Source organism: Lithobates pipiens, unplaced genomic scaffold, assembly GCF_037356315.1.
Source record: "Lithobates pipiens isolate NorthernLeopardFrog02 unplaced genomic scaffold, aLitPip1_a1.2 Scaffold_27, whole genome shotgun sequence".
In the NCBI taxonomy this organism is placed as follows: Eukaryota; Metazoa; Chordata; class Amphibia; order Anura; family Ranidae; genus Lithobates; species Lithobates pipiens.
In genome coordinates, this window is record NW_027507788.1 from 225818693 (window position 1) to 225890781 (window position 72089).

At 45.5% G+C, this 72089-nt stretch overlaps 2 protein-coding genes across 2 annotated transcripts in view; both read right to left on the bottom strand.

Annotated features, from left to right (window-relative positions):
• Window positions 1-1036: 1036 nt before the first annotated feature.
• Window positions 1037-38023, bottom strand: LOC143934578 (pancreatic secretory granule membrane major glycoprotein GP2-like). Its single transcript, XM_077458318.1, has 10 exons — window positions 37901-38023; window positions 27728-27787; window positions 23474-23575; window positions 18021-18235; window positions 14122-14276; window positions 10030-10269; window positions 6229-6385; window positions 3974-4046; window positions 3578-3610; window positions 1037-1645 (listed from the first exon to the last, which is right to left on the bottom strand). The coding sequence occupies exons 2-10, from the start codon at window positions 27771-27773 to the stop codon at window positions 1581-1583; spliced, it is 1086 nt and encodes a 361-aa protein (XP_077314444.1). The 5' UTR covers window positions 27774-27787; window positions 37901-38023; the 3' UTR covers window positions 1037-1580.
• Window positions 38024-63020: 24997 nt separating this feature from the next.
• LOC143934580 (uromodulin-like) overlaps window positions 63021-72089 on the bottom strand; it is an 18406-nt gene continuing 9337 nt past the window's right edge. The window contains exons 6-10 of the mRNA XM_077458320.1: window positions 71834-72073; window positions 69752-69908; window positions 65332-65404; window positions 64757-64795; window positions 63021-63454 (exon numbers count right to left, since the gene is read on the bottom strand). Coding sequence (XP_077314446.1) covers window positions 63390-63454; window positions 64757-64795; window positions 65332-65404; window positions 69752-69908; window positions 71834-72073 — 574 coding nt within the window. The 3' untranslated portion in view covers window positions 63021-63389. The remainder of the gene's footprint in view (window positions 63455-64756; window positions 64796-65331; window positions 65405-69751; window positions 69909-71833; window positions 72074-72089) is intronic.

Here is a 72089-nt window from a genome sequence, read left to right on the forward strand (position 1 = left end):
GCTGGGAAGGAAGGGGGCGAAAGTAAGTGCCCCCCGGTATTGTAGTGGTTAAAAATGTTAAGTAAAAGAAAAAATGGTCGACAGCATCAGGAGCCAGGGCACCCCACTCTAGAGGCGGCAAACATGACCCAAGTGCACTAGCGACTCTTATGGCCGAGGGATCCGGTTTCCATTACAACTTCAAAGGGATTTGACAACTTCAATGGGATTTACTCTCATTTCGGATAGATATTATTCTCACTTTGTGTTGAGCCTCTCAGATAGGAATCGGTGGGAAGTCTCCCCAGTGGACACACATAGCAACAAAAACCTAAAAGAGGTATTAATACTTCCTCACTCTATCCAAAAACAACAAGAAATGTTTAGACTGGAGTTCCACATAAATCATAGATAGCATGTTGTAGACACAAAGGGAGAGGAAGTGTATTATTTTCTGAATCACTTGGTCAAAATAAACGTGTCAGGGCTGGGCTCAGCCCTTCCTCTCTGATCTGGCCACTCAGCTGTCGGCCAGTTGCCAGCTCCTATCTCTCTCCACAGTTACCCAGCTGTTGATGATATCCTGCTCGTCAGTCCTGCCTACTTAAGCCATCCAGTCCAGAGGATCTCTGCCTTTCGCCTTGGTCAACAACACAGAAACTATCTAATGCGATCCTGTTCAAGACTTGCTTTGCTGACATCCCTTCTGGCTCCAGATCCTGCTTGCTGTTCCACTAAATTGATCCCTGACTTCTGGCTTGGCTGACTATCCGTTCCGGTTACTGAACTTTGGCTATGTTTTTTCTTTTTCTTTTTATTATTAAACAAGTGTGATTTAACTGTACTTCTGTCTCGGCCTGATTTCATGGTTTCTGACAAAAAGGGGAAAAGCCTGAAAAAAAAAAAAAAAAAAATACAACTACTACATCTAAGGACCAATGAGGTGCAATATATTACATTTTCTAGGTGGGTGGATGAGAAGAGTTAGATATGATGCGTTTTTTCCAAATCGTAGCACCTGCAATGTTTGAATGAACATGCAAAGAAACACTCTGAATTATTTTGCTTTGCAGTTTATTATATGTAAAAGAAGTACAGAGTGTGCTCTACAGTGATACAAAATATCTATATATTGTCTACTCCATTAGCCATTCTTACCACAAAATAAATACAATAAAATATATTGCTCAAGTATAAAGCAGGCACCTCTTAAGCCCCATACACACTATCAGATTATCTGCTGAGTTTTTCCTTCAGATTTACCAAAACCATGTAATATGAGGACAAACCTTAGGAGTTTCAATGTGTATGCAATCAGGCCGGCCCTTCTACTACATGGTTTTGGTAAATCTGAAGGAAAAACTCAGCAGATAATCTGATAGTGTGTATGGGGCTTAAGACAAAACATCACTGTGCAAAATGATAGATAATCAGGAGGCATAGAGGCAAGCTTATCTTAGGTAGAATTATATATGATGCAGCCAACACCATCCACAGAAAAAAAGAACTAGATACAAGATTCCTTCATAACTGCTGAGAGCATTGGGGGTGACGATATGACAAAGCTCCATGGTGCCCGGGATGGTCGGTTCTCGGAGGGTTTACATCAGCTTCATCAAGATCCAGGAGAAGATCAGAGCAGACAAAGTCCAAGGCATGGAGAAACCTGGAACAACACACAAGAGATATTAGGAATGGATCGGGAAGGGCTGCCATCTTCCTATGGAAGATCTTCTGTTCATGTACAATCCTATGTTTTCATTGCAGTGGCAATCTGTTGAAAGCCAACTTTTATAAAAGATTTTCATACTGAGCGAATTTAAAGTGCATGTCCAACCAAAGTTTACTTTTTCATTTTTGGATAAAATTAGAATGGAGCATCACTGGAGGAATTCACTGTTTGCCTTCGGACCGTCTCTCTCTCTCATTTGATCGCTTCAGTCAGCGCTGATAACACTATACCATAATGCTTTTATAATAAAACTAATATCGATAAATATTTACACTACCCCCAAAAGAATTGAGCACCAGCCACCTCTGGCGAACAGGGAAATGGTATAATCAGTGTGCTACTGCTCCTTCACTGCCCAATCAGCAGACAAGGTCAAGCAAAGGACATCACTATATTCCTAACTGTAATCCTTTTTGTTGTACTGCGTAGACTGGTTGGACAGAATTACAAATCCTTCAGCAGGTAAAATAGCTCCCATATCTGTTTTTTTTTTTTATTTGTATATTTAGATGTGTTCCTGAAATTCAGCTTTAAAGAGGAGGGCCGTTTAAAAAAAAAAAAAAAATTAAAAGTCAGCAGCTGCAAACACTGTAGCTGCTGACTTAATAAGCCAACTTACCTGTCCAGGGAGCCCGCGATGTCGGCCGCCCGAGGTCGACCCGTCCCTCGGCTCTCGGGGGTCCCAGCGCCGCCATTCCTTCTAAGGGAAACAGGCAGTGGAGCCTTGCGGCTTCACTGCCCGTTTCCTACTGCGCATGCGCGAGTCGCGCAGCGCTTTGTGAATGGGACGCGCTGTGTTTTGGGACACACAGTTCCCAGAACACAGCGCGACCCATTACCCAGAAGACAACGCGACGAGGAGAGAAGAAAGAAGATCTTCGCGGAGGAGGAAGAGGAAGATTAGGATTATGTGCCTAGCAACAGGCATTTCTGGTAAGTAAAAAAAAAGAATTTTTTTTCATTTTTTTTTTTTTTTAGATTTTTTTGTAATTTTTTATATTTTTTTTTTTTTCAGGGTGGCCCTCCACTTTAACCCCTTTCTATTAATAATAAAAGTCTAAGAAATGGATTTTCATGTCTATTGTTTTTTTTTTATCTTTTATATGTACCACATTTTAATACAATTTGTAATAAATTATCAATTTATTTAAATTTTTAACTGCTTTGTGTTGAACATCCATTTCTTAGACTTGGTGTGATTCCAGATGTTGGTGTCCCATGCTAGCCCAACTAGCCCAACCTTTTGGATTTTTGGCGAGCCAGTCCGGACACACAAGGCCAGTAGGAGGGGCTTCCGATCATGAGGCACAGTGTTTTGCCGTACAGGGCTATGTCACCAGGAGCCCATTCTACCGATTCCTAAATATAGGTTATTGACTGTAAGCTGTCAGTAACAGCTCGGTCACAGTTTTGAAGATGCCGCTCTCCACAACAAGACAGTGACACATATGTGGGGGCTGGATGTTGAGGTCCACCTGCCCTGCCCCCACATATAAGGGTATTGTTGCTGTAAAGGAGATTAACATGTTAACACGCAGAAGGAAGTTTAACAAGACATGTGGCCCCTCATTAAAATTAGAAGAAAATAGGTTTACCCTTAAACTACGTAGAGGGTTCTTTACAGTAAGAGCGGCAAGGATGTGGAATTCCCTTCCACAGGCGGTGGTCTCAGCGAGGGGGCATTGATAGTTTCAAGAAACTATTAGATAAGCACCTGAATGACCGCAACAAACAGGGATATACAATGTAATACTGACATATAATCACACACATGGGTTGGACTTGATGGACTTGATGGTGTCCTTTTTCAACCTCACCTACTATGTAACTATGTAACTTTGAACCATTAAAAGTAAGTTTACTTACTGCTCGCAGAACTGATTCCAAAAGTGCCATCAGCTGGAAATAAAAAATATACATTTGTATGTTAATTTGAGACCTCAACCAGACCTCACTGTAGGCTGAAATAATTTTGTAGTGTACACCATAGAAGTTAAATTGTTGAACATTCGGGACGCACAGACCAATAAAGACCAATAAAGACAATTTTTATTAGAACGGTGAAGGGTTTTTACTGCTTTGTCGTGTCTGGGTTGTTTCTCCTTACTTCCTCCAGGGTGACAGGTGTCAAAACAGGAAATGAGGAAAAATTCACCCCAACGGGAACAAAGACAGCAGTTTTTTTCTGGAGTTGGGCTTTAATATATGTGACTGAACACAGAAAATGACTGTAACAAAACTGTGACACGTGATATGACTTACCTGCATTCAAAAAGAGGCCGACACTCCCTGCAATGTTCTGGGAATCATCTGATTTGGACTGAGAGCTGCAGGTCTGTAAGGAAATAAAAGGAATTCAAAAAAAATTCCAGACAAGTTAAATTGATGAAGGAACTTTAAATTGTATCTTATGCCGCGTACACACGAGCGGACTGTATGGCGTACTTAGTTCGTCATACAATCCAACGGATAGTCCGTCGTACTTTCCACTGAACGGACTTGACCACACACGGATGCACAAACAGTCCGTCGAAAGCTTGCGCGATGACGTGTACAGCACGTACGACGGGACTAGAAATAGGAAGTCCAAGACACAGCAAAGCACCCTTCCGCCGTCTAAATCCTTTCTGGGCATGCGCCATTCTTAGTCCGTCGAACTAGCATACTGACGACCGTACTGTCCCCTGAAACCAAAGTACGACGGACAGAATTTCGAAAAATCCGAAATACTTAGTACGCCGGACTGCACGCTGAAAAAGTCCGCTGAAGCCCACACACGAGAGGATTGTCCGCTCAAAATGTGTTTCGACGGACTAAGTACGCCATACAGTCCGCTTGTGTGTACGCGGCATAAGAAACACTCCAGTTCTGCTAAAGTCACAACATTCACTTTGTGTTCCTCTATCTGTATTAGCCCCACAATGGAAACAGTGGAGAATGCGGGCACACCAGTTTTCATCACTCCAATGGTAAGACTTCCCTGCAATAGTTTGCATTTCCCCATCCAAAATGATTTCAGTCTCTTGAATACATATCCCCCGATCATCTATTTATTGTACATTGTATTACTTCATGTCCCTCTATCCTTGTTATCCCCACAATGGAAACAGTGGAGAATGCGGGCACACCAGGTTCTTTCATCACTCCAATGGTGAGACTTTTCTGAAATAGTTTGCATTTTCCCATCCTCATTGGTTTCAGTCTTTTGAAGCCATATTCTCAATTACCTATTTATTCTACAATATATCCTGGCAGAATGACACCATCAGTTGTCTTTTCTAGGGATGAGCGTGACACCATTAACTGTCTTTTTGAGGGATGACCATGACACCATTAATTGTCTTTGTTAGGGATGAGCATTAAATCATCAATTGTCTTTGTTAGGAAAGGCTTTAGCATAGTACAGCTGCTGTTTCCAGGCGCACACGTTCGTGAGTGCACATCTGTCACCATGGCTGGCACCAAACAGCCTATTTAAATGGAGCTTCACCACTGGCTAATTGCTGTTTGGTCTACAGCGTTCTGTATATGTTCCTGCTTCCTGTGTTTGACTCCAGATCTTGACCTGGCTTGCTTCTTCTGTCCATTCCTGCCGGCCACCTGTTGTAAACCTTGCCTTCACCCCAGATTCAGTCTCTGCCTGCTGCCCATGTTGATCCTACATCTGTTGCCGACTCTGCCTGTGACCCGTCTATGCTGCTGTCTGCTGTTTATACTTGATCTGCCCGCCTGTTACCGGCTCATCTAACCCCGCTTCCAGCTCTTTCAGTCTGCTACAGCTCCTTCAGTCCAGCTCAGCATCTTCAGGCATCTGCTTCCTGTTGTGCATCCACAGTTTGTCATCAACCAAGCCTCCTGTCTTATCTGCCTGCTGTCAGCCATTCCCCCCTCCATCTCCTTCGTGTCCCGGCCATCACTTCCCCTCCTGGCCAATTGGGTCTTCGGACTCCCAGCCAATGGGTTCTTAGGATTCCCAGCCGGGAGGAGAAGCAGGAAGACATTAGTGAATATTAACTTGCTAATGTCACACAACAGGTTCAGCTCAGGGACTCTACTCCCTGAGTCAACTAGACTTTTAAGCCAATTAGAACCTCAGGCTCTAATCATGTGCTTCTAAAAACAAAAATTTATTGAAATCTATTCGTCTGGTGCCCTGCATGTAGATTAGGGGCCGGACACATGGACTGGGGGGTGGGGCCTGTGCACCCCAAGGAGCAGCCGCCACTGGTGGCCCCTCATTACTCAGAAATAAGACTCTAGGAGAATTGTGTGTACATATGGCCAGGTCGCTGAGATCTGAGTTCTGGTCACCAGGAGGAAGGGAGGATTTTTTCATGAACCTTATTATTGGACCACCGAATTCATAAAAATGCTTTTCCTAATCCCAAAACCAGGCACCCTCGGGCTAGTGGCCGCTCATCCAGGGCTAGAAAATTCCTGGGGATTTGAGGGCCCTAAATTGCTTCTTCAGGCAACAGAAATCACAGAACATCCTCTATGTGAATGTTGAGTCTTACCAAGTCACAACTACCGACGCAGATCGCTACGTCCGCATAGAGGTAGACACTGTTAGAATTGGCAATCTGGAAGACTTTCATAGCGAACCGAGCTTCAATTCCGAATCCATTATTGTTCACTGTTAGGAGGCCAGCGCCTACGCCGCTAGCTGGGCACCTGGATACAGAAAACACTCATCAGCTTCCAGTTACTGCAATCTAAAGATGAGAACACAATACTGGCACATACTATTAGAGCTGAACAATATATGGGCTGTGTTCATTATATCATTATATTATACTATATATTATAGGTGAACATTTGCATTCATTATATTGTTCCCTATACTGGGCATTAAAAGCTTTCAATATACATTTTAATTGGTGGAATCATTGTGCCATTCCGTACCACCATTGTGCCATACACAAGAAATGAACCACTTGCCATCTGACACTTCACTCCTACATGTAAAAATCGACTTTTTTCAAACACAATTTTTTTTTGGGGAATTTTTTTAATTTTTATGAATTAACCACTTAAGGACCGCCTCACGCCAACATACGTCGGCAGAATGGTGCGGCTGGGCACAATCACGTACCAGTACATGATTCTTTAAGTGCCCAGCCGTGGGTCGGGAGCGCACCGCCGCCGGCGCTCTCCCGACCCAGTCCTGTGCTCCGTGACCGCGGGACCAGCGATTGGGTCACAGAGCTGAAGAACGAGGAGAGGTCGGTGTAAACAAACCTCTCCTCGTGCTTCCTAGTGAGCCTGTCACCGATCGTCTGTCCCCTGTTATAGGGAAAGACGGTCAGTGACGTCACATGCCAGGCCACGCCCCCCTACAATAAAAAAAAAAAAAACACATAACGTCATACATAACCCCTACACTGCCCCCTAGTGGTTAACTCCTTCACTGCCAGTGCCATTTACACAGGAATCAATGCATTTAAATAGCATTGATAAATGACAGTGGTCCCAAAAATGTGTCAAAAATGTCCGATGTGTCCGCCATAATGTCGCAGTCACAATAAAAATTGCTGATCGTCACCATTACTAGTAAAAAAAAAAATATTAATAAAAATGCTATAAAACTAGATTGTAAGCTCTAACGAGCAGGGCCCTCTGATCCCTCCTGTATTGCTTTGTATTGTAAGTGTACTGTCTGCCCTCATATTGTAAAGCGCTGCGCAAACTGTTGGCGCTATATAAATCCTGAATAATAATAATAATAATAATAATAAAACGATCCCCTATTTTGTAAACGCTATAACTTTTGCGCAAACCAATCAATAATTGCTAATTGCGATTTTCTTTTTAACCAAAAATATGTAGAACTGAGGGAAAAAAAATTTTTTTTTATATATTTTTGGGGGATATTTATTATAGCAAAAGTAAAAAATATTGATTTTTTTTCTAAATTGTCGCTCTATTTTTGTTTATAGCGCAAAAAATAAAAACCGCAGAGGTGATCAAATACCACCAAAAGAAAGCTCTATTTGTGGGAAAAAAAGGACGTCAATTTTGTTTGGGAGCCACGTCGCACGACCACGCAATTGTCAGTTAAAGCGACACAGTGCCGAATCGCAAAAAAAGGGGCCTGGTCCTTTGGCTGCAAATTGGTCCGGGGCTTAAGTGGTTAAAAGAAAAAAAAAAAACCCACTAAAATTAGACCATTTTTTTTGTATAATATGAAAGATGGTGTTACGCCGAGTAAATAGATATCAAACATGTCACGTTTCAAAATTGCATCTGTCCGTTGAATGGTGGCAAACTACGTAGGCAAAGCTTTCAACACCTTTACAGGTTACCAGTTTAGAGTTACAGAGGAGGTCTGGTGATTTATTGCTCTCGCTCTGACGTTCATGACAATACCTCACATGTGTGGTTCGATCGTGTTTACATATGCATGTGGAAGTAACGTATGTTCGTAAGCATGGGGCGCTTTAAAAAAATAAATATTTTTATTTATTTAATACAAAAATATATATTTTTTTTACACTTTTTTTTGTACTAACTTTATTGCTATCATAAAGGATGGACAACATCCCTTGTGACAGCATGGGACATGACAGGTCCTCTTTATGGAGAGATTTGAGGTCTCTCCTCTGGTCTCCCATGTAGCCGATCAGACTGAGATCGGTCTGATCGGCTACTTACCTGGCCCCCGATGGCCTGGTAAACAAAGGGGCGGAACCGTAAGTGGCAAACTACTAATCGCGTCCGGTTTTCAGGGTTACAGAGAGAGGGGAACAATGTCAATACAGTACAGGGCAGCCATCACTGCTGGTCGCATTGCTCCTGGCCTCCGCGATGGGATCGGAGAGCCCGGGAGAGGTGGAGATGTCTGGAGTTGGGTGTGACCCAGTTTCGCCACCCGCAGAAGTGATCGAGTGGCTGGTTAGCCACTTAGATCACTTCTGCCAGATAGGGAATCGCTGGCTGAAGAGATCGATACCGGGATGATGCCTGTAGGTGGACCCACCATCCTGGTATAATGACTGAAACCAGAAGAAGCCCTGCTGGTGGGAAGTGGTTAATACAAGCACTGTGATATTTCTTCAACCTTCAGACCTATTCACACCTATATGATTTTTTTTTTTCCTTGAAGCTTTTCCCATTGAGATGAATTAAATCCAATAGACAAGTGCAATTCGTTTCATTCCGAATTAATTTTTTAACTAATTTTGACAAATTAGATAATTTGTTAATATCTGAATTAATGAAAACACGTATAACGAATTCTCCTGAATATTCGTAAATTTAAATGTTTGAAAATTCGTAAATGAGAAAATTCAGAAATTTGTGAATTTGGAATGCGAAATGCCAAAACCCCAAAATTCTAAAATCTGAAATAATAACTAATCATATTACTAATGACTAATTACTAATGATTAAATTATAGGTATTGAAATTTCCTTTCAAATTTGACTGTTAGTGAACGCAACAAATACAAATTTATCCAAAGTTACGAATGCCGTATCTAAACGAATGGAATGTAAAAAATGAATAATAATAAATAATAATAAGAAGAACTTTTTATTATCATTTATTATTCATTTGTTCCATTACATTCGTTTAGATGCGATATCGTTAATTATGATAGGTATAGAAATTTCCTTTCAAATTTGGATGTTAGCGAACGTAACGAATACAAAGTTATCCAAAGTTACGAATTATCCGAAATAACAAATGCCGCCTCTAAACGAATGAAATGGAACAAATTAATAATAAATAATAATAATACTACCACTAATAATAATAATAAGTTTTTATTATTATTATTGTTATTTATTATTATTAATTTGTTACGTTCTAGTTGTTTAGAGGCGGCATTTTTTATTTTGGATAATTCGTAACTTCGGATAGCTTCCTATTCGTTACGTTCGCTAACATCCAAATTTGAAAGGAAATTTCTATACCTATCATAATTAACGATACCGCATCTAAACGAATGTAATGGAACAAATTAATAATAAATAATAATAAAAAGTTATTATTATTAATTATTATTAATTTGTTACGCTCCATTCGTTTAGATACGGCATTTGTAACTTTGGATAAATTCGTATTCGTTGCGTTCACTAACAGCCAAATTTGAAAGGAAACTTCAATATCTATAATTTAATAGTTAGTTATTATTAGTTAGTTATTCTTACAATTTTTCTGAGTTTCTTTCTCATTTTCGAATTTTAAAATTTATGAATTTACGATTGTACGAATTTTTTTGAATTTTTGAATTTACGAATTTTAGAATTGACAAATTTACGAATTGCGATCATAACGAATAACCCAAATTACTAACCTGTGTACTGTGTACTTACTCGTTCTGAAGAAGATAGTACTTGAGGGAGCTTGTATTGTCAGGGGAGGCATACAGATTCACGACTTTGAGATTTAAGGCTTTGGCGTTCAGCTCTGCTATGACCACTGAAATGTAGATCGCATCCTCCACATACAGGGGGTCAGATTCTGTGAGAGGGGTCAGGTACGTGTTATCTGTATAGGCCACCATGTAGACTGTATATGTTCCATTTGCTATAGAGCTGGGTATTATTGTAATCCTGGAAAATAAACAAACAACAAAAGGTTACCCTCTTGCAGACCCGGCCTTTTTGTCTGATACTTTTGTTTACATGTAAGAAAAAAAAAATCTGTATTTTTTGCAAGATAATGAGTTAGAACCCCCAAACATTATAGATTTTTATAGCAGAGGCCCCTTGAGAATAAAATGGTGGGTTTTGCCATTTTTTTTATGTCACATGGTATTTGCAAAGAGGTTTTGCAAAGGCCATTTCATTGGAATAAATACACTTTTTTTTTTTATTTTAATGCAAAAAATACACAATACATAACCCAATTTTTTTAGTAAAATATAAAAGATGATGTTACGCCGAGTAAATAGATGCCAAACATGTCACGCTCTCAAAAAGCCCGGTGCAATGGAGACAAACGATGTAAATTTTACTATCCATGTGCGACGCTTTAAAAGCCTTCCTAGGTTACAACTTTCGATATACACAGGAGGTCTGGTGCTATAATTGCTACCCATGATCTGACATTCACTGTGATACCTCACGTGTGAGACAATCGCTGTTTGCCTGCATGTGGGAAAACAAATGATTTTGAGGTTTTTGAAATGACGCCGTTGATAAACCAGAAGTGGTGTCCCGTGGCAGGGGACATACTGAAAGACTGAATGCCATAGAGTTGTATGCAGGCTGCAGCACTGAAGAGGAGGGAAGGTAGGGAAGACGAATCATAAAAACTCTTCTCTTGAAAGGTAATTTCTTCTCAATTTGACAGGGTCGCTTGAAAACACTTGGCCCGGATTTCTTGCACCCATGTATTCTCAGAGAGTTGAGCTCAGTTAAATTTAGCTTTTGTTTCTAATTTATTAAGGCTTAGGCTTTTAACCTGGTATCTTTAATAAAGAATTAATGTATATTATTCTATAGGATTTTCTTTTGTGTATTCTTTAAGATCGTTTAATTCTAACATGTAAAGTCGTAGAGTGAGGTGGAAGGAACCTTGCAGTGTGGCAGAGGACGTACTAAAGCCGGCACCACTGAAGTAGAGAGAAGGTGGGTGACACGGGCCATAAAAACTCTTCTCTTGCTGGGTCATTTCTTCTGGATTTGTTAGGGTCGCTTGAAAACACTTGGCCCGGATTTCTTGCACCCATGTAATCTCAGAGAGTTGAGCTCAGTTAAATTTAGCTTTTTTTTTCTTATTTATTAAGGCTTAGTACAAGGGGTTTAACCCAACTTTGGGTTTTAACCCAACTTTTAACCTGTTATCTTTAATAAAGAGTTAATGTATATTATTCTTTAGGATTTTCTTTTGTGTATTCTTTAATATTGTTTAATTCTGACATGCAGCGTTGTAGGGTGAGGTGGTAGGAACCATGCAGTGTGGCAGAGGACATACTGAAACCTGCACCACTGAAGTAGAGAGAAGGTAGGTGACACGGGCAATAAAAACTCTTCTCTTGCTGGGTCATTTATTCTCAATTTGACAGGGTCACTTGAAAACACTTGGCCCGGATTTCTTGCACCCATGTATTCTCAGAGAGTTGAGCTCAGTTACATTTAGCTTTTGTTTCTAATTTATTAAGGCTTAGGCTTTTAACCTGGTATCTTTAATAAAGAATGAATGTATATTATTCTATAGGATTTTCTTTTGTGTATTCTTTAAGATCGTTTAATTCTAACATGTAAAGTCATAGAGTGAGGTGGAAGGAACCTTGCAGTGTGGCAGAGGACGTACTGAAGCCGGCACCACTGAAGTAGAGAGAAGGTAGGTGACACGGGCCATCAAAACTCTTCTCTTGCTGGGTCATTTCTACTGGATTTGTTAGGGTCGCTTGAAAACACTTGGCCCGGATTTCTTGCACCCATGTATTCTCAGAGAGTTGAGCTCAGTTAAATTTAGCTTTTGTTTCTTATTTATTAAGGCTTAGTAAAAGGGGTTTAACCCAACTTTGGGTTTTAACCCAACTTTTAACCTGTTATCTTTAATAAAGAGTTAATGTATATTATTCTATAGGATTTTCTTTTGTGTATTCTTTAATATTGTTTAATTCTGACATGCAGCGTTGTAGAGTGAGGTGGTAGGAACCATGCAGTGTGGCAGAGGACATACTGAAGCCTGCACCACTGAAGTAGAGAGACGGTAGGTGACACGGGCAATAAAAACTCTTCTCTTGCTGGGTCATTTATTCTCAATTTGACAGGGCCACTTGAAAACACTTGGCCCGGATTTCTTGCACCCATGTATTCTCAGAGAGTTGAGCTCAGTTACATTTAGCTTTTGTTTCTAATTTATTAAGGCTTAGCACACGGGGTTTAACCCAACTTTGGGTTTTAACCTAACTGTTAACCTGTTATCTTTAATAAAGAGTTCATGTATATTATTCTATAGGATTTTCTTTTGTGTATTCTTTAAGATCGTTTAATTCTAACATGTAGCATCGTAGGGTGAGGTGGAAGGAACCATGCAGTGTGGTAGAGGACAAACTGAAGCACTGAATGCCAACACCTTGGGAAGGCTGCACCACTGAAGTAGAGAGAAGGCAGGCGACACGGGCCATAAAAACTTTTCTCTTTTGTGAATGTGTAATGCTGACATGCTAGTTAACACTATAAGATTTGTTTTGGAAATGTATGTACACCCACGAATCCTCAGAGAGCTGAGCTCAGTTATATTTTTGTCCCTTACTTTCTGATGTTTGTCATAAGCAGTGGCGGCTGGTGGGTTCTTCTTTGGGGGGGCAAACAAACAACACCCCCTGGGGGCGGGGCACGGAACTGAAACACCACCCCCTCTGCGGGCGGTAATCCGGCACCTACCCGCTCGTGTGGCAAGGCTGTGATGTTCTCTCTAGAAGTGCGGGCAGCGGCCACGTCAGCTCCAGTGTCTGCTCCTCCAGGTTCCTCCACTGTGTGTCTCCTCTTCAGCCAAAGCACTAGGCATCCAATAGGTTCACCTGATGCTTTGGCCAATCGGGAAACAAGACTCACAGGCCTGCCTCCCGATTGCCAGGGAGTGTGATAGTGTGATAATAGTGAAAATTCACTGGCTATCATCACACAACTGGGTGAGTTAGGGGAGCAAGGCTCTGTGCTCCGAACCCACCCTTTTTTGAAGCCTATTAGAGCCTCTGTCTCTAAACAGGTGCTTCAAACCCCCCACATTGGAATCCATGGCTCGGCACCACTGATCTGTAGATCAGGGGGCTGGAGGCATGGATAGGGGAGGTGGCGCCTGTGTGCCCTCTATGGATGGGCAGTAATTGGTCACAAGGCCACTTTAGTACCTTTTGTTTAAAAAAGCGATTAAAGTCTTCAACTAGTAACTACAGACCTGCACGTTTAGCATCTACTGTACAGGGCTGGACTGGGACAGAAATTTGGCCCTGGACTTCATCCAGACCGGCTCACTCACATTTTGAGTGTCCCATCAGCACCCCCCTTACATCAGAGTGTCCCATTACCAGCCCCCTTACAACAGAGTGTCCCATCAGCACCCCCTTACATCAGAGTGACCCATCTCCAGCCCCGTTACAACAGAGTGTCCCATCAGCCCCCTTACAACAGAGTGTCCCATCAGCCCCCTTACAACAGAGTGTCCCATCAGCCCCCTTACAACAGAGTGTCCCATCAGCAGCCCCCTTACATCAGAGTGTCCCATCACCAGCCCCCTTACATCAGAGTGTCCCATCAGCATACCCTTACATCAGAGTGTCCCATCACCAGCCCCCTAACATCAGAGTGGCCCACTGAGCCATCGGCCCACCGGGAAACTCCCGGTAGTCCCGATGGCCAGTACATGCCTGCTACTGTAGAGAAGATATTTGAAAGTTTGCTAGAATGGAAAATCCTAAGAGATAGTCAGCATGTAATAATAATAATTACCCAAGTATTGGGCGTAGTGTCATATTAAGACTGGCATTCAAACGCAGCGCGTAGGTGCAGGAAATATTCATGACAGCGTCATTTACTGTTTGAATTGGATTCGTCTTGGCAAACATAAGCAGCTGATTTGTGTATGTGACGTGGGTTGAATTTATCTGTAGAGAGAGGAAGCAGATAAGTCATTAGACAGGGTCAGGAAACTTACCTCCATACAGTAATCTGCACAATAGCAAATAGTAACCATTAGGCTGGGTTCACACTTATGCGAATCGGATGTGTATTCCCCCCCCATCCAATTTGCATGACAGGAGACTGTGACCGGCTCTCAATGGAGCCGGCTCACACAGCTCCGGGGTGGCCCTGTGGTCCGTATTGGAAAAGGGTCCCCTGCTGGGACCCGTGGCCGCATCAGTGTGAACCCAGCCTTAATGTCGGTGTATTCTCTGAGGCCGCGTACACACGGGCGGACTGTTCGCCCAACCTTGTCCGCTGAACAGTGTTTGGGCGGACAGTCCGCTCGTGTGTGGGCTTTCAGCGGACAGTTTCAGCGGACAGTTGGACGGACAAAGTCTTTCGGAAATTCCGAAAAACTGTCCGCTGAAACTGTGTTTGAGCGAACAGTCCGCCCGTGTGTGGGCCTGTCCGCTGTACTTTCGAAATGAGCGGACTGTTCCCGCTCGGAAAGTCCGCCCACTTCGAGCGCGTGTACAGGTAGGCGGGGCCCGCGAAGGATACGTCGCGGGCTCCGCCGCCTGGAATGGGCTTAAAGGGGAACCCCAACGCCGAAAAAAATCGGCGTGGGGGTTCCCCCCAAGTCCACACCAGACCCTTGTCCGAGCACGCTACCCGGCCGGCCAGGAAAGGGGGGCGAGCGAGCGCGCCCCCCCTCCTGAGCCGTACCAGGCCGCGTGCCCTCAACATGGGGGGGGGATGCCTTGGGGAAGGGGGGGCCGCGCGGCCCCCCCACCCCAAAGCACCTTGTCCCCATGTTGATGAGGACAAGGGCCTCTTCCCGACAACCCTGGCCGTTGGTTGTCGGGGTCTGCGGGCGGGGGGCTTATCGGAATCCGGGAGCCCCCTTTAAGAAGGGGGCCCCCGGATACCGGCCCCCCACCCTATGTGAATGAGTATGGGGTACAATGTACCCCTACCCATTCACCTGTGAAATAAAGTACAAATAAAAACACAACACAGGGGGAAAAAATATTTTATTGCACAGCCGGGGGTCTTCCGTCTTCGGGGGTCTTCTCGCCGGACTCCTCCGCTATGTGTGTGTAGCTCTTTTGCTAGCGGAGGAGTCCGGCTTTCTTCCTCCCCGCCGCCGGCCTCTTCTCCCGACTTCGGGGGTCTTGTCCCCCTCTTCGGTTCTTCTGCCGGGCCACCGCGCCTGGTCCGGTGGCCCGGTCTTCTGTCGCCGTCTTCCGTTCTTCTGTTGCCGCCTTCGGTTCTTCTGCCGGGCCACCGCGCCTTCTTGTAGCTCTTTTACAGGCGGTGGCCCGGTCTTCTGTCGCCGTCGCCGCCTTCCGTTCGTGTTCTTCTTCTTGTTCTTCTTCCAGGAGATGTTGACACGTCGCTCCCTCCGGCCGGAATGCCAGAGCCGCCCTGCGTTGCCACTTATATAGTGACAATGGGGCGGGGTCACATGGTATATGTCACATGGGTTGGTCACATGGGTTGATGTCACATGGGGACTATGACATCGTAAGGGGGCGGGGTCACCATGTGACCAACCCATGTGACATATACCATGTGACCCCGCCCCATTGTCACTATATAAGTGACCGCACAGCGCGGCTCTGGCATTCCGGCCGGAGGGAGCGACGTGTCAACATCTCCTGGAGAAGAACAAGAAGAACAAGAAGAACACGAACGGAAGTCGACGGCGACAGAAGACCGGGCCACCGCCTGTAAAAAAGCTACAAGAAGGCGCGGTGGCCCGGCAGAAGAACCGAAGGCGGCGACAGAAGAACGGAAGACGGCGACAGAAGACCGGGCCACCGGACCAGGCGCGGTGGCCCGGCAGAAGAACCGAAGAGGGGGACAAGACCCCCGAAGTCGGGAGAAGAGGCCGGCGGCGGGGAGGAAGAAAGCCGGACTCCTCCGCTAGCAAAAGAGCTACACACACATAGCGGAGGAGTCCGGCGAGAAGACCCCCGAAGACGGAAGACCCCCGGCTGTGCAATAAAATATTTTTTTCCCCTGTGTTGTGTTTTTATTTGTACTTTATTTCACAGGTGAATGGGTAGGGGTACATTGTACCCCATACTCATTCACATAGGGTGGGGGGCCGGTATCCGGGGGCCCCCTTCTTAAAGGGGGCTCCCGGATTCCGATAAGCCCCCCGCCCGCAGACCCCGACAACCAACGGCCAGGGTTGTCGGGAAGAGGCCCTTGTCCTCATCAACATGGGGACAAGGTGCTTTGGGGTGGGGGGGCCGCGCGGCCCCCCCTTCCCCAAGGCACCCCCCATGTTGAGGGCACGCGGCCTGGTACGGCTCAGGAGGGGGGGCGCGCTCGCTCGCCCCCCTTTCCTGGCCGGCCGGGTAGCGTGCTCGGACAAGGGTCTGGTGTGGACTTGGGGGGAACCCCCACGCCGATTTTTTTCGGCGTTGGGGTTCCCCTTTAAGCCCATTCCAGGCGGCGGAGCCCGCGACGTATCCTTCGCGGGCCCCGCCTACCTGTACACGCGCTCGAAGTGGGCGGATTTGCCTCCTCCTTACGTGGGCGAGTCCGTTCATTTCAAAAGTTGAGCGAACTGTTTGCCCAACCTTGTTCGTCAAACAGTCCGCTCGTGTGTGGGCAAGTCCGCTCATGCAAATTTTGAGCGGACTGTTTGACAAACTGTTTGCCGAACAAGGTTGGGCGAACAGTCCGCGCGTGTGTACGCGGCCTGACAAGTAAAAAAAGAAAGTGTCCCAGTTTTGTTAAATCAGAACTCTAAACAACTAGATCTATATGAATATTCCATAAAAAGATAACAGAGATGCAAGTTGTGCCACAATGTTCAACTTCATTCCAGAGATTTACATGCCCACCACCCACTTCCTCTGAGCCCCGGTCATCCTGGACCTGCCCCCAGCCTGTGACTGCACAGTAAAAGGAAAGGCAGAGAACTGATGAGCTCATCCCTCTGTCACTCTGCTCTCTCCTCCCATCAGCATGTTTGTTGTCAACACATAAACTGGATTTTTGTGCCGCTTCTGTTTCCCAAACTGAGCTCTGCTGTAAAGGGACTGAAAGAGGCTGAAACCAGGTTACATTGCGGTACTTATATTGCTTGTATTTAAAACTAAATACATTTAATGATCTAATGATCAACACAGAACTGTGTTATTTGTGTCATTTATTTCTGCCCGGAGGTGAGTTCCTGTTTGTGGGTGTCTCTATGATCTAGCCAGTCACTAAGGAGACACCCATTCATACGCATAGCACCCAGCAAGCCACGCCCCTGCTCCCTCCCCCCAAACAGCCCCAGGAGCCAATCACACCCCTTCCTTCACTATCTCATCTACAACCAGGAAGTTCGGGGAATGGTGCAGACTTGAGGGACCTATTGGAGGTGACAAGGGACACCAGGTAAGTGAGGACAGGAGGGTTGTTTACTATACTGGGGCATTTTTTTAAATTAATACTGTGAATGCATTAGGGTAAAAACAAACGCTTAGGGGTATGATGCTAGTTTAATGTGTTCTGCCGAGCCTCGGGTACGGGGCAACATTTATTTTAAAAATGTGCAGAGGGTAAAACAATCTTCTGGGGACAAAGATAACAATACGAAACATGACAAGGGTTCGAAACCTTCTCTATTCCATGCAAAATCAAAATGAAACAATTTTTGTCTATACAGACTTTATTGTATCTGTTTTTACTTATCTTGTACAACAAACAGTCAAACGTACCACAGCTTCAGTGTTACAGTCAGAGGATATCAATGGACGATGAAGGGTCATCTCCGATGTTCCATCCACAACCTTCCTTACTGCCCAACAATTGGAGTTGGTGCCGTTCAGCCTCACATTGGACGTATTATAACCATGTGCTTCCAACCAACATTTTGAGACTTGTATATTGAAATATGCGTCATTACATGTAAAATTTGAAGATGGAAAACTTCCTGAAATAAACAGTAAATGTATTCAGTATTTCTGAGATGAGAAGGTGACGGTGACATAATTGGTGTACATTATACACTATATTGGTTTTATATATATATATATATATATATATATATATATATATCCACTATAGGATGGCAAGAGTGACCAGGGACTGGGGAGAAAGCTACAGTAGAATCAAAGAGTTAAAGGCCACTTAAACTTCCAGTTTGACTGTTGGTGGTCAATGTAGTGCCCCCTTACAATGGTGGTCAGTGCAGTCACCCCTTAGATTGATGGTCAGTATAGTCCTCCCTTACATTAGTGATCAGTGTAGTGCCCCCTTACATTGGGGATCAGTGTAGTGCCTCCTTACATTGATGTTCAGTGTAGTGCCTCCTTACATTGATGATCAGTGTAGTGCCCCCTTACATTGGTGATCAGTGTAGTGCCCCCTTACATTGATGATCAGTGTAGTGCCTCCTTACATTGGTGATCAGTGTAGTGTCCCCTTACATCGATGGTCAGTGTAGTGCCCCCCTTACATTGATGTTCAGTGTAGTGCCTCCTTACATTGATGATCAGTGTAGTGCCCCCTTACATTGATGATCAGTGTAGTGCCTCCTTACATTGGTGATCAGTGTAGTGTCCCCTTACATCGATGGTCAGTGTAGTGCCCCCCTTACATTGATGATCAGTGTAGTGCCCCCTTACATTGATGATCAGTGTAGTGCCCCCTTACATTGATGATCAGTGTAGTGCCCCCTTACATTGATGATCAGTGTAGTGCCCCCTTACATTGATGATCAGTATAGTGCCCCCTTACATTGGTGATCAGTGTAGTGCCCCCTTACATTGATGGTCAGTGTAGTGCCCCCTTACATTGGTGATCAGTGTAGTGCCCCCTTACATTGATGATCAGTGTAGTGCCCCCTTACATTGGTGATCAGTGTAGTGTCCCCTTACATCGATGGTCAGTGTAGTGCCCCCCTTACATTGATGATCAGTGTAGTGCCCCCTTACATTGATGATCAGTGTAGTGCCCCCTTACATTGATGATCAGTGTAGTGCCCCTTACATTGGTGATCAGTGTAGTGCCCCCTTACATTGATGGTCACTTCAATGATGGAAATGGCTGTGAAAGATACAGAGGAATTGAACTCTCAGGGCAGAAGAGAAGAGGTGAAACAAGAAGTTTTCAGAACAGCAGTCAAGCCCACAGTTGCAAACTGGAAATACAGACCTCCACCAAGCCGGGAGTCAGCTTGCTACCGTTGTGGGAATACAGACCTCCACCAAGCCGGGGGTCAGCTTGCTACCGTTGTGGGAATACAGACCTCCACCAAGCCGGGAGTCAGCTTGCTACCGTTGTGGGAATACAGACCTCCACCAAGCCGGGGGTCAGCTTGCTACCGTTGTGGGAATACAGACCTCCACCAAGCCGGGGGTCAGCTTGCTACCGTTGGGGGAATACAGACCATGATCACAAAGTCTGCAGGTTTAAGGATCAGACCTGTCATAATTGTGGTAAAACAGGACATCTGAAACGAGTTTGCCGGAGCAAGAAGGTGCGAGATAAACAACCTCTGAACCCCAAGACAAAGACCTATATGGTGGGAAGATATACATCATCATCTGAGTCAGAGGATGAGGAAGTGCTCCACAGATTAGACATACATCATATGCATTCAGCACCCTCTGCAATGACTGTAGAGGTAACTATTGAGGGAAAGAAACTAAAGATGGATGTAGACACAGGAGCAGCAGTTTCAGTTATCACTCAGAAACAATGGAGACAACTTCAGACCCGAACAACTGTCCGCCCAACGCCAATCAAACTGCAGACATACTCAAAGCAGATACTCCACCCACTGGGTTATGCAAAAGTGCAGGTATTGTACAAGGGTCAGACAAAGAGACTGCCATTATATATACTAGAGAATGGGGGACCCCCTCTCTTTGGGAGAGACTGGATTGCTCACTTTGGTATGCCAGACATCGCCATAAATCCCTGTAACACTGTGACAATTCCATTAGGGGATAATGAGGGATGGGTGGTGTCCCTGAAGCAGCGGTTCCCAAAGATCTTTGATGACCAGTTGGGGAAAATAAAGCATGACTGTGTGAGACTCAACCTGAAACCCAACACCCAGCCGAAGTTCTTCAAAGCTCGCACAGTACCTTTCGCACTCCGAGCAGGAGTGGAAGCAGAACTAAGTCGGCTGGAGGAACAAGGTGTCATCTCAAAGGTAGAGCACAGCGAGTGGGCATCACCTGTTGTACCAGTGAAGAAAGCGAATGGGGACTTGCGCATTTGTGGCGATTTCCGCATGGCACTGAACTCCCAACTGGAAATAGACCAGTACCCTCTACCCAGAGTAGATGACATTTTTGCCTCTCTTGCAGGGGGTCAAAAGTTCACCAAGCTTGATCTCAAACAAGCATATTTACAGTTTGAGGTCCATCCTTCTTCCCGCAAGTTTCTGACCATCAACACCCACAAGGGACTGTATGAGTACAATCGGATGGTGTTTGGTGTAGCCTCTGCCCCAGCCATTTGGCAACGGAAGATGGATGAGATTTTGGCGGACATTCCTTTCACTCAGTGCCTGTTAGATGACATGCTCATCATGGGACGGACGGACCAGGAACACAAGCAAAACGTGGAGCTTGTGTTGGAAAGACTCCAAGAGCAGGGTCTGAAAGTGAACTTAGCAAAATGCCAATTCATGGTGCCTAAATTGGAGTTTTGTGTCCACCTTGTGGATGCAGACGGTATACACACCACAGAAGCCAAGGTTGATGCCTTAGTCAAAGCTCCTGCCCCAACCAATGTCCAGCAGCTGCGATCATACCTTGGCTTGCTGAACTATTACCACAAATTTCTGCCAGATCTGGCACACACCTTGTTTCCGTTGAACAAGCTTTTGGAGAAACACTCCAGATGGGACTGGTCGGCTGCATGCCAACGCGCTTTTGAAGTCTCTAAGCGGAAGCTGTTGGGGTCACGCATGCTTGTTCACTATGACCTCCAGAAGCCTCTGACCTTGGCTTGTGATGCCTCACCCTATGGTCTGGGGGCTGTACTGTCTCACATCTTACCTGATGGGTCAGAAAAACCAGTGGCATTTGCCTCCAGGTCTTTGACAAAAGCAGAAAGCAATTACTCACACATTGACAAAGAGGCTCTTGCGCTGATATGGGCAATTAAGAAGTTTCATCTTTACCTGTATGGTAGGGAATTCACCATACTGACAGACCATAAACCACTCCTTCAGATCTTTAGCCCTGACAAAGGCATCTCTCAGACTACTGCGGCCTGCCTCCAACGCTATGCCCTGTTCTTGGGAGCGTACAGTTATAAAATCCAGTATCGCGGTCATGATGCCAATGCTAATGCGGACGCAATGTCCCGACTGACAGGGAGGTCAATGGACTCCTCTCCACCGGTCAAGAGTTGTCGTTACACCAGCCTGTCCTTCTTGTCTTCTGGGGAGATAGCAGCCCATACAGCCAAGGATACCTTTCTGAAAACAATACTCTCCTGGGTACGGTCCGGTTGGCCTGCAACCGTCACACAGGATTATGAACCTTATTTCCGTAGGCGTATGGAATTAACTGTGGCTGGTAACTGTGTTTTATGGGGAGACCGAGTGATCATTCCACAGACCCTCCGGAGACACATTCTGGACTTGCTACATACTGGTCATCCCGGGGGCACACGTATGAAACAAAAGGCCCGAGGCTATGTGTGGTGGCCAAACTTAGACTCGGATATCACAACATATGTGAATGCTTGTGCTGGATGTGCACAAACTGCAAGAGACCCTCTTTGAGGGTGCGTCCAGCCCTGGACTTGGCCCACGGTTCCTTGGTTTCGACTACACTTGGACTTTGCAGGTCCGATCAGAGGACACACCTTCTTCAGTGTAGTACTCCCCTTACATTGATGGTCAGTGTAGTGTCCCCCTTACATTGATGGTCAGTGTAGTGCCCCCTTACATTGATGGTCAGTGTAGTGCCCCCTTACATTGATGGTCAGTGTAATGCCCCCTTACATTGATGATCAGTGTAGTGCCCCCTTACATTGATGGTCAGTGTAGTGCCCTTCTTACATTGATGGTCAGTGTAGTGCCCCCTTACATTGATGATCAGTGTAGTGTCCCCTTACATTGATGATCAGTGTAGTGCCCCCTTACATTGATGATCAGTGTAGTGCCCCCTTACATTGATGATCAGTGTAGTGCCCCCTTACATTGATGGTCAGTGTAGTGCCCCCTTATAATTGATGGTCAGTGTAGTGCCCCCTTACATTGATGGTCAGTGTAGTACTCCCCTTACGTTGATGGTCAGTGTAGTGCCCCCTTACATTGATGGTCAGTGTAGTGCCCCCTTACATTGATGGTCAGTGTAGTGCCCCCTTACATTGATGGTCAGTGTAGTGCCCTTCTTACATTGATGGTCAGTGTAGTGCCCCCTTACATTGATGATCAGTGTAGTGTCCCCTTACATTGATGATCGGTGTAGTGCCCCCTTACATTTATGGTCAGTGTAGTGCCTCCTTACATTGATGATCAGTGTAGTGTCCCCTTACATTGATGATCAGTGTAGTGCCTCCTTACATTGAAGGTCAGTGTACTGCCCCCTTACATTGATGGTCAGTGTAGTGCCCCCTTACATTGATGATCAGTGTAGTGCCCCCTTACATTGATGGTCAGTGTAGTGCCCCCTTACATTGATGATCAGTGTAGTGCCCCCTTACATTGATGATCAGTGTAGTGCCCCCTTACATTGATGATCAGTGTAGTGTCCCCTTACATTGATGGTCAGTGTAGTGCCCCCTTACATTGATGATCAGTGTAGTCCTCATTTACATTGATGGTCAGTGTAGTGCCTCCTTACATTGATGATCAGTGTAGTGCCCCCTTACATTGATGATCAGTGTAGTGCCCCCTTACATTGATGATCAGTGTAGTGCCCCCTTACATTGATGATCAGTGTAGTGCCCCCTTACATTGATGATCAGTGTAGTGCTCATTTACATTGGTGGTCAGTGTAGCGCTCCTTAGATTGAAGGTCTCTATAGTCACTCTTTTCACTGATGATCAATGTAGCCCACCATTATATTGTTGGTCAGTGTAGTCCCCACTTAGGTTTGTAGTTAGTGTAGTGCCCTCTTTCATTGATGGTTGGTGTAGTGCCCCCATTGGTGGTCAGTATAGTTCCCATTGTGACCATTGTATTATAGCATACCATACCTGTATTTGTATAGAGAGTTGTATTGCACTGGCAGGCAGGACTGTTGTTACAATACTCATCATTAGCACAGGTCTCAGTTCCGCAGGATGCAGATGCAGTGACTGTAGAAACAGAAAAAATAGACATTAAAGTACAACTAAAGGCTCCTGCATAGCATTCTAAACAGGTCATGAATCAAGTTGCTATATCATGCAGAAGCCTCATAAACTAAAAGAAAACTTTCTTCCCCTTCCCAGACTGAGCCAAATCCTCCATCATTTGTGTCTCACACTCTCCCCCGCACCAGGCACTGCAGCTCACATTGGGAGGGGTTCAGCAACAGAGCCAGGGAGGCCAATCCAGAAAGCAGGGGGCAGGGCTGGGGGTGGCCAGGTGCCAGATTGATAAGCTGTGAATCAGCAGTGACCATACTGGTAGCCACTCCCCCTGCAAGATATTCTCCTCCCACCATAGTGCAATCAGGCACAGATTACATGAGAGTGACGACTATGCTGTGAATTCAGGAGCAATGCAGCATTGTCACCCATCACAGGAAGGGACAGGGCTTCACTGTCAGGATCCACAATTTTTCGGGGACTTTGAAGGGGGAACTAAGAAAAAATGCACATGTATTTACAATACAGTGCTGCGTATTTTAATTGGAGGCTATAGTCTTACTTTAAACTCTTTATCTGGAATATACTGCATTTTCCTAGTTAAAATGTATATAAAGTAAACCCAGGGGCGTAACTATAAGGGGTGCAGCAGTCGCGACCACAACTGGGCCCTGTGCTGCAGGGGGCCCATGCAGCCCCCTCTACATATGGCTGGCAGCAGCATAGGCATCTAGGGGTACCAGTGCACCATGCACACGGGTGGCTGGAGGTGGAGGGTGACTAGCAGAGCCCCATGCTTGACTATCACACTGGCTTCTCTTTAGTTGTGCATTCCCCGCATGACCTGTGTCCTCGGCCGGCTCCTCAGAGTACCCCTCTCTTACTCCATGCATTGCCGCTCAGTCCGATGTCTGTTCTCCCCAGCCAGAGTCCCGCCCCCCCTGAGTCCGGCCCACACTGCACTGCATACTTCTCCCGGGTAAACAAACTTTAAGCACACAGATGCAGTGCAGCCCTATGAGAGCCCCCCGGAGGACACTGCAGGCTTGTCTGCCAGCCCCCCTCCTCCCCCGTCATACACAGATGATGAAAGGTCTTTCTGGGAGATATGCTGATCACCCGTCCAGCACACTGGATGGAGCCCAGGCCAACATGGATGAGTGTGCGGCCTGCAGCTTGGTCATGGTGAGGGAGAGGACCCCATCCCCCACACACCATTACATACCCCCTCCATCTCCCCCTGGGGACAGGGGCCCCTTCTCACGTGGGGACAGGGACCCCCATCTCCCCTGGGAACAGGGACCCCTTCTCACCTGGGGGCAGTAACTTCATCTGCCCTGGAGAAAAGGACCTCATCTCTTCTGGGGACGGGGACCCCATCCTGCCTAGGGACAGTCCCCTAATGCGGCACCTAAAAATTAAAAAAAATATATAAAAAAAAAACGACTGATGCCAGTGGTGGAACTACAGGGCTCACAAAGGTCATACCTGTAACCACGCCCTGGAGTTCCACCGCTGGACTCGGAGGGAAGGGCCCTGGCTGGGGTTAAGGGGGGCCCTTCATGGTTTCTTGCATCGGGGCCCTGAAGGTTCTTGTTATACCACTGAGTAAACCCTCACAATGATCTCCCATAATTTGCTCCCTTTTGATCTGTTTATTGAATATACAGTTCAATAAATATTTGCATCTGTTCAATAAGTGTAAAAAATATCCATTGGTTGTGCCAGAAATCTTGTGAGCTGATAACTTCTCTGCTGTCTGGTGTTAGTTAAAAAGAAACATTTTATTTTTGGGGATTAGATACATTGTTAATGTTTCTTTGGTATTTGGATATTTTTCAATAATGAGAAACTAACGAAAACCAAACAATGACTGATCACTATTACACATCCCTGAATCCATACATGTAATGTTTCAAAACAAGAAATTGTGGCTTTCTTGTTGAATTGTTATGACATATTCTAGTTACATTGTTTCAATTATTTCTGTGTGACTCAGACCACCTTTTCTTATCCATGGGGAACTGTCCCTGGACTGTCCGTTCCCAGTGGTTGTCCCCTCGATGTGGTGGGGATCACTGCCTCAGCTCCTTGAGCCAATGATTCTCCCGGCTGACCCTCGGTTCTCCTGTTTTGTAAGTATGAATGAGAGACTCATTCCTCTATATTAAAGCGGGAGTCCGCCGGGAGTTCCGCAGTTTTTTGTTTTTTTAAAAGCCAGCAGCTACAAATACTACAGCTGCTGACTTTTAAAATAATGACCCTTACCTGCCCATCGCGCCCGCGATGTCGGCACCCGAAGCTGATCTCTCGATCGTCTCTCGGGTGCTGCCGCCGCCATCTTGGGTATGGTGGGAATCAGAAAGTGGAGCCTTGCGGCTTCATTTCCCAGTTCCCTACTGCGCATGCGCGAGTCGCACTGCGCAATAAGGATGGTCCTCGCTGTCTCTGGGATCCCTGTGTTTCCCAGCAGACAGCGGGGGACCTTGGGAAAGGGGCGTAGATGCTGTGGAAAGGGGCGTAGCTTCTGCAGATATCTATGCCGGAAGTGGGTGCAGATACCTGTACTGTACAGGTACCTGCACCCCCCTCCCCCCTGAAAGGTGCCAATTGTGGCGCCGGAGGGTTCCAATGAGCGGAAGCTCCACTTTAGGGTGGACCTCCGCTTTAACTATTTTTCTATAGAATTACCTAACTTGATATCTCCTTTAACGTTTTATAGATATCTCTCCTGCATCTGCTCCTGAAGAGTGGTATTATAGCCACGAAACGCGTTGAGATATTAGATGCTCCCCCTTGCTATACTACTTATGATTGTTACCATTAATATGTTTTCATTGGATCATACCAATTTATAGTATGTTGCATGTATCTTTCATAAGCTGGTCTGCGCAGGATGCGAACACGTAGGAGTTTCGATACAGGAAGCCGGAAGGCAACCCACTCCTTCGAATGCCTCGTAGTCACCAAATCAGCTCTGATCCTCTCATAAGCCTTATGGCATGGGCCCCTGTGCAAACTCCTTAAATCCCAGCAAGGACGCCAGGTCATGGCTAGAAAGAAAAGATCTAAGTGCTCACCGCTTAAGTGTAAGATTTAATCTTACACTTAAGCGGTGAGCACTTAGATCTTTTCTTTCTAGCCATGACCTGGCGTCCTTGCTGGGATTTAAGGAGTTTGCACAGGGGCCCATGCCATAAGGCTTATGAGAGGATCAGAGCTGATTTGGTGACTACGAGGCATTCGAAGGAGTGGGTTGTCTTCCGGCTTCCTGTATCGAAACTCCTACGTGTTCGCATCCTGCGCAGACCGGCTTACGAGAGAATCCAAGCTGATTCGGTGATTACGAGAGATCCGAAGAAGTGGGTCGTTTGCCGGCTTTCCGCATCGAAACGTCTATGTGTCCGTATCTGCGCATACCGACCGGTGATCTGGTAAGCCTCCATTCACTATTGATTTACAGAGGTGAAGGGTCCACGTGGTCAAGCACTATTTTTGTTTGAACAAACAATATCGACTACACTTTTGTTGTACATTCACATGGGATATTTTTTTACACTGTGTTGCACCTTTATACACATTTTTTGACTTTTTGATTTTTGGTTTTTGTATTTCAAATTTATTGGACATCTGAGTTACAGACAAATGTTTTTTATTTGATGATTGATTTTTGAAAATATTTTTCACCAAAATATTTTTCACCAAATGATTTTCACATTATTTAGATTCACAATATTTAGATCCCCGTTATTTTAGGTTTTTTACAAAAATTTATAAATTTTCTTAATAAGTCACATTTATATTCAGAGGTTAAGCGCTGCACTTTTATTTTTTCTGTTTTGTTGTGCCCAGTATCTTGGTTATAGTGTTCAGCTGCTGATTTTTTTACTAAGCGCAGATTTTCTACTTCTTTCTAGAAATCCAGTGCTGTCCGGTGTATTGTGCACTTGTCGTCCTGGGGTGATAATGCTGGGAGGAAATAAGAAAGAAAAAAAATCTGCAAAGAAAATGCAGCCACATCTAAGGACTAGTAAGCTGCAATTTATAAATTTTCAGGTTTGGATATATTTAATTAGAGAATCTCTCTCTCTCTCTCTTGGAACGATCGCTGTCTCTGATGTGTTATTATAAGATAAAAAGGAGACAAACGTCACTCACCCGTCATGACAGCGCACAGTACAGAGAGCAGTAGTGTTGTCTTCATGGCTATCAAGGACCCTAGAAAAGAAATCCTATATGAGCAACTAATTTCAATTAAACAAGAAAAAAAAAAAATCCTAAAGAGTTTAGCAATATTTTTAACCACTTCAATACCGGGGGGGGGGGGGGGGGGCACTTAGACACCTTCCTGCCCAGGCCAATTTTCAGCTCTCAGCGCTGTCACAATTTGAATGACAATTGCGCGGTCATACAACGCTGCACTCAAACGCATTTTTTATCATTTTGTTCCCACAAATAGACATTTCTTTTGGTGGTATTTGATCACCTCTGCGGTTTGTATTTTTTGCACAACAAATAAAAAGAGACCGAAAATTTTACAAGTTTCTCTTTGTTTTTGTAAAATTTTTTTGTAAATACGTTTTCTTCTTCAATTAGAGGCACTGATATGGCTGCACTGATGGGCAATGATAAGGCGGCACTGATGGGCATCGATGAGGTGGCACCAATGAGGTGGCACTGATGGGCACTTACGATGAGCACTGATGGGCACTGATATGTGGCACTGGTATGCGGCACTGATGGACACTCATAGGCGACAAACAATGGGCACCCATAGGTGGTACTGATGGGCACTTGTAGGTGGCACTGATGGGTACCTATGGGTGGCACTGATGGGTAGCACGGATGGGCACTGATAGATGGGCATGGATTGGCACTAATAGGTGGCACTGATGGACACTGATGGGTGGCACTGATGAAACTGATTGTTGGCACTGATGACACTGATGGTTGGCATTGCTGGGCATCATGTTATATAATGTTGCCAGTCAGTGCCCATTTGTGGGCCCTGATTGGCACAGATTGGGCATGATTTGCACATGTGGATGGCCATGGGGTACATACCTGGCCATCACATGTTGCCCCCTTCCCTGGTGGTCCCGACGGCTCTCCTGGTGGTCTGTTATACACACACATTTATCTATCAAGGATCAGCACACATCTATCCATCTTCCAAATTCCGCCACTCTGAGAGCAATAGAGACAAAGAATGATCATGATTAGGGATGAGCTTCGTGTTCGAGTCGAACGTACGTTCGACTCGAACATTGGCTGTTCGTGCGTTCGGCGAATTCCGAACGTTTTGGCCGTTCGCGTCAAAATTCGAGTGACGCGCGCGCGGACCATAATGCACTGCGTTGGCGCAGTGCATTGCTGCCCGATGATTGGCCAAGCATGCACTGTGACCCCGCATGCTTGGCCAATCGCAGCGCCGGCAGCGAGGAGAGCCATGATTGGCCACAGGCATCCTGCCTGTGGCCAATCATAGCTCAGGCTGTGTAGTGCAAGCCCCACACTATATAAGGCCGCCTTTGAGGCGGCCTCGTGTAGTGTGTTACTTAGCATCTGAAGCAGTGGGTGTTCTGTGTACCTTCAACACAGTACACACCAATCGTTTTTGGCTGATTTCCTATCTTGCTGCTGTGTAGTGGTTGTTGTCTGTGCCCTGACTGCAGTATACACCACTATATTCACCTCACCTATATAGCTAGTGATCTAGCTTTAACCACTTAACAACTGCCCATTGCCGATTAACGGCTTCAGGGGGGTTGTTTAACTCTGAGAGGCCGTTAATTAACGGCCTCCCAGAATTCTGCTCTCGCATGCCCCGAGGTGTGCGCACTCGAGAGCATCCGTGACCGCTGGGTCGCATCACGGATCACGGTAAACGGACGCTCATAGTGACGGAGTGACGGAGTGATCACTTGGAAACAAACCGGCATCATGTTATGACGCCTGTTCCTCCCTCCCCTCTCTGTACCGATCGGTACAGCGGAGGGGAAAGAGATCGGTGTCAGCAGCGATGTGGGCTGCATCTGCAGTGCCCACATCGCTGCTCACCGAATTTAACCCCTCAATTCCCTGCCAATACTCTGCAATACCAGTGCATACTCTGCAGTACCCTGCCATTACTCTGCAGTACCCCCCATTACTCTGCAGTAACCCCCATTACTCTGCAGTACCCCCCAATACTCTGCAGTACCCGCCATTACTCTGCAGTACCCGCCATTACTCTGCAGTACCCTGCCATTACTCTGCAGTGCAGTACCCTGCCATTACTCTGCAGTACCCCCCATTACTCTGCAGTAACCCCCATTACTCTGCAGTACCCCCAATACTCTGCAGTACCCTGCCATTACTCTGCAGTGCAGTACCCTGCCATTACTCTGCAGTACCCCCCATTACTCTGCAGTAACCCCCATTACTCTGCAGTACCCCCAATACTCTGCAGTACCCTGCCATTACTCTGCAGTGCAGTACCCTGCCATTACTCTGCAGTACCCCCCATTACTCTGCAGTAACCCCCATTACTCTGCAGTACCCCCAATACTCTGCAGTACCCTGCCATTACTCTGTAGTACCCCCCAATACTCTGCAGTACCCTGCTATTACTCTGTAGTACCCCGCCAATACCCCGCCAATACTCTGTAATACCCTGCCATAAATTGCCATACCCAGCCATACTCAGAGATACCCAGCCATACTCGGTGATACCCTGAAATGCCCAGCCATAGACGCCCCCCACCCCTCACCGCCCTCCGGTGCTTCTACCAACTCGCCAGTACGATCAAAGCCAGAATCTTTTTTTTATTTTTTATTTCAGGCTTCCCAGCCTAGAGGTGAGATGTGGGGTCATATTGACCCCCCAGATTTCACTGTAAAGAGGACCTGTCACCCCATATTCCTATTACAAGGGATGTTTACATTTCTTGTAATAGGAATAAAAGTGATCAAAAATATATTTTTGGGGGAAAAAATGTCAAACTAAAATAAATAAAGTAAAATGAACAATAAAAAAATAAAATAAAAATTAAAGCGCCCATGTCCCCATGTGCTCGCATGTGCCACACATGTGAGGTATCGCCGAGAATGTTAGAGCGAGAGCAATAATTCTAGTCCTAGACCTCCTCTGCAACTCAAAACATGTAACCAGTAAAAAAAAAATTAAAGTGTCGCCTATGGGGATTTTTTAAGTAGCAACGTTTGGCGCCATTCCACGGGCATGTGCAATTTTGAAGAGTGACATGTTTGATATCTATTTACTCAGCATAACTTCATCTTTCACTTTATGCAAACATTGGGCTAACAAGTGGTTAATAATAGAGCTTGCAGTCAGTAGTGTTAGGAGATAGTGCGTGCTGTCTGCGTGCTCTGTACCCAGTACATACCGCTATAATATAGGGCAGGCCCCTACTTTCAAACATCCAACTTACAAACATCTCCTACTTGCAAACGCAAGGAGACAGCAGCAAGTGAGATGAAAAAAGATGGACGACAAAACAAATTATACAGGGGTGATAACCCTTCCCTATGTTTTCCAAAAAGCTTAAAGATTGTTTTTTTGACTGGAGCTACACTTTAAAAATGTACCGGTTGAAAATGACAAACAGATTCAACTTAACACAACAAACCTACACAGTCCCTGTCTTGTTTGCACCGCCTGTATACTGCTGTTCTGAGTATATAGGGCCTGGGGGCCACACGTATTTCCTTTTTTTAATATGGGTACGGGGTTCCCCTTAATATGCGTACAAGACCCAAATAGGCTGGTAATGGGCAGGGAGGGCTACCCATGCCATGTTTCTCAATGATTTTCAACCATATTGCAGGAACCAGATATAACATTAAAACCGCAAGCAGTTTTAAATGACTTTTTTTCTGTTAGAAATGTCATTTTGTGCAGGGACTGTTCTAAACACGGGAAACACGTGGCACTTCACAGGCATACTACAGACACCCCCCAGGCACGATATTTAACCACTTTCAGACCGGACCAATTTGCTGGTCAAAGACCAGACCACTTTTTGCGATTCGGCACTGCGTCGCTTTAACTGACAATTGCGCGGTCGTGCGACGTGGCTCCCAAACAAAATTGACGTCCTTTTTTTCCCACAAATAGAGCTTTCTTTTGGTGGTATTTGATCACCCCTGCGGTTTTTATTTTTTGCGCTATAAACAAAAATAGAGCGACAATTTTGAAAAAAACGCATTATTTTTTACTTTTTGTTATAATAAATATCCCCCAAAAATATATAAAAAAACATTTTTTTCCCTCAATTTAGACCGATACGTATTCTTCTACATATTTTTGGTAAAAAAAATCGCAATAAGCGATTATTGATTGGTTTGCGCAAAAGTTATAGCGTTTACAAAATAGGGATAGTTTTATAGCATTTTTATTAATAATTTTTTATTATTTTTTTTTTTACTAGTAATGGCGGCGATCTTTATTGTGACTGCGACATTGTCGGGGACCCATCGCACATTTTTGACACATTTTTGGGACCATTGTCATTTATACAGTAATCACTGCTATATAAATGCAGTGATTCCTGTGTAAATGACACTGGCAGTGAAAGGGTTAACCTGTGGGTGGCAGTGTAGGGGTTAAGTGTTCCTAGGGGTGTGTTACTAACTGTGGGGGGGTTGGGCTTTCATTTAGTGAACACTGATCTCTGCTCCAATCACATGGAGCAGAGATCAGCGTCACTAGTTGCTAGGCAGAATGAGAAAATGTTGTTTATACAGCATTTCCTCCATTCCGCTGCTCCGTGAGACAATCGCGGGGATGCCCGCGGCGATCGAGTCCGCGGGTCCCGCGACCGGACTCACGGAGGTCCCGACCAGTGCGGGAGCGCGCCGCCGGTGGCGCGCTCCCGATGGCACGGCGGCAACGAATATTGGACGTACATGTACGCCAATATGCCTGCCCGTGCCATGCTGTCGACGTACATCGTCGTGCGCTGGTCGGGAAGTGGTTAAAGGAATATTTCACTTTTTTTTTTTCACTTTAATCGTCATTAAAATCAGTGCTCCCACCAAAACGGCCATTTTTGAAACTTTTTTTTGCAGTGACCCATGTCCCCTGAGGCAGGAGGCAGGTCCCCAAACCCTTTTTAGGACACTATCTTGCATATTAGCCGTTAAAATTAGCACTTTCCAATTCGAACGTTCGAGTCCCATAGACTTCAATGGGGTTCTAACGTTCGTACCGAACGCGGGGGTCGTTCGCAAGTTCTGGTGCGAACCGAACCGGGGGGTGTTCGGCTCATCCCTAATCATGATAACCAGCCAACCAGCATTCTCATGATGAAGAGTCACCAATAGTAGCCTTCATCGTTCAATCGTTACATTCCCTCCCTTTAAGGAAATTGTACAATCAATTTGTAAAATGTATGTGCAACTTTAGAAAATGATAACTGTCAACTGATTGTCTGCCATGAGTTGTAAATAACTTACAAATCAAAGTTTTATGCTAACTGACAAATATGGAGTGGAAGCGTCCCAGGTCTGCAAGAGGCTTCCAACAACTCGATGTTCTTCCAACAAGTTAGTTGTCAGTTGAGCTTTGCTACCTATAGGAAAGACAGTTGGACTGCGGTGGTGGTTCTGTGTACAATTACATACTGATAACTCAGCTACTTATATACTCATCACCAGTGGTATTGGAATGCCCTTCATCTATCTTGCCAAGAAAGTTGAAAGTATAGGTGAGGCGACATTAGGTGCCTCACCCAGGCAAGACTTAGCCCCCGAGCTGTCACACTTTAACTTTAAAGCAATTCCGACTGACCGATGGATTTTTTTCTGGAGGAATTTATTATTTATAGCTTTCAACTTTTAGATAATTCTTTAAAATCCAACTCTAACTCCGGACAGTTTTTTTCTTCTAATTTGTGACATTAAGACCCCTTTCACACTTTCACCCTTTCACACTGGGGCGTTTTTCAAGCGTTTTTTCAGGCGCTTTAGCGTTAAAAAGAGCGCCTGTAAAGCGATTGAAAGAAGCCTCATCTGCAGTCCCAATGTGAAAGCCCCGAGTGCTTTAAGAGCCCTTTCACAATGTCAGCGCCCGAAAAACGCTCGTAAAGCGCCGCTTAAACTAGCAGCGCTTTACGAGCGTTTTTTCGAGCGTTATTGGGGCGCTTTTAACCCCTGCTAGTGGCCAAATAAAGGGTTAAAAGCGCCCCACAAAACGCTGGTGCCAATATCGCTTTTCAGACGCTTTTCAGTCGTTTTTCAGGCGCTTCCCATTGATTTCAATGGGAAGGGGCGCTTTAGGAGCCGTGTATTCACCGCACCAAAAGCGCTGCAAAGAAGCTGTTTGCTGGACTTTTTTTGACGCCCTGCCAGCGCAGCGCCTCGGTGTGAAAGCACTCGGGCCTTTCACATTGGGATTGCAGTTGCGGCTTCTTTCAGGCGCTTTACAGGCGCTTTTTTTTAAAAGCTAAAGCGCCTGAAAAACACCCCAGTGTGAAAGGGATCTCAGTGTGAAAGCACTTGGGCTTTTACATTGGGATTGCAGTTGCGGCTTTTTTCAAGCGCTTTACAGGTGCTTTTTTTTAACGCTAAAGGACCTGAAAAACACCTGAAAAAAAGCCCCAGTGTGAAAGAGGTCTTAGTGGCCAAAATCTACTAACAACTGCAATAAGCCTTTGAAAGGACCATTTCTTATTTGTTACTTTTGGGTCTTTACAAAATAGGAGATCAGGATTTTGAGGTACCAAAAACACATTTTATTGTATCACAAATAGATTTAAAGTTGTATAAGATCATATATGAAGGGCTGACAATGGATGGTGATAGACCTCCATACACTGCATCCCACATACCACTGATCAGCTACATCTACAGTAAAGAAGATGACTAGAATTAATATGATACACAAATGTGTCAATATGTAGCTATCTCCATATCATAGTGCTGGTGATCCAGTGGAATGGGGCGCCTTAAAATATTTCACAAGAATTTTTACTTTCTCAAGTGTTTATTGGAGGTGTATGCTTGGCATGGGCGTCCGCAGGTAGAGGCAAGGGGGGTCAAGTGCCCCCCCCTGGAATCAGAGATGAGATCTTAAATTCAACACAGTTCCATCCCTATCGGGGTGCGGGCAGCCCACACCCATGTGCAACCCGCCAGTGGGGTGACACCATCAAGGTTCTGCCAAGCCCCCCTATCAGTGTAGCGTGACTGCGGGCTCTTTTCCCTGCTCAGTCCAGCAGAGAACTCGGCAGCGGTGCTATCAGGTTTCCCCCGGTCACCCCCTCCTTTCTCCTGTCAGGGAGAAGAGACGACAGCTCTCACCAGGTTCCTCGCCCAGCTTCCTGCCCGCTCTGTTCCTTCCCTATTGGCCATAACTGAGGGCCAATCAAAAGAGACTAGGAGAGGAGAGAATCATAGGACATGTAGTCCCAAAGATTGGTGGCCCCATTTTCCACAGGGAGGAGGATACAGCTTGATCGAGAGATTGAGAGACTGTAGCCTGGGAAAAAAGCTGAGGGAGATGGTGCTACAGGAAAAAGAACAAGGATTGTGCTGGGCAGAAGCCAGAGAGAGAGAGCCATGCTGCCCAGTGCCACCAGAGAGAGAACTACACTGCCCCATGCCACCAGAGAGAGTCATGCTGTCCAGCACCATCAGAGAGAGCCATGCTGCCCAGCACCACCAGAGAGAGAAAGACTGATTAACTGCCAGGGTACATACATGCTACACTACTGACCAGAGTTGCCCCCGTGGTGCGTGAGCGATCTTCCAGCCGGAGGGATCACTGGTGTTGTTTCGCTGGGTCTGCTAAGAGGGCCTGTTGGCCATTATCCATTACCTATCCTAGGGATTGTACTAAGTCTGCAGTCTCTGACCATGATAATCTGATAATGACATTGTCGAAAAGGGGTGGCGCATGGGTGACCTAAAATTATGCCCCCCCTTGAAAAAAGTTCTGCGGACGCCCATGATTCTTGGTGATTGTTTTCCAGGCAATTGCACCTCTGATAAGACCTCCAAGACCATAAAACCTCCCACCGGGGCATACAGGGGCACCAAAGGCAAAAGCAGAACACTGGAACTTCTAGGCAACCTGAAAAACCCAAGAGCACCCCTAAAATTATCCCCTTTGATAACCTATTGTACAGGTATTGCATAATAACATCAGTCTAGTTGGATACTTTGATGTGTCCATGCTTCCTCTAGTCACTTAATAAGTAATTCCAGGTTACCTAGAAGCTCCTATTCTATTTGATCACCAACGTTGCAATAATTACATTGTAACTGATCTCTGTAGTAAATCTAATCATATTAGCCCTTGTACACACAGTCAGAGATTCTGACAACCAAATCCGTCGGAGTAATTCCGACGGATTAATTCCGGAAGAGGTCCGGAAGTGATGTTGCATACACACGGTCGGACTAAGTTGTCGGAAAATCCGATTGTACATAACGTGATGACGTTATTTCGTTAGGACGGGACTACGTTCAGGCTAGTAGCCAATAGCTTTGGTCTAAGAATTTGATCTGAGCATGCGTGGCACTTTGTCCGTCGGAGTAGGCTACACATGATCGGAGTATGTCCGATCGGAGTATTTTGTCGGAAAATTTTACCGGCAAGTTGGAAAAGTTGGTCCGTCGGATATTCAGACGGAAACAGTCCGATGCAGCCCACACACAGTCGGAATATCCGACAAAACGGTCCGATAGGACACATTCCGTCGGAATCTCTGACCCTGTGTACAAGGGCTTACACAGATACAGTTGGTCAGTGGTATGTGGGATGGGAGTCAACTCATCAGGGTTTACTTCCTCTTTAAACCGTGTGTTTGGTTTCATAGCTAACTTTGCATTATTGTGATATTAACAGTAGCGTGCTCTCACGGTTATAATAGACGAACTAATCTATAGGGACTAGACGATTAATACATAGATGATAAATAATAGTTATTATTTATCAGTTATTTCATCCCCTTTTATACCTGAGTAAGTAAAAGCTAACCAATTGTTTGTGAAGCAATGGCAGTAAGCGGGACATCCAGGTAATCCCCATCTACACCAGGAAACTACCATGAACCGCTCAACTCCGCTCACCAGGCACAATCCCCCTCGCTTATCCATAAACGGGCTCAGTGACCAAAACCAAATCCTTCCCCCTTAGCTCACCCATTGTTCCAAAGTCAGTGACTCAGAGAGCAATAAAGCCAGAGAATTATCATGAATACCAGCCAACTAGCATTCTCAAAACCAATAGCTACCAATGGCAGCCTTCACCATTCTATCATAGCATTCCCTCCCTTTAAAGAAATTGTACAATCAAATTTGTAAAGTGCTTTAGAAAACGATCAGTTGGCGGCACAGTGGTGTAGTGGTTAGCACTCTCGCCTAGCAGTAAGAAGGGTCGCTGGTTTCTATCCCAACCACGACACTACCTGCCTGGAGTTTGCATGTTCTCCCTGTGCCTGCATAGGCTTTCTCCAGGTGCTCCGGTTTCCTCCCACACTGCAAAGACATGCAGGTAGGTTAATTGGCTTCTGTTCAAAATTGGCCCCTAGTATATGAATGGGGATCTTGGATTGTGGGCTCCTTGACCGATGAGAATGTGCAATGTACAGGGATAGGGACAGGGGCGTAACTATAGGGGGTGCAGCAGTCGCGACCGCAACTGGGCCCTGTGCTGCAGGGGGCCCATGCAGCCCCCTCTACATATGGCCGGCAGCAGCATAGGCAGCTAGGGGTACCAGTGCACCATGCACACGGGTGGCTGGAGGTGGAGGGTGACTAGTAGAGCTCCATGCTCAACTATCGCACTGGCTGCTCTTTAGTTGTGCATTCCCCGCATGACCTGTGTCCTAGGCTGGCTCCTCAGAGTGCCCCTCTCCTGCTCCATGCATTGCCGCTCAGTCCGATGTCTGTTCTCCCCAGCCAGAGTCCGTACCCCAAAAAGGACCTCATCTCTTCGGGGGATGGGGACCCCATCCTGCCTAGGGACAGTCCCCCAATGGGGCACCTAAAAATAAAAGAATAAAAAAAAAAAAAAAACTACTGATGCCAGTGGTGGAACTACAGGGCTCACAAAGGTCATACCTGTGACCACGCCCCGGAAGTTCCACCGCCGGACTCGGAGGGAAGGGCCCTGGCTTGGGCGCAGGGGGGCCCTTCATGGTTTCTTGCATCGGGGCCCTGAAGGTTCTAGTTACGCCACTGGTTAGGGACAATTGTAGACACTCACTCAGGATGGACTGGTGTCTTTATTCAACCTTACTAACTATGTAACTATTTAAGTAAGTTATCCTGATTGTCTGCTATGAGTTGTAAATGACTTAAAAATCAAAGTTTTATACTCACCGACAAATGTGGTGTGGAAATGTCCCGGGTCAGCAAGAGGCTTCCGAAAACTTGACGTTCTTCCAACAAATTAGTTGTCAGTTGAATTTTGCTACCTTTAGGAAAGACAGTTGGAGTGAGGTGGTGGAGGGTCTGTGTACAATTGCCGATCGCTCAGCTACTTATATACCCATCGGTCCTGATGGAATTCCCTTCATCTATCTTTGCAAAGAAAGTTGAAGGTGAAGGCCAGGCGACATTAAAGTGCATGGGCCTCGCCCAGGAAGGACTTAGCCCCGAGCTTTCACAGTTTAACTTTAAAGCAATTCTTACCGACTGATGTATTTTTTTGGATGCATTTAATATTTATAGCTGGTATGAAACGTCAGCTAGTTCTATTAGAATGTAATGTATCAACTTTTTTAAAGAGGAAGTAAACCCTTTCAAACCACTTTGACCTACAGGTAAGCCTAGATTAAGGCTTACCTGTAGGTCCAAGCAATATCTCCTAAACCTATATGGTTTAGGAGATATTTGCCCGAAAATGGGCACCGCTGTCTACGGCGCATGCGCCGTAGACAGCGGCGCGCAGGCGCACTAAATGCGGCAAGTCCAAGAATGGATTTGCCTAATTTGTCGACTCCCGTGCACATGCGCGGGAGTGACGTCATCCCGGCTTCGCCGAATGGCAGCGGCGGAGCTGCGAGACGCGACTCCCGTGCGCATGCGCGGGAGTGACGTCATCGCGGCTTCGCCGCTGTGATTCGTCGGAGCTGCGAGACGCCACCAGCAAGATGGATGCGGCGGACTACAGGGGACAGCGGCGACTTCGCTGGCTCCTGTGTCAGGTAAGTGACACATAATGAGCTACTATGCGATGCGATGCGATGCGATGCATAGTAGTCCATTATGCTTTACCTTTGCAGGGAAAAAAAGAGGAAGTAAACCCATCAGGGTTTACTTCCTCTTTAAATACTTGTTTAAACACAACTCTGGAATTTTTTTTAAATTTTTTTCCATTTTAGACATTCAGTGCCCAAAATCTATTAATGACGGTCTATAAAGGCAATAAACCTTAGAAAGGAAATTCTCTAATTTGTAACATTTGGGTCTTTACAAAACCCCAACGAAATGCATAAAAAATAAATTTTACTGTATCACAAATAGATTTAAAGTCACATAATATTATATATGACGGACGGATTAAACTGATGGTGGTAGACCTCCATATACTGCATCCCATATACCCTCTGTGTAAGAGGATTACATTTACTATTATACACAAATACTTTTGTATATAATATTGTTTGCCAGCCAATTGCAGCATTGATAAGACCATAAAACCTCCCACCGGGGGCATACAGGGGCACCAAAGGAAAGAGCGGAACACTGGAACTTCTAGGCAACCTGCAAAACCTAAGAGCACCCCTAAAAATATCCCCTTTAATAACCTATTGTACAGGTATTGTAAAATAACATCACTTCTGTTGGATCCCTTGGTGTGTCCATACTTCCTCTCAGTGCTGAGACAAGGGGTTGGCAGGAGGGGTGGCTGTCCTGGGAACCGTAGTATCATGATAGGTGGGGGGGGGGGGAGGGCACCACAAGGGGATTAAGGATGAAGGGGATTTGTGTTGGGAGGAGGAATTTGAGGGGTCAGCATGGTTTAAGAATGATTTGAGGAGGAGAAATGTGGGTGTATGTGCTAGGAGTGGTGATTCAGGGGGATTTGGTGGGGATGGGAGAAGAGGATCTGTCCTAGGAGGTTCTGTTTTGGGGTTTGTGCTAAAATAGGTGATATGGTAGAGGGGGGGGGGGCGGGGAATTTGTGCTAAGAGGGGGAGTTTTTTTTGGGGGGGGGGGTGATTTGTGCTTGTAGGGATAATTGGGGGGGGTGTTTGTGCAAGGGGAATTCAGAGTAGAGGAAGGAGAGAATGTGTACTAGGAGGGGAAATTTGAGAGGTGGAGGAATTGTGCTAGGAGTGGTGATTTTTTGGGGGGGGGGGGGGCACATTTGTGCTGGGGGGATTTGAGAAATGGAGGGGGGATTTTTGCTGGGAGGGGGGATTTCTTGGGAAATGGGGGAATTTATGCTTAGGGAGTAATTATGCAGATTAGTGCCCAATTGTTTTTTTTTTTTGGGGGGGGGGGGGACTTTTGCTGACACACAATGCTTATACATACAGGGAGAGCGCAGTTTGGCATTTTGCCTTGGGCTCTAGGTGACCTTGTTTCCGGCACTACTTCCTCTATCCACTTAATAAGTGATTCAAAGTTACCTAGGAGCTCCTATTCCACTGGATCGCCAAAGTGGAAAAAACGACACTGTACATAGTTACATAGTAGACGAGGTTGAAAAAAGACACAAGTCCATCAAGTCCAACCCATGTGTGTGATTATATGTCAGTATTACATTGTATATCCCTGTATGTTGTGGTCGTTCAGGTGATTATCTAATAGTTTTTTGAAATTATCGATGCCCCCCACTGAAACCACTGCTTGTGGAAGAGAATTCCACACCCTTGCCACTCTTACAGTAAAGAACCCTCTACGCAGTTTAAGGTTAAACCTCTTTTCTTCTAATTTTAATGAGTGGCCACGAGTCTTGTTAAATTCCCTTTCGCGCAAAAGTTTTCTCCCTATTCTGGGGTCACCAGTCTGGTATTTATATATTGTGGGGTCACCAGTCCGGTATTTATATATTGTGGGGTCACCAGTCCGGTATTTATATATAATGGGGTCACCAGTCCTGTATTTATATATTGTGGGGGTCACCAGTCCGGTATTTATATATTGTGGGGTCACCAGTACAGTATTTATATATTGTGGGGTCACCAGTCCGGTATTTATATATTGTGGGATCACCAGTCTGGTATTTATATATTGTGGGGTCACCAGTCCGGTATTTATATATTGTGGGGTCACCAGTCCTGTATTTATATATTGTGGGGTCACCAGTCCGGTATTTATATATTGTGGGGTCACCAGTCCTGTATTTATATATTGTGGGGTCACCAGTCCTGTATTTATATATTGTGGGGTCACCAGTCCCGTATTTATATATTGTGGGGTCACCAGTCCTGTATTTATATATTGTGGGGTCACCAGTCCGGTATTTATATATTGTGGGGTCACCAGTCCGATATTTATATATTGTGGGGTCACCAGTCCGGTATTTATATATTGTGGGGTCACCAGTCCGGTATTTATATATTGTGGGGTCACCAGTCCTGTATTTATATATTGTGGGGTCACCAGTCCGGTATTTATATATTGTGGGGTCACCAGTCCGGTATTTATATATTGTGGGGTCACCAGTCCGGTATTTATATATTGTGGGGTCACCAGTCCGGTATTTGTATATTGTGGGGTCACCAGTCCGGTATTTATATAATGAAATCATATCCCCTCTCAGGCGTCTCTTCTCCAGAGAGAATAAGTTCGGAGCTCACAACCTTTCCTCATAACTAATATCCTCCAGACCCTTTATTAGCTTTGTTGCCCTTCTTTGTAGTCGCTCCTTTTCCAGTACATCCTTCCTGAGGACTGGTGCCCAGAACTGGACAGTATACTCCAGGTGCAGCCGGACCAGAGTCTTGTAGAGCCGGAGAATTATCGTTTTATCTCTGGAGATAATCCCTTGCAGCAGCTTGGCATTGCATGCCATTGCAGAGCCCATCATCTACTAGGACCCCCAGTTCCTTTTCCATCCTAGATCCCCCCATAGGTTCTCCCCCTAGTCTATTCATATTTTTACCACCCAAATGCATTATTTTAAATTTTTCTACATTGAACCTCATTTGCCATGTAGTTTCCCCTCCCCCCATTAACTCGCTCCGATCTTCTTGCAAGGTTTCCACATCCTGCGGAGAAGTTTTTTCTCTGCTTAGCTTAGTGAGGCATCGTAACACATATGTTTAGCAGGACACCCGGGTAATCCCCATCTACACAAGGAAGCCACTATGTACCGCTCAACTTCACTCTCCAGGCACAGTCCTCCTTGCTTATCCACAACCAGGATCATCGCCCAAAACCAATTCCTCCCCCCTTTAGCTTATCCATTGTTCCAAAGTCAGAGACTCGGAGAGCAATAAAGCCAAAGACTTATCATGGTAACCGGCCAACTAGCATTTTCAAAATGAAGAATCACCAATGGCAGCCTTCATCGTTCTCTCGATACATTCCCTCCCCTTAAGGAAAACATACAATCTATTTGTAAGGTGTATGGGCAGCTTTTTTTTTTAACAGAAAGATTTTTTTATTGTTTTTGTCCTTTAAAACAAGGTGATAACATAACAGAACAATATCAGTATGGCATTTATGCAAAACAAAATCACAAGACACATAAATATCACATTCTAGGCACCCGAGAGGGTATCAAATCATAAACACAGCATCCAATAGCATCGAGTCCTAACATCCCTCTCCGCCCAATAAGGGACGACAGGTTCTCCTGGTTGCATCTAGTAGGGCACAAGTACTATCTACCCCGGGGGGGGGGGGGGGGAAGGGACCGGGGCCCACAAATAATAATACGGAAAGGGGCCCATTGATACAGAAAGGATGGCACCCAGGGATCAAATCCAACCCCACAGCCCAATAACCGCCATGAGGGGGGGGGGAGGGGGAGAAGGGGGGCGGGAAGGGAGAGGAAGCCCACCTCCGATACAGGGCAAGCCAGGCATCAGGGGGGGGAGCAGGCCCGCACAAGACCCACCCCGCCTAAACACGGTCAGCCGCATGCGTCAATCCAGTTTGACCAGATTTTGTCAAATTTTTTCGGACAGTTTCTACTTTCATAGGTAATACGGTACAATGGGAGGACATTGTTGATCGTTTTCCGCCACCCCGCCGCAGACGGCGGATCTGCCTGCTTCCACCGGAGTAGAATTTCCCTCCTGGCGTAAAATAGCGCGTATGTCAGGCATAGCTTGACGTAACGGTCACTCTCTATGTCATCCAGGCGACTAAGCAAAAATGTCGAGGGATCCAGTGGCATCGGCATCCCACAAACTTCTCCAAGAGCATCCGCCACTTCACTCCAGAACTGGCGCAATCTTGGGCATGTCCAGACCATATGAAAAAACGTCCCCACCTCCGAGTCACACCTAGTACAGTTGGGGCTGAGACCTGGGTAAATGTTCGCAATCCTCTGAGGGGTATAATAGGCCCTATGAATAAATTTGAGTTGTATAAAACGGTCCCTGGCCGCAATCATAGAGGGGATGTAGGTGAGTAGGCAATCTTCCCACTCCTCCACATCCAGAGAGGGAATATCCCCCTGCCATTTAAGTCTGGACCGGCAAGTCGTAATGTCATGGGCAACCGTCAGGTGAAGGTACAGGGAAGAGAGAGGCTTCTCCAGGCCCGCCGAAATCAGCAAGCTTTCAATGGGGTCAGTCTCCAGCGCAGGGCGGGAAGGGAACTGAGCTCTAAGGGCATGATGAAGCTGCCAGTATCTAAAAATGAACGTCCCCGGTAGGTGGTAGGCCCGACGCAAGTCCCGGGTGTATGGGCAGCTTTAGAAAACGATAGTCGTATCCCGATTGTCTGCCTTGAGTTGTAAATAACTTTGAAATTAAAATGTTATACTAACCGACAAATGTGGTGTGGAAATGTTTCGGGTCTGCCAGAGGCTTCCAACAGCTCGATGTTCTTCCAACAAGTGCGCAGAGTTAGTTGTCGGTTGAGTTTTGCCCTCTTTAGGAAAGACAGTTGGAGTGAGGTGGTGGAGGGTCTGTGTACAATTACCGATCACTCAGCTACTTATATACTCATCTGTCCATATGGAATGCCATGCGTCTGTCTCACGAAGAAAGTTGAAGGTGGAGGTGAGGTGACATTAAAGTACAAGGGCCTCACCCAGGCAGGACTTAGCCCCCGAGCTGTGAACGCTTAACTTTAAAGCATTTCTTACTGACCGATGGATTTTACTTATACGCATTTAATATTTATAGCTGGTATGAAACGTCATTTAGTTCCATTACAAAATAATCTTTCAACTTTTAAATACTTGTTTAAAACCCGACTCTAAACAGATTTTTTGTTTTTTTTCATCTTGGACATTTAGTGCCCAAAACCAATTAACGATGAACTATAAAGGCAATAAACCTTAGGAGGTGACTTCTCTTATTTGTTACTTTTGGGTCTTCACAAAATAAAAGATCAGGTTTTTGAGGAACCAAACGCCAACAAAATTCATACAAAAAAAAACACATTTTATTGTATCACAAATAGATCTAAAATCACATAAGATATACAGTGCCTTGCGAAAGTATTTGCCCCCCTTGAACTTTTCAACCTTTTGCCACATTTCAGGCTTCAAACATAAAGATATAAAATTTTTATTTTTTGTGAAGAATCACCAACAAGTGGGACACAATTGTGAAGTGGAACGAAATCTATTGGATATTTTAAACTTTTTTAGCAAATAAAAAACTGAAAAGTGGTGCGTGCAAAATGATTCGGCCCCTTTACTTTCAGTGCAGCAAACTCACTCCAGAAGTTCAGCGAGGATCTCTGAATGATCCAATGTTGTCCTAAATGACTGATGGTGATAAATAGAATCCACCTGTGTGTAATCAAGTCTCTGTATAAATGCACCTGCTCTGTGATAGTCTCAGGGTTCTGTTGAATGCGCAGAGAGCATCGTGAAGACCAAGGAACACACCAGGCAGGTCCTTAATACTGTTGTGGAGAAGTTTAAAGCCGGATTTGGATACAAAAAGATTTCCCAAGCTTTAAACATCCCAAGGAGCACTGTGCAAGCGATCATTTTGAAATGGAAGGAGTATCAGACCACTGCAAATCTACCAAGACCTGGCCGTCCCTCTAAACTTTCAGCTCAGACAAGGAGAAGACTGATCAGAGATGCAGCCAAGAGGCCCATGATCACTCTGGATGAACTGCAGAGAACTACAGCTGAGGTGGGAGAGTCTGTCCATAGGACAACAATCAGTCGTACACTGCACAAATCTGCCCTTTATGGAAGAGTGGCAAGAAGAAAGCCATTTCTCAAAGATATCCATAAAAAGTCTCGTCTAAAGTTTGCCACAAGCCACCTGGGAGACACACCAAACATGTGGAAGAAGGTGCTCTGGTCAGATGAAACCAAAATCAAACTTTTTGCCCACAATGCAAAACGATATGTTTGGCCTAAAAGCAACACAGCTCATCACCCTCAACACACCATCCCCACTGTCACACATGGTGGTGGCAGCATCATGGTTTGGGCCTGCTTTTCTTCAGCAGGGACAGGGAAGATGGTTAAAATTGAGGGGAAGATGGATGCAGCCAAATACAGGACCATTCTGGATGAAAACCTGTTGGAGTCTGCAAAAGACCTGAAACTGGGACGGAGATTTATCTTCCAACAAGACAATGATCCCAAACATACAGCAAAATCTACAAAGGAATGGTTCACAAATAAACGTATCCAGGTGTTAGAATGGCCAAGTCAAAGTCCAGACCTGAATCCAATCGAGAATCTGTGGAAAGAGCTGAAAACTGCTGTTCACAAACGCTCTCCATCCAACCTCACTGAGCTCCAGCTGTTTTGCAAGGAAGAATGGGCAAGAATTTCAGTCTCTCGATGTGCAAAACTGATAGAGACATACCCCAAGCGACTTGCAGCTGTAATCGCAGCAAAAGGTGGCTCTACAAAGTATTAACGCAAGGGGGCCGAATCATTTTGCACGCCCCACTTTTCATTTTTTTATTAGTTAAAAAAGTTTCAAAAATCCAATAGATTTCGTTCCACTTCACAATTGTGTCCCACTTGTTGGTGATTCTTCACAAAAAATAAAAATGTTATATCTTTATGATTGAAGCCTGAAATGTGGCAAAAGGTTGAAAAGTTCAAGGGGGCCAAATACTTTCACAAGGCAGTGTGTATGAAGGACTGATGGTGCTAGACCTCCATATACTGCATCCCACCGACCAGCTGCAGCTATGTATGATGATTAGATTTACTATAATGTACAAATGTTTTACAATGTAGCTATTTCTAAATCATAGTGCTGGTGATCTAGTGGAATGGGGTGACTCAACATATTTCAGAAGAATTTCTACTTTCTCAGGCGTGTATTGGAGGTGTATGCATGGTGATTGCCAGCCAATTGCACCACTGATAAGACCATAAAACCTCCCACCAGGGGACACAGGGGCACCAAAGGAAAGAGCGCAACACTGGACCTTCTAAGTGAATGGATGAATGACTTGTACAGCGCTGCAAATGCAAACTGAATCGCCTCAAGGCGCTTGATCCGACCTGCGTTGATCCTTCTTAAAAGAGGAGGGTCTTGAGTTTTTTCCCGAAGGCCCGGTGGTTTCCTTCCAAGGGGATGTTGGTGAGTAGAGCGTTTCATAGCCGTGGTACTTGGACTGCGAATCTTCGTTCTCCCCTTGATTTGTACCGGGACTTGGGGATTGTCAGGAACCATGAAACAGACAGAGACAGTAGTACAATCAAAACACACTTGTTTATTAATAAAAATAAAAAGGTAAACAGGAAAAAGCATAGTCAAGCGTAGCCAGTCCAGTCCAGTAGCCGGATCGTGTAGTCAGCCAGTCCAAAGTTCATAAACCAGATCGGGTAGTCAGCCAGTCCAAAGTTCATAAACCAGATCGGGTAATCAGCCAGTCCAGACGTCAGGGATCCAAGGAGAGCAACTGCAAGCAGGATAGAAGCCAGGAGGGATGTCAGCAAGCCAGTCTTGAAACAAACAGCAGGAGATGTTTCCTAGTGATGTGACCAACGCGAAGGCAAAGGAAAGAGTGTGCTGGAATGCTTTAAATAGGCAGGTCAGACGAGCATCATCGGGAACAGCTGGTAACTTTGGAAAGAGAAGAGAGCTGGCAATTAGCCGACAGCTGAGTGCCCAGCCCAGAGGAGGAAGGGCTAAGCCAGCCCTGACAGGGATGAGGAAGAGGTTTTGGTTGGTAGATCGGAGGTTCCGATTGGGAGTGTAGTGTTTTATTTTTTTCGCATAAGTATTGAGGAACGTTTCCTTATGTGCATTTGTGGGTGTCAGTGCTGGCTTAGCCCTTCCTCCTCTGGGCTGGCTGTTCAGCTGTCGGCTAATTGCCAGCTCTCTTCTCTCTCCCCTGTTACCAGCTGTTCCCGATGATGCTCGTCTGGCCAGCCTATTTAAAGTCTCCAGCTCGTTTCTCCTTTGCCTTCGCGTTGGTCACATCACAAGGAACCATCTCTTGCTGTTGTTTCAAGAGAGCAAGGTCCATAAAGAGCCAGTTCGGGGTGGAGGAACTTGGCTGGCCTGCACAGAGTCCCGACCTCAACAATATGGGATGACTTAAAGCAGAGACTGTGAGCCAGGCCTTTTTGTCCACATCAGTGTCTGACCTCACAAATGCTCTTCTGGAAGAATGGTTAAGCATTCCCATAGACACCCTCCTAAACCTTGTGGACGGCCTTCCCAGAAGAGTTGAAGTTGTTACAGCTGCAAAGGGTTATGTAATTTGGTATAACGGTATCACCGAGTTAATCATTATCTTCCAACAGTCTAAAGAAGGAGAACCTGTTTGATTTTCAAACTAACACAATTGCCTTCCTGGCATAGAAAAGGAATAAAGTTAGTAGGGTCCTAGATGCTCTGGTAAATGCTAGGAGGCTAACTAAACCCAGCAGCCATACAGCAACTGATATTGTGGCTATTGAATAAATAAATGTACCACAGCAGACAAGAAATATCAAAATATGGGGGCAGGACCAAAAGACATGGAAGAAATCAGCAGGTGCATCCCCACATTGCCAGCAACTACGTGCCACAGTGCTGTAAATTCTTTGAAGGTGTTGGGAAGTAAACAATTTTAAATTGTTCCAACCTATCCCTTGTGGCATCCAATTGGGCACATGGGTATTCCCAGGCATCCTCTCAGTCCTCGCTATCCAAGTCTGGCACCTCTGACTGCCATTTCCAACCTGCAGTCTTATCTCAAGCCGTGTTTTCAGCCCTGCTCGGTTCACGTCTGTGAGCTATAGAACATTTGCCTCTGTTTCAGGAAGATGGGCGATCTAAGAGCCCCTTTTAGTTACCTAAATTTATGGTCACTTGGTGTGTCAGGTCCTGAGTCTTCTTCTTTTCCTACAGCAGAGAAGGAAGGTCCTTCTTTAGGTGGCCACATCACATCATGGACATGAACAATTCCTTGGCTTTCCATTGGTGGGACATTTTCAGGACCCATAAGACTGCTCAATGAGAAGACATTACCACAATGGGACTGGATGGCATGGGCACAGACCAGTCTTACTCTTGAAATGACACTAGTGATGGACACAGACTACCATGGTCTGGGATCAGGGTCAGAGGTTCACACAGTAGTCAGCTGGATGAAAACACAAGCAGACCCCCCTAGGTATAACACAGACTCAACTGGGGTGCAAGGTCTAAGCCATAGCCAGTCTTCACCAGAGCTCCTGGTGTTGGAGAAGGTTTTTTCTACATGCTAATATAGAGTTTTAGATTAACTCACCAGTAATGCTGCGTACACACGATCAAACAAGCGGGTGGAAAAGTCCGGCAAACTCAAGTCCGCCGGACAATCCCCCCATGTGTAGCCTCCGGCATACTTTTTTGACCCGAAAGTACGGCGTACTTAGAAAGTAATTTTACACTCCAATCTTCCCGCCGGACTCGCATTTCGGCGGACAATCCGGCCGTGTGTATGCCAGTCCACCGTACTTTCGAAATGAGCGGACTTTTCCCGCCCGGAGAAAAGTCCGCTCATTTCGAGCGGGTCTCCAGGTAGGCGGGGCCTGCGAAGGATACGTCGCTGGCCCCGCCGCCTGGTATGGACTTAAAGGGGAACCCCAACGCTGAAAAAAATCGGCGTGGGGGTCCCCCAGGTCCACATCAGACCCTTGTCCGAGCACGCTACCCGGCCGGCCAGGAAAGGGGGGGGCGCTCGCTCCTCCTGAGCCGTACCAGGCCCCCCCACCCCAAAGCACCTTGTCCCCATGTTGATGAGGACAAGGGCCTCTTCCCGACAACCCTGGCCGTTGGTTGTCGGGGTCGGCGGGCGGGGGGCTTATCGGAGTCCGGGAGCCCCCTTTAATAAGGGGGCCCCGGATACCGGCCCCCCACCCTATGTGAATGAGTATGGGGTACAATGTACCCCTACCCATTCACCTGTAAAATAAAGTACAAAAAAAACACAACACACAAGATAAAATAGTTTATTGCACAGCTCCGGGGGTCTTCCATCTTCGGGGGTCTTCTCGCCGGACTCCTCCGCTATCTTCTTGTAGCTCTTTTACTAGCGGAGGAGCCCGGCTTTCTTCCTCGCCGCCGGCCTCTTCTTCCGACTTCGGGGGTCTTGTCCCCCTCTTCGGTTCTTCTGCCGGGCCACCGCGCCTTCTTCTAGCTCTTTTACAGGCGGTGGCCCGGTCTTCTGTCACCGCCGCCGCCGCCTTCCGTTCTTCTGTTCTTCTCTTCTTCTTCTTCAGATGTTGCCTCGCCGAGTCCTCCGCTCACAATGACTTATATAGGGACAAGGGGCGGGGTCTTCGGTTGATGTCACATGGGTTGATGTCACATGGTGACCCCGCCCCCTTCTGATGTCACAGTCCCGGAGGATGCTGGGACTGTCGCCATGTGACATCAACCCATGTTGAGGGCACGCCCCATGTTGAGGGCACGCGGCCTGGTACGGCTCAGGAGGGGGGGCCGCTCGCTCGTCCCCCCCCTTTCCTGGCCGGCCGGGTAGCGTGCTCGGACAAGGGTCTGATGTGGACCTGGGGGGACCCCCACGCCGATTTTTTTCGGCGTTGGGGTTCCCCTTTAAGTCCATACCAGGCGGCGGGGCCAGCAACGTATCCTTCGCGGGCCCCGCCTACCTGGAGACCCGCTCGAAATGAGCGGACTTTCCTCCGCGTGTGTGGGCGAGTCCGTTCATTTCAAAAGTAGGGCGGATAGTACGGCGGACTTAGTACGCCGCATTAGTCCGCTGAAAAAGTGCCGTGTGTGGGCAAGTAGCCCGTTCGGAAAGTCCGACGGACAGTCTGGCGGGAAGTCCACCAGACTAAGTACATCGGACAGACGGCTACGTGTGTACGCGGCTTTAGAGAGCAAGTCGCGGGCAGGTAGCAGATGAAACAGAAAGGAACAAGCCATAAATCTGTGTCCCTCACTGGTGCTAATCTAAGAGGAAGACTGTGCCCACGCTATTCATTGTGGTAATGTCTTCTCATTGAGCAGCCTTCAGGATCCAGAGAGAACCCCACCACTGGTAAGCAAAAAAGTTGTCCATGCAGTGACGTGGCCACTTAAACAAAGACTTTTCTACTATGCTAAAGGAAAATAAGAAAACTCGGAACCTGACATGCCAAGTGACCACGGATTTAGGTAAGTAAAAGGGGTTCTTATATAGCTTGTCCCCCTAAACCAGGGGAGGTATGCTATAATTTATAGAAATGAACTAAGCAGGGCTGAAAATACAACTTTAGGTAAGACTTCATGGTGCACAAGACACAGGTCAGAACTTGGTAAGATCAATATAACAGGTATAAGCCCTTGTACACACGGTTGGACATTCCCACAGAAAATGTCCGATCGGACTGTGTTGTTGGATAATCTGACCGTGTGTGGGGGGGCTCCATCGGACTGTTTCCGTCGGAATATCCGACAGACCAAGTTTGAAAGCTGGGCTATAAAACTTTCCGACAACATGATCCGATCGGACTTTGTCCGATCATGTGTAGAGAATTCCGATCAGACAAAGTGCCACACATGCTCAGATCAAATTCCTACACCAAAGCTATCGGCTACTAGCCTGAACGTTACAAACGATCGAATTTTCCGACAACTTTGTCCGACCGTGTGTATGCAACAACAGTCTCGGACAAAATCTGTCAGACAAAATCTGACGGATTTTGTTGTCGGAATGTCCGACCCGTGTGTACAAGAGCTAACAGGTAAAGTGCTAGATTAAGATACCATATCCATATCCATAAATGTGTAAGAATCTTTACACAATAAGAGATCGGTCATTTGAGGTACCAAATCACAGAAAAAAAATGCATAAAAATTCATTTTATTGCATCACAAATAGATTTAAAGTCACATAAGATCATATATGAAGACAGGGCCGATCCTAGGGCCACAGACACCTGGGTGCAGAAATATTTCTGGTGCCCCCCACATGGGCGTGGTCATCTTACTAATTCCTCCCCTCTACAGATGTTTCTATGGCAATGACTCAAACACAGAGGTGCTCCTCTAAGGAGTTTTCGTTACCCTGAGATCCTCCCATGATCTCTTAACAATAAACAAATACAGGAAGAGAGTACACTAATGAGACCTGGGGGGGGGGGGGGGGTCTCTTCTCTGATGGACACCGAGAGGTCTTCTGTTAGAATGTCTGTTAGAAAGAGCCCACAGACATGGTACAGTAGATGGTCAGAGACTGCAGACATGATACAAGAGGTGGTCAGAGACTGCAGACATGATACAAGAGATGGTCAGAGACTGCAGACATGATACAAGAGGTGGTCAGAGACTGCAGACATGATACAAGAGGTGGTCAGAGACTGCAGACATGATACAGGAGATGGTCAGAGACTGCAGACATGATACAGGAGATGGTCAGAGACTGCAGACATAATACAGGAAATGGGCAGAGACTGCAGACATAATACAGGAGATGGTCAGAGACTGCAGACATGATACAAGAGATGGTCAGAGACTGCAGACATGATACAAGAGGTGGTCAGAGACTGCAGACATGATACAGGAGATGGTCAGAGACTGCCGACATGATAAAAGAGGTGGTCAGAGACTGCAGACATGATACAAGAGATGGTCAGAGACTGCAGACATGATACAGGAAATGGGCAGAGACTGCAGACATAATACAGGAGATGGTCAGAGACTGCAGACATAATACAGGAGATGGTCAGAGACTGCAGACATGATACAAGAGATGGTCAGAGACTGCAGACATGATACAAGAGGTGGTCAGAGACTGCAGACATGATACAGGAGATGGTCAGAGCCTGCAGACATAATACAGGAAATGGTCAGAGACTGCAGACATAATACAGGAGATGGTCAGAGACTGCAGACATGATACAAGAGATGGTCAGAGACTGCAGACATGATACAAGAGATGGTCAGAGACTGCGGCAATGATACAAGAGATTGTGATGGAACCGATCCCACACTCCGATTGTGTGCTTCCTTCAGTATACCGCTTCCTAAGCCTGAATATAGATATCAGATATTCCAACCGCTCACAAGCACAAAACAAGACGAGACTCGCTTAGCTGCTCAACATGGACTGATTTATTAGAACCAAAATGCCAAGTATTTATAATACAGTAGAAGACTAAAACCTAACCTAATTAGCATGAGCTAATTATCCAAATCAACACTCAGACTAGTTGACTGAGGGATAAGACTTTTCGGCTCCTAGCTCACTAACAATTCAATATACATTACCATAAACATCAACACAGGGTTAATTAGCCCAAACAACAATTGTGGAATACTATTACAAGCCAGACTAGACTCATTTACATTATACAAGCCAACAGACAGGTGGCTGGAGTTCATGACATTAGCATCTGACAGTGTGTGTCCCAACAGCATGAGACAACACACATTATATATACATATATACAGCATTGAATCTGACTAGCACAGATTATAGTGGGGTTCTCATTCACCATATTGCTCCTTAAAATCCAGGGCCCATAATCAGTCGGCAAGAGGCTCGCATTCAGTCTTCTCAAAAAGCCTGTCCCGGCTAGGTCTGTCAAAGAGATTAATGCATCAAATGGGCTGAAATTGCACTGCACTTGGAATGCATGTGAATTGCACAGTAACGCACAGTGTGTCCCCTTGTGATTCATAGGGTTAACCAGTCCTGGATCCAAGTGCTGAAAAAAGTTCCGCCACCTGGCTCCCTTAACTTGCCTGGCCTGGGGGCAGTAGTGTGAGCACCTGGGGTGATTACCCCACATCTCTAGCAGGATGCCCAGATGCAATCATTGTCCCCTGTGTAGCAGCCAGTATCAATTTGATTTGGGGTGGGGGAGGGTGGATAAGAGGATACTGTATGTGCTAGGGAGCACTTTGGGAGGAGAAAGAGCTTGTTCTGGGAGAAGGGGAGTCAGATTTCATATCCAACTTTCCCTCCTAGAACAAGTCCTCTCTCCTCCCAAAGTGCCCCCTGCCCAGCACATACAATATCATCCTACCCACCCCCAAATCGCTGCAAGTACTAATTTCTGTCAGTTTGCCTCCCCCCCAAATCATTGCAAGTATTCCTATTTTTCTGTTTTAGGGGAGTCACTGCAAGTCAAGTATTCCTTTTTATCAGCTTAACCCCCCCCCCCCCCCCCCCCCGCACGCGTGTGTTATAATCACAGACCTCAGATCAGAGCCACAGATGCACAGCAGTGTCTCTTCTTCTCTTACTGTCTGTGTGGAGGAAGTCATCAGAGCCGAGGAAGAGGCTGCGGCTTCGGTCCCCTCTGCCATGTATCCGTGTGAAAGGCAGCCGGCGAGCAGAGAAGCTGTCAGAGCTAACATTGTAGCATGTGGGACACCAAACCCCCCCCGCTCAAGCTGCGGAGCGGGTGTGCCCACACACAAGGAGAGGAGGAGGGAGGGGAGCACTCTGGAACTTCGGCATCCCAACTTCTGCAGCGCCAGGGCTGGTGCAAGGATTTTTGACACCCTAGGCGAAGCCTCATTTTGCCCTCCCCCGGCTGACTCCGCCCCCTTTTCCTTGCCTATGTAAATCCCACCTTTTTAATAAAGTGCCCATCAAATGCAGCCTCACCAGCGCCCATCAAATGCAGCCTCACCAGCGCCCATCAGATGCAGCCTCACCAGCGCCCATCAAATTCAGCCTCACCAGCGCCCATCAAATGTAGCCTCACCAGCGCCCATCAAATGCAGCCTCACCAGCGCCTATCAAATGCAGCCTCACCAGCGCCCATCAAATGCAGCCTCACCAGCGCCCATCAGATGCAGCCTCACCAGCGCCCATCAAATTCAGCCTCACCAGCGCCCATCAAATGTAGCCTCACCAGCGCCCATCAAATGCAGCCTCACCAGCGCCTATCAAATGTAGCCTTACCAGTGCCCATCAATGAATGTTTGCTTGCTGCAGAATTCAGGACACATACACAGTCCTCCACCACTGCTGTGCCTCTGACACTATGTGCGAATGGAGCAGCGGCTGCCGGCTGATGCTGAGACTTAGTTGCTTGCTGCAGAGAGAAGAAAGTAGGAAAACCATTCGCCAGGCGCCCTAGGCAGCAGGGCACCCTAGGCGGCCACCTAGTTTGCCTAGTGGTAGCACCGGACCTGGGTGCACCCCACGCACCTGCCCAGGATCGGCCCTGTATGAAGGACTGGCTAAATTGATGGTGATAGACCTCCATATACTGCATCCCACATACCACTGACCAGCTCTATCTATGTAAGGGGATTAGATTTACTACGATACACAAATGTGTTACAATGTAGTTATTTCCACATTGGTGATCCAGTGGAGTAGGAGCTCCTAGGTAACATGGAATTACTTATTAAGTGGATAGAGGAAGTATGAACATATCAAGGTATCCAACATGAGTGATGTTATTATACAATACCTGTAAAAGGGGATATTTTTAGGGGTGCTCTTGGGTTTAGCTACATTGTGATACATTTGTTTATTATGGTAAATCTAATCATCTTACATAGAGGGTATGTGGGATGCAGTATATGGAGGTCTAGCACCATCAGTTTAATTAGTCTTTCCTGTATGATTATGTGACTTTAACCACTTCAATACAGGGCACTTAAACACCTTCCTGCCCAGACCAATTTTGAGCTTTCAGCGCTGTCGCACTTTGAATGACAATTGCGCGGTCATGCTACACTGTACCCAAATGAAATTTTTATCATTTTTTTCCCACAAATAGAGCTTTATTTTGGTGGTATTTGATCACCTCTACGGTTTTTATTTTTTGCGCTACAAATAAAAAAATACCGAAAATTTTGAAAAAAAAAATGTTTTTTTTTGTTTCAGTTTCAAAACTTTGTAAATAAGTACGTTTTCTCCTTCACTGATGGGCACTGATGGGGCTACACTGATGGGCACTGATAAGGTGGCACTGATGGGCACCAATGTGGCACCAATGAAGTGGCACTGATAGGCAGCACTGATGGGCGACACGGATGGGCGACACGGATGGGCGACACGGACGGACACTGATAGGTGGCACAAATTGGCACTGATAGCTGGCACAGATGGGCGGCACGGATGGGCGGCACAGATGGGCATGGATAGGCGGCACAGGTGGGCATGGATAGGCGGCACAGGTGGGCATGGATAGGCGGCACAGGTGGGCACTCATAGGCGGCACAGGTGGGCACTCAGGCGGCACAGGTGGGCACTCATAGGCGGCACAGGTGGGCACTCATAGGCGGCATCGGTGTTATAGTAATGGATGCCAATCAGTGCCAAACAATAATGCATGCCAATCAGTGATGCCCATTGTGGCCACTGATTGGCATCCATTATGGGCACTGATTGGCACCCATTGTGCTGACTGGCACCCTGGTGGTCTAGGGAGGATTATGGATTTTTATTACCTTTTCCCTGGTGGTCTGGTGGCGTCCCTGGTGGTCCAGTGTGGGCATCCTCGGGGGGGCTGTGCTGATAATCGATCAGCACAGACCCCCCCTGTCAGAGGAGCAGCCGATCGGCTCTCCTCTACTCGCGTCTGACAGACGCGAGTGAGGGAAAGCCGATCACCGGCTCTTCCCATTTACACTGTGATCAGCCATGATTGGACACGGCTGATCACATGGTAAAGAGTCTCCGTCGGAGACTCTTTACCGAGATCGTAGTTGCCGGGTGTCAGACTGACACCCCGCAACAACGATCGCCGCGATGCGTGCCCCCGGGGGCGCGCAGCGGCTCATAATCCTAATCACGTCATATGATGTCCGGTTAGGATAATGAAACCACTTTGCCGCCGTCAATTTGTAATAGGGCGGACGGCAAGTGGTTAAATCTATTTGTGATACAATAAGATGTGTTTTTATGAATTGTGTTGGGGTTTGGTACCTCAAAATCCTGATCTCTTATTTTGTAAAAAAAAAAAAAAGTAACAAAAGGTAACAAATAGGAGAAATTCCTTCCTAAGGTGTATTGCCTGTATAGACAGTCGTCATGGTTTTTGGGGGAAAAAAAACAAACAAACCTGGTCAGTGTTGGGTCTTAACAAGTCTTTAAAAAGTTGATGCATTATGTTCTAAAAGAATAAGCTGACGTTTAATACCAGCTATAAATATGAAATGGCTCCAGAAAAATCCATCGGTCAGTAAGAATTGCTTTAAAGTTAAACTGTGACGGCTCGGGGCTAAGACCTCCCTGGGTGAGGCCCTTTTACTTTATTGTCACCAAACCACTTTCTGAAGATAGATGAAGGGCATTCCATCAGGACCGATGAGTATATAAGTAGTTACGTCATCGGTAATTGTACACAGAACCTCCACCGCAGTCCAACTGTCTTTCCTAAAAGTAACAAAGCTTAACTGGCAGCTAACTTGTTGGAAGAACATCGAGTTGTTGGAAGCCTCTTGCAGACTCGGGACATTTCTACACCACATTTGTCGGTGAGTATAAAACTTTGATTTCTAAGTCATTTACAACTCAAGGCAGACAATAACATTATCATTTTTTTAAAGCTGGCCATACACACACAAGATAATTGTCTATTTAAGCTCCGTTCACATCTCCGCATTCCGAATTTGTGGGCGGAATCGCCACGAGTCTGCCAGCCATTCGCAATAGCGGCAAATCGCAGGATGCCTGTGCGTTCCCGGTGCGTTGCCCGTTGATTTTAATAGCACCTCAAACGGGGCACGATTTTTGTCGGGAAATAATTGCGGTAAAAACGCGCAAACAGAATCGCGGGATGCCTGTGCGTTCCCGGTGCGCTGCCCGTTGATTTTAATAGCACCTCAAACGCGGCACGATTTTTGTCGGGAAATAATTGCGGTAAAAATGCGCAAACAGAATCGCGGGATGCCTGTGCGTTCCCGGTGCGTTGCCCGTTAATTTTAATAGCACCTCACCACCGCGGCACAATTTTTGTCGGGAAATAATTGCGGTAAAAACGCGCAAACAGAATCGCGGGATGCCCGTCACCCAAAAGAGATACATTAGCTTATTTTGGACGATGGGCGTCCTGCGATTCTGTGTGCGCGTTTCTTACTGCGATTTTCGCTCCCATATGCGGAGATGTGAACGGAGCCTTAAAGGAGGAGGGAATGTTATGAGAGAATGATGAAGGCTGTCATCGGTGACTCTTCATTTTGAGAATGTTATTTGGCTGGTTATCACGATAATTCTTTGTCTTTATTGCTCTGGAAGTGGCTGACTTTGGAACAGTGGATGAGTTGAGGGAATTGGTTTGGGCTCGGATGTTGGTTGTGGATAAGTGAGGGGGACTGCGCCCAGAGAGTGGAGTTGTTGGCTTCCTGTTGTAGATGGGGATTACCTGGATGTCCTGCTTACTGCCATTGTTTTACAAAGGTTTGGTTAGCTGTCATTTATTTAGAGTGCCTAGAGCATGTATATTTAAAGGTATACTTATATGCAGGGGTCAAGTCCTGGGGAAAAAAAGTGTGGGAACTCATACCCAAGATCCTCTCCCCCACCAAAAATAAAATAAAAAATGATACGCTCATATGCACGAACGCTTCAAACGTGGTATTTTTCATCTAATTTTCGTATTGTGTTTATGAAGCTTAAATGTTAGTACATAAAAAAAAACAAAAAAACAATCCTCAATAAACATAAATCCGGTAATTCTCTGAATAATCAGCATTCATTCATTGAGCTTCCATGCAAATGTGAACATCTTGTTCTGATCTTTATTGGGAATGTTATTTTGTATATAGAGTGTTTATGTGGTGAGTTTACACTTTTCATTGAACAGAGTTTGGATAACACAGGGTTAAATGGAAAGGTCATAAATGAACTGCACATTATCTGGACAGAATGTTGGGGAGATAGTGATGTGTTCCTGCTTAGGAGATGTATGTTGGCTTGGGGGGGCTGCAAACTCTGCAGGGGCTCCAACACACACTCGCTGCTATTCCAACCCTTCACACATTTCCACATAAACTTCCCTCCTGGCATTAAACTTTGCCAGGTATTGTGCCCAGCTTACCACCCCAAACTGATGTTCCTCCCTCAGCTCACCTCTCCCCCTGCATGTCCTGTGAGTAGAATAGCTGTGCTCCTCCTCTGGGGTCTCTCATCATATGGCACTGAAGATAGAGGAGGGGGGATTCAGCGGGACACACAGAGCAAGTATGCAGGAGACTGGGGGGGGGGGAAATGGGTAGATGAGTAGACAGAAAATCAGGAGCGGCTGGCGGGGAGGAGGGCATCACGAGAGGTTTGACTAAATACAATCTCTTAGCAGCAGGGACCTGATCTACCCGTCAGCTAGCTGTGATTGACAGGGAGATCGAAGAGGAAGCTGTCATGGGGCCCCCTACTGGCAATGCCTGAATGGTCAGGTGTGCGGCACTTACTATTGCGAGCTGTGTCGGCAGCTGCTGGTGTAGCACCTTCCACACACCTCGCATACTTCAAAGTCTTGCAGGACGCGGCTGCTAACGGGAACTGAGTTCCTGTTGTGGAAAAAGTACAGGAACTCCGTTCCCACACGTTCCCGCAGGACTTGAGCCCTGCTTATATGGTGATTTTTATTGGATGTTAAAATATACTGCACCATGAGCTTGTCTATAGTATGTTTTGATGCCAGACCCGAGGCAGCAGTGTTTTTCATCCACCCGAATCCACTGTCTGTGTCAGGATCCAGATCTGAACCTAGTACCTCCGGGGGTGTCTAGCTGCGGCTCTTCTCGCTGTGGTACCTGAATTGCTGGACAGCTTCTTGTCTGATCCTGTGGACATTTTCTGCTTCATACCTTGTCTGTGTTGAACCCTGAATGCTTTTCTCTTCTCATAAATTTTCTATTTGAAATACTAATTTTATCATGGAGCAAAACTTTGTTGCACTGTACGTGATGCTGGGGTCAGGACTGGAGTATGGATTTGCATATGTGCCTGAGTTTGATTCAGTGGGGGGGGGGGGGGGAGGGGTTCATCAAATCCAGCTTTGCTGTGAAGTCAACAAAACCTAAACTTGGCATCAAACCTCATTAAAGCGGAGGTCCACCCTGGAATCCTCCCCCCTTCCGGCGCCACAATTGGCACCTTTCAGGGGGGAGGGAGGTGCAGGTACCTGTACAGTACAGATATCTGCACCCACTTCCGGCATAGATTCTGCAGAAGCTACGCCCCTTTCCGCAGAATCTACGCCCCTTTCCGAAGGTCCCCCGCTGCCTGCTGGGAAACACACGGATCCCAGAGACAGCGGGGACCATCCTTATTGCGCAGCGTGACTCGCGCATGCGCAGTAGGGAACCGGGAAATGAAGGTGGCAGTGGCAGCACCCGAGAGACGATCGAGAGATCGGCTTCGGGTGCCGACATCGCGGGCGCGCTGGGTGGGTAACTGTCATTATTTTAAAAGTATTGCAGTATTTGTAGCTGCTGGCTTTAAAAAAAAAAAACGGCGGACTCCCGCTTTAAAGTGGTTGTAAACCCTTACAAACCACTTTGACCTACAGGTAAGCCTAGATTAAGGCTTACCTGTAGGTCCAAGAAATATCTCCCAAACCTATACGGCTTAGGAGATATTTGCCCGAAGACGGGCACTGCTGTCTATGGCACATGCGCCGCAGACAGCTGCGCGCAGGCGCACTGAGCGTGGCATCCACGATGACGAAGATGCCGCGCAATGCCGCGCGTCTCGGCTCCAGTGCGCATGTGCGGGAGTGACGTCACAGCGGCTTTGCCGAATGACAGCGGTGGAGCTGCGAGGCCCCACCGAGAAGATGGATGCGCTGAACTACAGGGGACAGCGGTGACTTCGCTGGCTCCTGTGTCAGGTAAGTGACACATAATGGACTACTATGCGATGCGATGCGATGCATAGTAGTCCATTATCCTTTGCCTTTGCAGGGAATGAAAGAGGAAGTAAACTCATCAGGGTTTACTTCCTCTTTAAAGTCTATAGAGGGGCGAATGCTCATACTATATTTTAGCCCACTTCAGGCTAATAGATAAGATATTGTGAAAATAAGCCACGGGTAGCTGGGCACTGACATGGGGGGCAATTAACAAAGCAAACATTCTTTCTTTTTTTTTTTTTTTAAATACCAGAGAGTATTATCATGCAGCAATATACAAATATTTTAAATTGCATGCTTAGGGGATGCCTTAAATTGGCAAGTTGTGTTACGGAACAGCATCATTTTCACAGGCAGCCTTGGTGGTATTGTACAATTTATTTAGTACAGTAAAACTTTGGTTTGAGAGCGACTAAAGAGAGAGAAAGCACTCACATTGCCTCATCTGTGAATATTGGGGAAATAATAAAAAAAAGGGTTCCAAAAGAAGAAAACCTATGGTTGGACTTTAAAGGCACAGCAAACAATAGGAGTATACAAAAATATTCACATTTATTGAAAAATACGTAAATTGTGGTCCTTTATATTGGCTTTCAGGTGGCTCTTATATGTCTCCACTCCGTGATCTGCTCTGCTGTTAAGCTATTCCGTATTGTTTCCTATATTGGAAACTATCTTCTTCTTTGATCACTGATTGACTAATACGTATTACATGACTCCTTTGCAAGGTAATAATATGTAGACGCACTACTCCCTTGGGAGCTGCTGGGTAGTTCATACAGTACTGCTAGCCTAGGCCATCCTTATGAAGAGCAGCAATTATTTTTTTCAGATCCTCAACGATTTCTTTGACATGAGGTGCCACGTTGAACTTCCAGTGACCAGTATGAGAGAGTGAGAGCGATAACACCAAATGTAACATACCTGCAACCCCCACTCACACCTGAGACCTTGTAACACTCTCGAGTCACAATTGGGCCCAAATTGGACATTTTTTCTTAGGGGTGTACTGACTTTTGTTGTCTGCGGTTTAGACATTAATGGCTGTTTGTTGAATTATTTTGAGGGGACAGGAAATTGACACTGTATGTATGGAGATGGGACTGAAGGAGTATGAGGAGCACATGGGATAGAGGAGATGAGACTAGTGGAGGAGGACGACATGGGATGTGGGCAACAGGACTGGAGGAGGAGGAGGAGAACATGGAATGGAGGAGGAGGAGGACATACAATGGAGAGGAGGAGAACATGGTATGGAAAAGATCGGACTGGGGGAGAAGAAAGACATAGGATGGAGGAGATGGAGAGGGCTGGAGGATGAGGGCATGGGATGGAGAAGGAGGAGGACATGGGATGGAGGACATGGGAAGGAGGAGGAGGAGGACATGGTATGAAGGAGACTGGACTGGAGGAGGAGGACATAGGATGGAGGCGATGGGACTGGGGGAGGAGTAGGACATGGGATGGAGGTGATGGGACTTGAACAGGAGGACATAGCATGGAGGAGATGGGACTGGAGAAGGACATGAGATAGAGACCATAGAACTGGAGGAGGAGGAGGACATAGGATGATGGAGATGGGGCTGGAGGAGGAGGACATGGGATGGAGGAGATGAGGCTGGAGGAGGAGGAAATTTGATGTGGGGATGGGACTGGAGGAGGAGAAGGAAATGGGATGTAGAAGGAAAAGAACATGGTATGGAGGAGATGGGACTGGAGGAGGAGGACATAGAATGGAGGTGATGAGACTTGAGGAGGAGTAGGCTACGGCATGGAAGAGAAGTGACTGGAGGAGGAGGAGCTGGAGGAGGAGATGTGATGAAGGAGATGGGACTGGAGGAGGACATGGGATGGAGGAGATGGCATTGGAGGAGGAGGACATAGGGATAGAGGAGAAGGGACTTAAAGATGAGAACATGGGATGGCGGTAGAGAAGGACATGGTATGGACAACATGGGATTGAAGAAGGAGAACATGGGATGGAGGAAATGGGACTGGAGGAGAAAGACGTGGGATGGAGGAGGAGAACATGGGAAGGAGGACATGGGATGGAGGAGGAGAAAATGTGATGGATGAGATGAGACTTGAGGAGGACATGGGATGGAGGAGATGGGACTGAAGGAGGAGGACCTGGGATAGGGACAATGGGACTTGAGGAGGAGATGGGATGGAGGAAATGGGACTGGGGGGGAATATATGGGATTGAGAAGGAGGAGGACATGGGATGGAGGAGATGGGACAGAAGGAGGAGGACATGGGATGGAGGAGATGGGATTAGAGGAAGATGTAGGATGGAGGAAATGGGGCAGGAGGAGGACATGGGATTGAGGAGATGGGACAGAAGGAGGAGGACATGGGATGGAAGAGATGGGACAGAAGGAGGAGGACATGGGATGGAAGAGATGGGGCTGGAATAGGGGGACTTAGGATGGAGGAGATGGGATTTGAAAAACCCTGACTAAAAGAGACCAGTCCCTACAAGGCCTATGAGTATGCATTTGTCTCAAATGCACTTTATCAGCAGCACTTCGTATGCTTTCTATATTACAGCCAAAGCACATTATTGATATGGGTGTCTGGGACCTAAGCGCCTCCCTAATGGCCCTTCCAAACCATCTGAGCTAAGTTTAAAAGCCATGATTATGTTTAGTTATTCACTATGAGAGAAAAATTACACATTAGTTGGGCATATCTGTGAACCATGAGTGGACACCTTGGACAGTATGATAGTCCCAAACCTGAACCTCATTCATAGTCAGGAGTATATACCACACAGAGTGCAGGGGTCAGGAGTATGTAATACTGAAGAGGTCAGCACACATTATGTAGGGGTCATGGATATATAACTGTAACACACAGGCAAACCCCCCCCCCCCCAAAAAAAAATCACTGTAGCCCCCCGCCTTCCCCACCAAGCACAAATCTTTCCTTACCCAAAGATCCCCACACCCTCAGTACTCCACAACCAATAGAGATCTCTAAAATGGAACCACCACATCTAATGGCTGATGAGCTGCAATATATTAAATTCCATTTTTTGGATTTATTTATCCCTTAGGAGACACCCTCCCCTGACCATAGCAACGCCACCAGCAATGACGGAGTATAAATGCAAAGAAACACTTTGAATTGCATTGCTTTGCAGTTTATTATATGTAAAAGAACAATAAAAAGTACAGAGTGCGCTCTCCAGGGATACAAAATATTCATATATTGTCTATTCCATTAACAATTCCTACTCTACAATAAATACAACATAATAAATTATTCAGGTATAAAGCAGGCAAAGCAGAGTATCAGCACTGTACAAAATGAGAGATAATCAGGAGGCATAGCGGCACGGTTATCTTAGGTAGCGTTATATATAATGCAGCCAACACCATCCACAGAACCAAGAACTAGATAGAGGATTCCTTCATAACTTCTCTCTGCTGAGAGCATTGGGGGTGACGATGTGACAAAGTCTCATGGTGCCGGGATGGTCGGTTCTCGGAGGGTTTACATCAGCTTCATCAAGATCCAGGAGAAGATCAGAGCAGACAAAGTCCAAGGCATGGAGAAACCTGGAACAACACACAGGAGATATTAGGAATGGATTGAGAAGGGCTTCATCTGTCTATGCAAGATCTTCTATTCAATTCTATGTTTTCATTATAGTGGCAATCTGGTGAAAGCCAACTTTTATACCAGATTGTGAGAATTTAAGGTGTATGTCCAACCAGAATGTTTGTTTTTAACTTTTGCAAAGCATGGCGGCATTGGAGGGATTTACCCCCCTTTACTGTCAAGGTGACAATAGTTTTACCAGATAGGAATGGAGGGACAATCTGCTACAAGGACACAGAAAGCAAAAAAAAACAAAAAACGGATAAATACTTTGACCTTTCCGTACTGTTTGGTGAAACCATTGTCATTGAGACAGTAAGCAATGAGAAATATCTCTAATATATCCCATGATAGCATGAAAAGACCAAAAGGGGTTCTTATCCTTCCTGATTATTTCCAAAGATAAAAAAAAAAAATGGTTGGATATACACTTTAATAGAGAGATCCCCTCCATTTTAGTTGTGTTGACCACACAGGGCTTGATGGGAAATAAGTCCAGTGGGAGGGGTAATGGGGGTGACATTAAATACCACCAAAAAGCATTTAATACAGGATATACATCTATGATGTTGGTGTCACGAAACAGTATGTGTTTACTAAAGACAGCACAACTGCCAAGATAGCAAGGATAACTTGCCACAAATTTGTGGCAGTGTTGAATTGTGAGTCTGTTAACTTGCTGCACATTTTCACTGGCAAGTTGCACACTTGCAGAGCACTTGAAGCACAAGTTCTAGTTGGAATTTTAGCCAAAGTGCCCCCCCCCCCTGTGGTGGGAGGACTATTGCACAACATAACTGAACCAGAACTTGCAGAATGTTTGCAATGAAATGCGGACTTGCTGCAATTGTGCAACAAACATGTGAAGCCCGGCAAGTCCAGCAATAGCTTAGCAAGTCATTTTTTTTTTTCAAACTTGCAGCTCAATTGCTTGCTTTCTAGAAAAAGCTGTTTGCCTTCAGACTGTCTCTCTCTAATTGAAAATCTCAGTCAGGGCTGATAACTCTTCAACTTAATGCTTTTATAGTAAAACTAATACTGATAAATATTTAGATAGATACTAAATGTCATTCACAGTTCTGGGGGTGCCGGTGGGGCGCTTCCCCAAACAAGACCGTAACGCATATATGCAGGGGCTGGATGTTGAGGCCAACCTGCCCTGCCCCCACATATAAGGGTGTTGTTGCTGTAAAGGGGTTGAACACGTTTAGCTACAACACATTAAACCAACAAAATTCTCAAAGTAAGAGATTACTCACCTCTAGCAGAACTGTTTTCTAAATAGTCACTGGTATCAACTGGAAATAAAGAAAAGCATATCTGTTAATTGGAGACCTCAACCGGACTGATACTCATTCTTCTGGATATATCGTATGATATTCACATTCTGTAGGCTGAAATAATTGTGTAGTGATCACCATAGAAGTTGAAGCGTTTGTAATCCCTGACAATAATCCCTAACAATGGGCAATTTGCTCCCTTATTGGTCTGATGAATATATGGGATACATGGAACAATAAATATATTTTTTTTATTAGACTGGTGAAGGGTTAGAACCTCTGTAGGTTTTAATTGCTTTGTCCCCTCTGGAACGTTTTTCCTTACTTCCTGGTCAGGTGACAGGCGTCAGACAGAACAGGAAGTGAGGGGAAATCCTCCCCACAGGGAACAAAGACAGCATTTAAAAATTGACAGAAGCTTTAACCCTTTTCCCAGATTATCCAAAACCAAAAAAAAGAAAAGAAATGTTTTGTCTGGAGTTGGGATTTAATAAATGTGACTGAAGGAACACAGAAAATGACTGTAACAAAACTGTGAACCTGAGATGACTTACATGCATCTAAATAGATGTTGACTCTTCCTGAAATGTCCTGGGAACCATCTGACTTGGATCGAGAGGTGCAGGTCTGTAAGGAAATAAAAGTAATTCAACAGAAATTCCAGACAAGTCCAACTGATGAAGAAACTGTAAATTGTATCCAAGAAATACCCCAGCTATGCTAAAGTCACAACGTCCCTTTATCTGTGTAATTCCCCCCACACACACACAAAGGAAACAGTGGAGAATGCGGGCACACCAGGTTCTTCAATCACTCAAATGGTGAGAATTCCCTGGAATAGTTTGCATTTCCCTTTCACATTGGTTTCAGTCTCTCTAAGTCATATTCCCAAATTACCTATTTATTATACATTGTATTGGGGCAGCATGACACCATTAATTGTCAAATGTTAGGGATACGTGTGAAACCATCAATTGTCTTTATTAGAGATGGGCATGAAACCATCAATTGTCTATGTTATGGATGGGCATGAAACCATCAATTGTCTATGTTATGGATGAGCATGAAACCATCAATTGTCTTTGTTATGGATGGGCATGAAACCATCAATTGTCTTTATTAGAGATGGGCATGAAACCATCAATTGTCTATGTTATGGATGAGCATGAAACCATCAATTGTCTTTGTTATGGATGGGCATGAAACCATCAATTGTCTTTGTTATGGATGGGCATGAAACCATCAATTGTCTTTGTTATGGATGGGCATGAAACCATCAATTGTCTTTGTTATGGATGGGCATGAAACCATCAATTGTCTATGTTATGGATGGGCATGAAACCATCAATTGTCTATGTTATGGATGAGCATGAAACCATCAATTGTATTTGTTATGGATGGGCATGAAACCATCAATTGTCTATGTTATGGATGGGCATGAAACCATCAATTGTCTTTATTAGAGATGGGCATGAAACCATCAATTGTCTTTGTTATGGATGGGCATGAAACCATCAATTGTCTTTGTTATGGATGGGCATGAAACCATCAATTGTCTTTGTTAGGGATGGGCATGAAACCATCAATTGTCTTTGTTATGGATGGGCATGAAACCATCAATTGTCTATGTTATGGATGGGGCATGAAACCATGAATTGTCTTTATTAGAGATGGCCATGAATCCATCAATTGTCTTTGTTATGGATGGGCATGAAACCATCAATTGTCTATGTTATGGATGGGCATGAAACCATCAATTGTCTATGTTATGGATGGGCATGAAACCATCAATTGTCTTTGTTATGGATGGGCATGAAACCATCAATTGTCTTTATTAGAGATGGCCATGAATCCATCAATTGTCTTTGTTATGGATGGGCATGAAACCATCAATTGTCTATGTTATGGATGGGGCATGAAACCATCAATTGTCTATGTTATGGATGGGCATGAAACCATCAATTGTCTTTGTTATGGATGGGCATGAAACCATCAATTGTCTTTGTTAGGGATGGGCATGAAACCATCAATTGTCTTTGTTATGGATGGGCATGAAACCATCAATTGTCTATGTTATGGATGGGGCATGAAACCATGAATTGTCTTTATTAGAGATGGGCATGAATCCATCAATTGTCTTTGTTATGGATGGGCATGAAACCATCAATTGTCTATGTTATGGATGAGCATGAAACCATCAATTGTCTTTGTTATGGATGGGCATGAATCCATCAATTGTCTTTGTTATGGATGGGCATGAAACCATCAATTGTCTTTATTAGAGATGGGCATGAAACCATCAATTGTCTATGTTATGGATGGGTATGAAACCATCAATTGTCTTTGTTATGGATGGGCATGAAACCATCAATTGTCTTTGTTATGGATGGGCATGAAACCATCAATTGTCTATGTTATGGATGGGCATGAAACCATCAATTGTCTATGTTATGGATGAGCATGAAACCATCAATTGTATTTGTTATGGATGGGCATGAAACCATCAATTGTCTATGTTATGGATGGGCATGAAACCATCAATTGTCTTTATTAGAGATGGGCATGAAACCATCAATTGTCTTTGTTATGGATGGGCATGAAACCATCAATTGTCTTTGTTATGGATGGGCATGAATCCATCAATTGTCTTTGTTATGGATGGGCATGAAACCATCAATTGTCTTTATTAGAGATGGGCATGAAACCATCAATTGTCTTTGTTATGGATGGGCATGAATCCATCAATTGTCTTTGCTATGGATGGGCATGAAACCATCAATTGTCTTTATTAGAGATGGGCATGAAACCATCAATTGTCTATGTTATGGATGGGCATGAAACCATCAATTGTCTTTGTTATGGATGGGCATGAAACCATCAATTGTCTTTGTTAGGGATGGACATGAAACCATCAATTGTCTTTGTTATGGATGGGCATGAAACCATCAATTGTCTATGTTATGGATGGGGCATGAAACCATGAATTGTCTTTATTAGAGATGGGCATAAACCATCAATTGTCTATGTTATGGATGGGCATGAAACCATCAATTGTCTTTGTTATGGATGGGCATGAAACCATCAATTGTCTATGTTATGGATGGGCATGAAACCATCAATTGTCTATGTTATGGATGAGCATGAAACCATCAATTGTATTTGTTATGGATGGGCATGAAACCATCAATTGTCTATGTTATGGATGGGCATGAAACCATCAATTGTCTTTATTAGAGATGGGCATGAAACCATCAATTGTCTTTGTTATGGATGGGCATGAAACCATCAATTGTCTTTGTTATGGATGGGCATGAAACCATTAATTGTCTTTGTTAGGGATGGGCATGAAACCATCAATTGTCTTTGTTATGGATGGGCATGAAACCATCAATTGTCTATGTTATGGATGGGGCATGAAACCATGAATTGTCTTTATTAGAGATGGGCATGAATCCATCAATTGTCTTTGTTATGGATGGGCATGAAACCATCAATTGTCTATGTTATGGATGGGCATGAAACCATCAATTGTCTATGTTATGGATGGGCATGAAACCATCAATTGTCTTTGTTATGGATGGGCATGAAACCATCAATTGTCTTTGTTATGGATGGGCATGAAACCATCAATTGTCTATGTTATGGATGGGGCATGAAACCATGAATTGTCTTTATTAGAGATGGGCATGAATCCATCAATTGTCTTTGTTATGGATGGGCATGAAACCATCAATTGTCTTTATTAGAGATGGGCATGAAACCATCAATTGTCTTTGTTATGGATGGGCATGAATCCATCAATTGTCTTTGCTATGGATGGGCATGAAACCATCAATTGTCTTTATTAGAGATGGGCATGAAACCATCAATTGTCTATGTTATGGATGGGCATGAAACCATCAATTGTCTTTGTTATGGATGGGCATGAAACCATCAATTGTCTTTGTTAGGGATGGACATGAAACCATCAATTGTCTTTGTTATGGATGGGCATGAAACCATCAATTGTCTATGTTATGGATGGGGCATGAAACCATGAATTGTCTTTATTAGAGATGGGCATAAACCATCAATTGTCTTTGTTATGGATGGGCATGAAACCATCAATTGTCTTTGTTAGGGATGGACATGAAACCATCAATTGTCTTTGTTATGGATGGGCATGAAACCATCAATTGTCTATGTTATGGATGGGGCATGAAACCATGAATTGTCTTTATTAGAGATGGGCATAAACCATCAATTGTCTATGTTATGGATGGGCATGAAACCATCAATTGTCTTTGTTATGGATGGGCATGAAACCATCAATTGTCTTTATTACAGATGGGCATGAAGCCATCAATTGTCTTTGTTATGGATGAGCATGAAACCATAAATTGTCTTTTTTAGGGATTTACTTGGGTTTGGGCCAAACTCTAGCTCATCCCATGTTATGGCTGCAGCAGATGGGCAGAACTGTGAATTCTGGTGGTGGTATCTCAATATCAAAATCCAGCATATGATTTAAGTCACCATCTTTATGTGGAGTTGGCCATGAATTCAGCAGCTGTGCTCATTACACACAGCAATGTTCTACCTGCTTGGTTAGCAGCAGCAGATCAGGTAATCAAGAGGGAAGCCGGTATCTTTAATATTACGTTTTCAGTCCATAAACACCTCCAAGCATCTTAAAAAGGCCGTTCAATGATTAGAAAACCAACTGGGGACATTGAGGCAGCACAGTAGATTGATAGTTAGCACTCTTGCCTTGTAGCACCGGGGACCTTAATTTGAATGCAAGCCAAGGCATTACCTGCATGGAGTTTGAATGTCCTGCTTGTGTTGGTTTCCTCCAAGGACATGCAGGTAGGATATTTGGCTCCTGTCTAAACAGGTACTAGTATGTGTGTGTATGGCAAAAAAAAAAAAAACTGCCTCCTCTTTCAAGCACAGAAATCATAGAACACCCTCTATGTGTATGGTGAGTCTTACCGAATTACAATCAGTAGTGCAGAGTGCAAGATCAGCATAGAGATAGACGGTGTTAGAACTGGTAATCTGGAAGACTTTCATAGGAAACCGAGATTCAATGCCGACTCCATTGCTGTCCACTGTTAGCTGGTCAGAAGAAATTTGGCTAGATGGACACCTGGATACAGAAACCTTCCATTAGTTTTCAGTTACTTCAATCTAAAGATCGGACACAATACTGCTACATACTATTAGAGCTGAACAATATACGGGGTGTGTTCATTATATATATATATATACTGTATATTATAGATGAACAATACACGGCATGTCTTCATTATTAATATATATATTATAGTTGAAGAATTTATGTTGTAATTGGTGGAATCATTGTGCCATACACAAGAAATGAATACATGCGCTGTGACCCATAATTCCTCACACCTACATGATTTTCTCCTTAATGCATTGAGACGAATGAAATACATCAATTTGCATGTTATTAGAGGTATTTCAGCCAATGCTGACCAACACATTGCTGTGAACTGGGCCTATTGGAAACAATGGATTGCCAATGTGTTGGTCCTGCCTTGAGCAATGCAGCCCGTCAACACGTGGTGCAATTGGGCCCACCAATGGAAATTTTGTATCATTTTAAAAGAGCTCTGTAGCTTAAACATTTATATTATAATTAACCTAAAGTGTGGGATAGGGTTGGATCCCCTGCAGGGCTGCCTTAATAGCATCATGGAACCCTGGGCAAAGTAACACTCTGGTGCCCTTACCAGTCTGTCCCAAATCATTGATAGAAGTAAAGCATAGTACTTTTATTAACATCGATTTTAAACAATAAGAAAACGTGCCATGAATCAAACGCTAATCTACACAAAAGGCACAGCACCAGGAGGGAAGTAGAAGGGCACAGTATAGGGAGGGAAGCAGAAGGGCAAAATACTGGGATCAGGAGGGCACAATACAGGTTCCGGGGCGCTGCCCTGGACACAGCCATCCCGGGACAGCTTAGTAAAAAGCGTGACTGTCCCAGCAAATCCGGGACGGTTAGCAAGTATGATGTTATGCAAGATTATCATGGGACCCCTGTGCACCTGGTATCCCCTGGACAGTGCCCAGGAGTGCCCATGCATTAAGATGGTTCTAATCCCCCTGTTAGATATATTTTTCTTGCTGTCTAAAGAAGCTGGGAAAGCCATAGATTAAGATTGCTGGATTGTTCACCATCATCACCCTATGAAGTCCAGCACCTCTACATAGAACCAAGTTCCTGAAGCCCTGATAAAGGCGGACCCCTTAACATCCCTGAATTATGTTGCCACTTTCCTATTTCCATACCTGGTCCCTTCCCAAGATTTGCATTGCTGTTCCGAAGCAAACTTTCCCTTCACATCCTGTCCTGGTGACACCAAAAATCCAGGGACATGAAATGGTTCTCTCCAGTGAGGACATAGACAGCAACCAGTTTGGTGAAGAGGAAGAAGAACCTCTTCCCTGGTTTCTATTGCTGTCTATGTCATACTGTCTTGATGACCCCCATCTCCTCATTTCTAGTCCTGTTGTCACAAGTATGGATCAGTGACAAGAAACTGCCTCAAAGTAGCTCCAGACACCTCACAAAGGTTCCAACCCTTCCCCCATTCTATCTAAAATGGAAAAAGTTGACTTAGGTTGGGCTGTAAAGATGAACTCCAGGAATTATATCACTTCATAAAGTTGGCTTGTCCAGATTAGTTCAGAACTTCATGCCAACACTTCAGCAACATACTCCATAGACATTTCAAGTCTCAAACCATGTATGGTCAGGCTGAATGTATGGAAGTTGATCGATCAACTTGAGTACAACCAGCCTGTCGGATTTTACATGCGATCATTTGCTAGCAGCTGTTATAGCCACACAATGGCTCTGCGGGAGGGATTCCCCTGTCATCATTGTCTGTGTCTGCAGGATAGAAATTTGCTCCGTCTATGGCCGGCCCTAAGGCCTTAAAGTGATACTGAGTGTTGTTTTGTGTATTTAGTGAATTATTTCTGTAGTCAAAGTGTAGAAAGAACACACAGACCTGCTAACCCAGTGCACTGTGTACTTACCCGTTCTGAAGAAGATAGTACTTTTGGTCGCTTGAATTGGTAGGAGAGGCATAAATATTCACCACTTTGAGTTTGAAGGTGTTCACATTCAGATCTGGTACTCGCACCGACAGGTAAATAGTATCTTCCACCGTCAGGGTGTCGGAGTCGGAGAGAGGGGTCGTATATGTGCTCTCTTTATAGGCTATCATTAAAGCTGCGTAACTTGCATTTCCTGTAGGGCCGTTTATTACTGTGCTCCTGGAAAATAGACACA

Coding starts and splice junctions, on each gene's coding strand:
- LOC143934578 (XM_077458318.1), bottom strand. CDS start 27,773: ATGAAGACAACACTACTGCTCTCTGTACTGTGCGCTGTCATGACGG. Junction 14,277..18,020: donor ACTGTAACACTGAAGCTGTG/GTACGTTTGACT, acceptor CTCTCTCTACAG/ATAAATTCAACCCACGTCAC. Junction 10,270..14,121: donor ACACTACGCCCAATACTTGG/GTAATTATTATT, acceptor TTTATTTTCCAG/GATTACAATAATACCCAGCT.